Here is a 72,089-nt window from a genome sequence, read left to right on the forward strand (position 1 = left end):
TAGACTGGCCACTGAACTTCCAGCCTAAGTGAAATAGGGAAATAAAGGAGAGAGAAAGGGAGAGGGACTAAAAAGAAAGCAGGAAGGAAAGAAGGAAGAAAGAGTGACACAAGCAGATATAAAAATAAAATAAGATAATACAGTGTTTTCTGGATCAACCAAATTGGCAGAAGATAGAGAAACCTCTACTGACACCTATATAAAAGGAGGTATATGCATCTGAAATAATGTCTCTGGCATAAGTAATAAGACCAAATGTAGAGCACAAGAAAATGGACTCTCTGAAATAATACCTTAGGTGACAACCTATATGTCTTATGTTCCTCAGGGCAATCTACAACTGATGGATTGGTGAATGAAATTGTTAATTCTGTTCTGCTTTGGAGATAAGACGTTTTTCCCAACTTTAAGATCTAAACTGAAAAGCATTTTGTTCAGTTTAATGTCAAACTTAAAAATGATTCACTCTTTTCCACCACCCCCCAAAAAATATATATATTATATATATAAAATTCTGCATTTGGCCAAATGTTTGATGCTTCCCAATATTGCAAATCATCTACTTTCTAATGGAAGCTGCCTTTTTCCAAATGCAAATAACCTTAATTTGCCAAAACATACCACACCTCCCCCCAACCCCACACCAATCCCTAAAACAAATATCGTAGCAGGGAACATTTCCATCAAAATACTAATGGCTGAGTATCATTTTTTCCCTCTGAAGCTAATGTTGATACAACATGCATTGATTCTGCCTCTTCCGTGGCAAAATATGCCAGAGAAATCAGGAAACTGGTTCCACAGTACTGGCTTTCTTAGTTTCCCATTTCATGCAAGTCACAGTATCTTCAGCAACTACTGTTCAAAACATTGAGAGATGTGAAACTTTTTTTTTTGTCTGGTTGCCTTTGGAGTAGCATTTAAACATCCCCAGCTATAACCCAGAACACATCCTGGTAATCACAGAGAAAACGGAAACAGCATGACCCCGATTCCTTGAGTGTCAAGCACTAAATCACACTGCCTAAGAGGACAAGAGAGGAAAGTGCTGTTGTTTTTTGATTCATCATGTCTAGGGCTGAACACCCAAGCTGTTCTTCCCCAAAGCAAAATGTTGATATGTTCCTTGATTTATCCTTTTTTTTTTCAAATTTAAAAGGGGAAGGAGTATTATGTATGATCCGAACATACGTAATTACTATCAATGGACAGGTTTGGAGCAAAGTCTATTGATATTTGAAACTTTTTCTGCATAAACCCATCTTTCTCTTAGGATGCTATAGGAAGCCTCAACCTGGACCATTACTTAGGAAGACTTGAATTCAAAGCAGAAACTTTTGATCTGTGTAACCATGGGCCAGTCACTTAAATTCTGTCTGCCTCAGGCTCCTCAACTGAAAAAATATAAAAAATAATAGCTCTTACTTTTCAGAGTAGTTGTGAGTATCAAATGAGATAATATTTATAAACCATTTGTAAACCTTAAAGTGCTATTATAGTTACTAGTAAATCATTTAATGAGTATCAACAATGTTCTAGACTCTGTTCAACTTTTATAAATAACCTCTTGCCTTAAGCAAGAAAGTAGTGAATTTTTTTTTGTTTTAATTATGTCTAAGGTGTGGAATTTGTCACCCCACAAAATATCTTTCAAGCCACCTTTGAAACCAGCACTTACAAGAGCCACCATTTTCGGACTTTACCATAGATACTCCTCTCCCTGGTAGTTTATGTATCACATTTCTTTCTTTAAAACATTATTTTTTAGGGTATCTTTAACTTGCTGGGTGTTTGTATTTATACTGTCTGTACTTTCATTATACACCAGCAGGTTGCCTAAGGCAATAAACACGGATCCAAATTCTATCTCTGCTAAGTTCACTGAAGACAGAGACTTTTTTCATATTTGCCTTTTTATCCCCAGTGGCTGGCATCCTAGTAGGTACTTAACAAATGCTTCTGGAATGTTTGATTGAGCCTGGGCAAGTCATGCCAATTGTCTGCACTATTGTTTCCTGATTTGTTAAATGAGAGGGTCAAATGAGAGGATTTTTAAGATGCTCTCCATTTTTCATCTTCTAGGATTCCTCAAATGTTATCAAGAGCTTTGATTAGGCAAGGTCCCCTTTCAGAACATCAGAGTAGGCCTTTAATAAATTAATTGATTAAAAAGTTACACAATTAGAGGAATAACTGGGGTGGGGGTGGGGGTGGGGCACATGTTACAGCAGTAAGAGGATTTCAGATAAGAGAACCTGAGTTCAACTGCTACCTTTGCACTTATTAACTGCGTTATCATAGGCATGTCACTTAACCTCTATAGAGATCTGTTTCTTCATGCATAAAAAATATGGGGTTAGACAAAATGACCCTTTAGGTTTCTTCCAAATCCATGTAATTTGTCATTGGAGTACACACATTTCAACCCTGAAAAAAGAACCCCTGTAACATTGTAACATTAAAACAACCCCACTCAGGAATCCATCCAGATAACTTGATTAAAGATTTCAAAGGATGAAAACATAAGACAAAAAGGAACAAAGTTGGACTTTCAGCCCATTTACATTTTGGGAAGAAAAACTTCCCTTTTTTTCTGTGTGAAGTAGGATTGGTGATCAAATAAAGGGATCCTTTGAGTGAGAGAGCCCCTCTTTTTTTTTGGAGTGCAGGGGTGCAGATGAAGGGAAAAGGGAAGGAGAAAAGAAGCATCGCATTCCTCTTTCCACAAATCATTAGGATGAGATGCATACCCTGAGAGATGATACAAATAAGAAATGCATTTCAACATAGCTAGATTTTGCTTTATTATTAGTGTGAACTCATTTAAAATACTTCAAAAAGTTTTTACATTGTGAGGAACCTGGGTTCACTTGGATCTGATAATATAACATAAACATACAGACCAATTCCGTTGTGTCTCTCCTGGAAAGGATTGGCTTTATAGTATTAATGGAAGAGAGCCTTTGAAACTTTAAAATGCATATGAAATGCAGTTATGGAATTCAAAAAGCAAAAGGACTTCTAGGAGACTGAAATCTCATATGAAAATATACATTAAAATGAATATAAAATTTTGCTTGGTAAATACTGGGCTTATCTCAATTCAGAACCTCAAAGATCATTGTTTAGGCAGTCAAGGTATGAAATAAATCACCTTCAAACAAGGGAAGGTCATTATGGCATTCTTTTTTTCCTAGTCCCTAGAGTAATGACTAGTACCTTTAAGCACAGAAAAGAGTAATTGCGGTCATATTTTGTTAAAGATTAATAACTTGTTTTGTGTCTTCTTAGGGTCCTACTTATGACAATGAATTTTGGAAATCATCATGGCTTCTTTATGGTTGCTTAGCTGTATTATGCTCAGTCCTATTTGGAGATTTTTAAATTTGGAGAATATCCAATACATTATACCAGAGTAATTGAAGCAAGTCTGCACAGTCAAGTCCATGTGCTAGAAATCTTCCTTAGAGATTTCATGGGAGAGGATTAAAACCCAACCTCACCCTAAACAGCAAATATTTTTGGTTCTCTGCAATACACAATGATGTTAGAGCTCATGTTACAGGTTAATTGCCTTCAGTGGTGGAGAAGCCTAAGTAAGGTTTTCCTTGGCTTAGCTGAGTATTAAAAGAGAAACACTATGCGATGCGACCACTAATAAAGAGACCAAAAAATTCTGGCAGTCAACCACATAGAAATGCCCAATGGAAAAGCCAAAACAAAATGAGATAAAGTGATACATGGAGAGTAGGATTATTTTACCCTAACTTGACTTCAATTTTAAGCTGTAAAATTTAACCCTTTGTGCACCTCGGATGGGTAGGAAAGTCTTGCTCAAGTACAGGGTGTACGATAGGTTTGAGAACCATTTGTCTAAATTCAGACAACTTTGACATGCCCTCATCAGATTCTCAGGCCCAGAACTTAATGTTGTTTATCTCATTTTGGTTTAATATGTTATTCAATTAAATAAACAGTCTAAGAAGACTTTTATGAACTGATGCAGAATTAAGTGAGTATAACCAGGAGAACAATTTATGCTATACCGATATCCTTGAACCCTGAAAGACTTAAGAGCTCTGATTATTGCAATTATTAACCATGATTCCAGAGGACTAATAATGAAGAATGCTACCCATCTCCGGACAAAGAAGTGATAAACTCAAGTTGCAGATTAAGACATGCTATTTTGGACATGGTCAATAATAGGAATTTGCTTTGTTTGACTATGCATATATGTTATAAGGTTTTGTTACTGTTTTCTTTCTTTTAGTGGGAAAGGGAGGTAGGATAAAAAAGAAAAAAAAATGCTTGTTAATTGAAAAAATAATAATTAAAAAATAAACTCGTTCAGGCAATATCCAGCATGCCAATTTTAGCCTATGGTACTTGTTTATGAAAAGTAATAAAACTTTGGGGAAAAAAAATTACCATTCTTTGTGCAATGCCAATGCCCATCTAATCTTTAGCCATACACCATGTGCAGTACGTACTACATGGCATATTCAATGCATATATTGTATAAGAATCCAGTCTATGGATTCTGTGCTTATGGATCCATATGGAAAGAAGATAGATAGCCTGTCTGCATTTCCGTTTTGTATAAAGTGCTCAAGAAGATTTTAGAAATGGCAAGGCTGCCTTTTTAACATCTATCTGCTTTGTAATTTTAGCGAGCCAACATTACTCATAGCACCATACAGTATATCCCAGTATGCATAGCCAAAGTCCAATTTGAATCTGTGCTATGAATTAAAATACCATACACTAAACAGCCATTCAAAAATAGTAAACTACCGTAGATACCAGCTGCAATTCCTTATTTTTCCTCAAAACTCTTCTCCATTTAAGTTAGATCAGCATATGGCCTCTCCAAACTGTACCTTTTAATAACTACCATAAAAACTGACTTGTTAGAACATTAGGGAGCACTAGTACTGAGTAGGCCTGACAAATTGTATTTTTTACACCAATGTCTTCTGAAATGATACCAACAGTGCAAAACCCATGATATGTGAATTTATGTATTCTCTCTCTCTCCATCTACATAGTTGTCTATCTTTCTATTTATCTAACTTGCTATCTATCTATCTATCTATCTATCTATCTGTCTATCTATCTCTCTATCTCTCTATCTATTTACATCTTTTGCCTTTTTATTCCCCCACCAAGCCTTTTATCCTGCATTTCTACTTCAGCGCCTCTGCGGCCAGATACATACACAGGAACATTTCTCAAAAACCATGCCTCAGCGCTGACCACCTAGAAAGAAATGTTCTTATCTTAAGAACACTAGCTCTGCTCATTGCCAGCCAAGGTCTCTGAATGGTTTGTGCTGGACATTGTTGTACAATCAGTTTCCAAATGTGGTGTTACTCAGCTCTGTCGCACATGTGCAACCTCAAAGGAGGAAATAAAATGGGACAAGGCAGGGGTCAGTGACAAGTGGCCAGGCACGGTTGGTGTGCGGGTGAAGTGGTGTGGAGGAAAGGCCAAAGAAGACATGGGATTTTGTTTTCCCATGCTCTGACAGCAAGTGGCTCAAGGACTCTCTTCCATCCCTCACCAACCTGCTCCCCCCACTCCTCCCCCACTCCTTCACCCCCACCCTGCGCTGCCTTTTAGTGAACTTAGCTCTTAGTAACTGCCATAAAAGGCCACGAGCAGCTCAGTTACAGACCTGAGGGCAACATGTGTTCAGTGACAGAGGGTGTAAGAAACACTGAATATTGCACTTAATACTTCAGCCATACGATTTTCTGACTATAGTTTTCTTTTTAATCATGCATATTTATTATTACCATTCAAAGAGATTGTACTCACGTACCAGCAAACAGCTATTTGAGAACATAGCAAATCTTAAAATGATTAAGGCCCCAGAGTTAGTGAAAGATGTGGCATGCAGAGAATCATGAGAAAGCCATGGAATATTAAAAATATTAATAATGTCAGTTCTAATAATTCAATCTCAGCTATATTTTTGTACACTTCTGTTCCAAGTTGTGTACCCTGTCTTTTTTCTTAAGCATGAACAAAGATCATGAAACAGATTGTAAGCTAGGTAAATTGCATGTCTGTTTACAATTGTATTTCACATATTCTATATATCATTTGCAAACTATTCCCCAAAGAAATATGTATCAAACTTTTGAAAAAAAATGAAGATCTGATGACAATCTGTTTTCATTTCATTTCTTTCAGATGCCGCATGATATTTCATCTGCTGCTTAGATGCCTTGTCTATATTTTAATGTTACTTTCCCATCATGCTTCCCATTTGTTTTCTTTTGTTCTTTCTGGTTTACATTCATTAGCTATATTTCTCGTGCTGATGATATCACCACAATTAAGCAAAGAAAAACTAGAGGTTGCAAGTGAGTTTTACGTTTTCAGCGTAAGCATGGGATTCTGATCAAATATGAATGTCAAATGTATTTTCACATCTCATTTTAAAAATCAAATACTTCTTCGTTGCTTTAACTTCCAGGCATATGCAATTTGCAAGTTTTAGAACTTGTCATCATGAAGATGGCTTAGGTTATACTTTTAAGAAGACATCTAAGGATTGCAGCATATTTATGAACATGTTTTTGTGGTCTGTACTTTTGGGATAGGGGGATTTTTTTTCCTAGCAATTAATTGCTGCAACTGTTTTAACTGCCAAAACTAAAGATTAATCTAACAGTAGCAGTTTAACCAATGGAGCAACCAATGGCAACCACTCATGAATGTGACTCATACAAAACACTCGTGAAGGGCAGAAATTATGAACTGCACACTGAATAGAGTCTAACAGCTCAATTCTAACATTACTCACTGTATATTAATAGAACCATTTTACTCCAAAGTTAGCATTCAAATTAAAGACAAAAACATTCTCAATAAAAAGAAAGGTTTTAATGCCTACCACAAATAATGCTTCTCTAAACACCATTGTTCACTAAATATTTAATTATTGTTTTACTGAAGGCCATCATTGCAATAAGCCAATTTATTTTTTTCCCAGACAATAACAAAAACAACAACTACAACAAAAATGCCTTCATTATGAGATGAAACATCACAGAAATCAATAATGTTACCTAGTAAGCCTTGTGCATAGGCATGTAATACATGCTTATTTATCTAATTAATCACTATGATTAATTGTACTGAAAAGTGAACCAAATTTTCCAGTAAACTAATATAACTTGTGTTTGGCGTAAAAGGTGGCTTTGGCCTAGAAGCTAAATATATACATTTAGTAATAAACGATAAGGATCACTGGCAAGGCAGGTTACAGAGCTTGGGAAAAGAAGTAGTTACTCAGTGAAAATGCTTTTGGCAACTATTGACCTCTGAGTTCCTAACCTAAAGGATACACAAACAACACAATGTTCCCCGGCCAGTTTTCCCTGATAACCTGCTGGAAAGGGGACAGAATATCCCGGAGCCATTTTACATGCACAATTTAACAATTATGTGGTCAGAGAAGGGATGATTCTGTTAAGCCGCTGGGAATTGTCGATGTTTAAAGGCTTTACACATTTACAGAGGAATCTAAAAATCTAACGCAGCATAATCAATATCAGGATGGATTCTTCTATCCAGAGATAAATGATACCAAACATACTGCTGGGAAGGTGAAATTGGGAAAAGCAAATTTCAAATATTTGCTACAGTCTAAGTCAAAAAAAAAAATAAATACATAAATAAAATTGGTTTTGTATGGATTTAAGGATGATGATCAAGGGAGTACTCTTTGCCACAGTCAAATAAGGAGTAACAGCTGCAGTAATCAAAAAAAAAAAAGAAAGAAAAGAAAATTATTACTATTATTTTCTGCACTGAATTAGAAAAATGAAACTGTAACTATAGTTAAGAAGAAATATTTTAATGTCTGTTACTTTTTAACCAAAAGGAGTTATTCCACTTTTTGCAAGTAAATTTTGAGTCAATAGAATTATTTTTTTCTATATGCAAGAAGTTGAGGGTTAAGGGTATGTGGAGATAAGCAAATGTCAACACTATTAACATTTTCAGTCTAATTGATGATTCCCAATTCATTTTTCTCAGAGAATTTAAACCTGCTCTTCCTTTTATTTAGTTTCCTTGTTATAAAAATCCACTATATTTGCATTTTTCTTTCAAACTGATGAAATCGTTAAAAACACTTATTCCTCTCTTTCACAAAAATAATTTTTAAACTCTTACAGTCATGCTAAAGAGGTAGCTAGAAGAGAGGAAAGGCAGGCAAACTGCTTCTCTGTCACAGGCCCACTTTTAATGGGTTGTTTCCACACTCATGTATTCATCAATCAGATAGAAATTGCAGCATGCCTGATTGGGTCCCCTTCCACCCTCACCACTCCCTGCTGACTGGGCACTGCTTGCCAACTGCTTCAGGAAGTAGCTCGATCAACAACAGCAGCCCCAGCAGCACCCTCAGTATGCTGGTGGGCCATTGCCATCACCAGAGAGAACAGAGAACAGCTGCTCTCTCAACACCTACTGAGGGTCCTGAGCACAATTAGTCTATCAAAGAACATCGCCTCTCACAATGAAGAAAACGAGAGGCTAGGGGGCAAGAACATGTGCTTCTGGACCTAAATTAGGATTGTGGCACTCTACTTTAAAAAAAAAAAAGTGAGTACTCTCAGTTGAACTAGGATTGCATATGGTAACTTTTTTTTTTCTGTTTCCTTAAAATACACACAACAACAACAGCAACAACCCCAATACCAATGGATTAAAGAGTATATTAACCCTTTCAATGATCCTAGCTTATGGTATGTACAGATGAAGGAACAGGGTCTTGGAGAAGAGCAAATTCAGATAGTAGAGGAAAACCTCTGCTACTGCCTGATTCTTAAAGGCACCCAACTCATTTCATTGCTCCAAGGTATCCAAAGTGCTCTATTTTTTTTTTAGATGTCTTCATGCCAGTGTGATTTTCTTCAGCATATGGAAAGTGGAAGGCTGTGGCTCCCCCAGCTAAGTCACACGAAATTGGTATTCGCCCATCGGGCTTCATCAACTTTTTTGCAAACTACCTGGCAAGGAAATTTACGTGAAGATGCCCTGTAATGAGAAAGATAATTCGGCAGCTCTTGAACTACTTCCTTATTGTGCTCAGCCTAAACAGATGTCTTTTTGTTCGTGACTTCCCTTGCACAAACATATTGAATGTAACCTTCTGTTTTGGAGAGACTGAGATAATTTTTTTCATGTGCTAAGATGATGAACCTTATTGCACAGGCTTCTTGTTTCATGATCCAAGACCTCGGAGACAGACTGAGACTGAGGTCCAAGAGGCAGGAACTGTGATGCCCTTGGTAACATCCCTTTCAGGAATGAAGCAGGAGCAGCAGAATCAAGGGCTTTGGCAAAGATTCATGTTTCTTTCTGGTTTGGGTCGGGTTTTGTTCTTTAAAAAAAAGGAGAAAGAAATAAGGCATTGAATTATTCTTGGATCCTTTTCTTCTCTGCGTATATTAGTGCATAATTTTCAACTCCTTATGATGCTCAAAAAGGGAGAGGGAAAGGGAGAGGGAGTATAACAGCTAAAGGCCTACAAGAGTTTCCTGATTTTAATCCCTGAATACTGATGTGAATAAACATGTTTTATTTAAAAAAAAAAAGTCTCTCTCTCTTTGCCATGCAGTTAAATGAAATATTTTGCTCAAATATATAGACCAGAGTCTATATTATTAAGCACAGTTTTGGGTGGGGTCATTGAACAGAGAGACCAACACTGTGCTCATATAAAAATAATTTAAACTAAAATAGAACATCCCTGTGTTTTTCAAATGCAATCATACCTCACACAAATATTGTGCAGTATCCAAGGACAAAACAAACAAAAAGCCTTTAAAATCATTTAATTTTGTATAGATTGTAGAATCTCAAAATTGGAAAGGGTCTTAGGGGTTAATCAGTTGAACTAATTCTTATCCCTAGTAATATATCTCCTACACATAGTCATCCAGTATTTGCTTGAATATCTCCAGTAACGGGAATCTCACTACCTTAGGATGCAGCCTATACCACTTCCAGATGTCTTTAATTTTAAGAACTTTTTATCTTAAACTGAAATCTACCTCTTTAATTAGCACCCCTAACTCCCACTTCTACTCACTGGAATGGGTTAAACCCATACAATTATGACTTTTTTTTTTCCTTCTTTCAAATTGCAGCTCTTGAAACAGGAATTTGTTGTTATCCTTTATTCTTAAAGACCAAAATGACATTATATACTAGAGTCAAGTTTCAGAGTGTCCAACTATGGCTGATCAGACCGATACGAGCTCAGAATGTTCTATCACTGGTAGGGCACAAATAGCCCATGTGAACATTTGGGGGGGATTCTCTAAATTTGTACATCTTGTGTTTCTTTTAAGCTATTTCAATTATGTTTTCCTCATAGAGCAATGCACCTTCTCTAATGTAGGCACACCATGCTGAGCACTCATGTGCCAGTGTCTCCCATGTCACACAATCAATTCCAAAGTTCTTAAGAGAGACCTTGAGACTGTCCTTGTATTGCTTCTTCTGAATACCATGTGAGTTATGATGTAGAAGAAAAAATTATAAATTTGACATCAGAAGCCATAGGTTCCAATCCTGGCTCTGTTATTTACCTGAGGAAAGTAATTTCATTTCTCCAGGCCTCAGTTCCCTCTTTTATAACATAAAGGGATTGGACTAGATTATTTTTAAGGTTCTTGTTGGGGCAGCTAGATGGTGCGATGGATAGACCATTGGGCCTAGAATCAGGAAGACTTATCTTCAGGATTTCAAATTTGACCTCAAATCTTTACAAGCTCTGTGACACTGGGGAAGTCACTTAACCTAATTTGCCTCAGTTCCCTCATCTGTAAAATAAGCTGGAGAAGGAAATGGCAAACCACTCTAGTATCTCTTCCAAGAAAACCCCATATAGGGTCATGAAGAGTCTGACATGACTTAAAAAAATGACTAAATGACAAGCTATTATATTAATCCTGTCTTTTATTTTCCAGGTTAAATATCCACAGATGCTTTAAATATTCCCTATATGAGATGACTTTCAGAACTCTAACCATGCTGGTCACCCTCCTCTAAGTGTTTCTCTAATTGGTAAGTACTCTGCTAATATAGCACCTGGGCTAGACCCTTATCCTTTGTGAGGGTCCCAGAATATCTACCCCACAGTTGGCTTATGAGCCCTGTTGACATATTTACTTTTTCTCTTTTCAACTAGAGGTCGTAAAGAAAAGATATCTAATGAATAGCATAGCAAGAAAAAAATACAAAAGCATATTCACCCCATAAATTTAGATGATATAGTCTTACAAATATATACAACATCAGGAGTAAGTATACACTCATGGATAACATGCATAAAGGGAATGTGTGGCCAGGTCACATATATCAAAGGACAACTCCTATCTCACATTTCTGAACTATTTCTGGTTATGTCATTATGTAAACTCTGTTGGGTGCTGTTCCCTACTCCTGAGATATAGCCTCATGCCTTCTGAAACACCCAAGATATCTCAGTTGAAGTCTGGTAAGGTCTAGTGTCTAGAACCTTTCCCCAATAATGGCAGAGTAATAATTCCTTAGTCACAAGCACCACACACCCAATTAACAAAAGGGAGAATGTTCTAGGGTTAAGATTAAGTTTTGTTGAGTCCTATATCTAGGAACAGATCAAACCTCTATGATAAAGAAAAATATTGAAGTTAAGATCAGATATTTCCAAGGTCCTCTCTGGTTTAGCATGAAAATGAATTTGGATGAAAACAAAAGGTAAACTAAACAGACCATGACTGATCTAGCTTCATTCTTGTCTTTAATACATATTACTGTCATCAGCAAAGCCTGAGTGTTTGCTATAATAATTTTGGCAGGTCAAAAACCTCAATCTCCCTAGACAAAACTGTAGCACTCAGGATTGAATACCAGCATACATATATTGTTTGACCAGGACTAGAATATGGTGGGAAAATAACCTATATGTAAATATATATACATATGTACACATGTATGTATATGTACATATATCCCCCACTAATGTCATATTGATGTATCAACTTGAAGTGGAAGTGAATCTAGGTTCTCAAATGTTATGACAATAGAGAATAAAGGAACACTAGTCATTGAAGAGTTAAAAATACATGTCACCCAGAGGGCAAGGGAGAGAGACAGTGGTAGATACGTCTAGACTTCAGGATATTACAAGCAAAGAATTACAAAGGATGAATAGAGTAAAAGATGCCATCAATGGAATGTATGAGAGGAAAAAAAGGAGATAGCTGGCCATGACGCAAGAATCAAAGGATGGACTTGCCTGCATTGATATTCTTATACTATCAAGAAAAGGGATTAGTACCTTAGATTCCCCCCTCCCCCCCCGGGCACTGCAAAGAGGGTAAGATATAGATAAGAGATGCACTGGATGGGCAGCAATGGATGGATTACTTTCTTTATCACTGGAGAGAATACCTATATTGATAAAATCACAGCTCAATTTGTGATAATTAAAACAGAGTATATTGTCTGGTGGGTTGTACCAAGATGAAATGGTTTCAAGCATACACCCAAGGATAGTCCAAGTGTCTGTTGTCTAAGGATCAAACTAGCTCAGAACTAGTAAGTTCTGAGACACCTAGTATGGCCGAAGGGCAATACATTTTTCATCCATAATATTAAGGGCTGTTAAGGGGTACCATGAGCTTGTCTTTTTGAGTTGCCAGATTTTCCAGAAACACTGGACCCAGAGCATGCAGGAAGCCCTGAATGTGTCAAGGACAAAGCGCCCCCTGAGCTGACATAATTTGTTGCTGTACCCCGAGCTGGATACTTTGTGTGTCCTTGGAAGCAAGACAGGCCCCAACCAATGTATGCTAGGCTGGGATAGTGCTTGTGCAGTTAGGCTCCTTTGCAGATAAGCAAACCCTCCTATCTTTGTAGTCGAGTGCATAGGTTCCCAAAGTGGGTGATACTGCCCCCTGAAGGGCACTGTAAACATGCGGGGGCGGTAATAGCCTTGGGTGCAATTGGGGGGTGTTGAATAAAAATAAGGGGGCAGTGGAAGCATAAGGAAAGAACAGAAGATAAGAAAATTTTGAAAAACCATTTGTACCTGTTTCATCTATTGTGTAACAGAGTTAAAGTTGTGGTGGTTACGTTATTTTCCAAATAAACACACAAAATGCAAATTATAACCAATCAGTGGTCAAGTACGTCGACAGATCTTAACAAGCTGGTGTTGGCAGGCAAGCATGTCATGCATTGTCAGGAAGTCCAGCATGCATCGGCAGGAATATAGGCCTGTAATAACTTGTTTACAGTATGATACTATACAGTTACAAAACATGATATTGCATCATCAAAATGTCAATGCAGAAAAAAACAAAAATTTACAATAAATCATTAAATTTAAGATTCATAATTCAAAAAAAATTTTTTTGAAATGACACAAATTAAAAAAAAAACATTAAGGGGTTAAAGAAAGTAGATTTCCAAGGGGGTGGTGAGTAATTTTTTTTTTTTAAAGGCAGCAGTAGGCCAAATAAGTTTAGGAACCTCTGGTGGTTCCTAACAGAAAAGAATGTGGCTTTTGCCATCCCCTCCCATGCCATGCCCCTTCTTGTTTTATCCTCCTTCTTTTGTTGGACTGTCATAAAAATACAAACTTCTGTAAGGACTACGAATCCTTTGGATTCCATAAACCTGGTTTTCACATAAGTCTTGCGACGTCATGATTGCCTGTTGGCAATAGTCACTAAGGACTATCTACTAAGATAGAGATGGGGTTTGCTCAAAGAGAACTGCATTATGGAATTTACACACACACACATATATATACAAATACACATACATACATGTCTATGTTATATATGTATGAGAGATGATTGGGGGCCAGTAAAGAGAGGGTCAGTCTTTGAGTCAGGAAGACCTAGATTTAAATTCTACTTTTGATACATACTACTTCTTTGACCTTGGGCAAATGAGTTAACCTCACGCTGTTCTGTGTAACTTTCTCCAAAGGTACATCACATAAAAGGTCTAGATAAGAAGAGGCAATTTCCACACTGGAAGATCCTCAGATCCATGAAATCATCACAGATATGGATGCCCATCTACCAAAATATATATGAATACAAACAAATATGCTATATCCACAATATATCCATTATGCTCTGGATGATAATAATTTCTAGTTCTTCTGAGATTTTGTGTCTGCATATATAATGTATCTGTATATATTTATGTATATGCATGTGTATGTTTATGTTATATATATATATATTTTTTAATACAAGTATAAAAGCACACATATATATGCTGCATCTTTCCTAACAATGAAAAGATCCCAGGAAAATTTTGTAAAACAATGTCCCATGGAACTAAGAGAATTATTAAATTAAAAAAAAAAATAGGGCGTAATTGCTTCCCTGGTTACCAACTCTACTTATACTGTAGAACAAATAAAATAATCTTACAAGGCTGGGCATGAAGCTCAAAAAAAGACAGAAGAAAATCTCCTTCTGAATGGAAGGTTAATAATTCACACATGTTTATAATTACCAAGGGAGCTATTTCCCCCCACAATGCATGCAATGGCGATGCCCACACCATCACCGTTTGCACCATCTGTAAGAAGTCCTCTGTTCCTTTGCAAAATACCTCTGTTCCACACTTAACTCAAACAGCAGCATTGGGGCCTTTGCTGGCAGTGTCTCTAAAAATGGGGATTTCTCCTTTCTGAGGAAAAAAGTATTGCCATAAAAGGCAGCATTAAAGCTTAAGAAAATATTCCTTGAAGGATCAAGCTTAGGATGCAGTATTTCCTTAAAAGGATTCTTCTCTTATTCATACCCCACCCCCTCACCTACAAGACTCCTGAACACCCCTGTGGAAATGCTCAAAGGAGAAATATGTCGGAACTCAATTACCTGTGTTAGTGAACCACCTACAGATATTTAAAAATATTCACCTCTCACGGGTACCCAGTATGAACCAAGCGCTTTTTTATTTGTGTCTCTCATGCCCCATTAACATAATGAAATGCCATATACCTTTTTTCACAGTTGGAAAAAGGCCCAAATGGGTGATAAAATAGCCACACTAACTATAAGCTAGTGGACAGGCCTTTTTACTGATGATCCAAATACTCTAGGCCTTTAACTGCTTTGCTGCTGCAAGAATGTCAAGCAAACACTTATTCAACTTCTATTTGTAGTTACCAGAGAAAAAGGCAATGACTAAAAGCTGGTTGTAGACAAGAACACTTTGTTATAATTGATTTTATGTGAAATTTGTGACCTTCGCAGATTGAGGTTTGCATTACTAGGATTTTGTTTGTCATGGAAGTGTTACGCCAAAGAAAATAGTATCTGTGGAGTTAGTTTCAGGTTCTGCCTTTTACACCCGGCCACAAGATAGGAATGCCATACCATTCAAAAGTACACACACAGTCCTATACATGAGCACATGTGTGCACACACACATGCACACACTACAAATTTGCTTTATCCAATTTTCTCTTCTGTCATTCTAAATAGCTGGTTACTTAGAACAGAGTCAACTCCCGTTACTCAAGTACTGATTATTCAATTTGTGGATTATTCAAAGATCTTACTATGTGTTTTTCTTCCTTTTCTCCTTCTATCTGCTTGCTTTTTTTAAAAATCACTTTATTATTCCACTTTTCTTCCTCTAATGTAGAAAGAGCTGTCACACCACTTTGCTATTACAATAGTCTCTTGACTGGTTTTCCTGCTTCCTTGCTCTCCTGTTCATCCTCCACACAACCCTTCTGTGACTAATTCTCTACTTTTATTAAGTCACTACCCTCCTGAAAAAAACCTCACTTTCTATTGTCTATGGGATAAAGCTCATATTCTGAATGAAACCTGAAAATAAGTCTAGAAAGAGGCAATAAAGCAGAGTGCATTGAGCTGTATTTGGAGGTAGGGGCACTGAGTTTGAAACCTGGAACTACTGTTATGACCTATGTGAAGAAAATGGGCTTGTCTTGTGATTAGAGGAAAGGATAATGGATATACTACACTGGTATCCTTACAGTACAAGACAAGTGGGACATGGACAAGAATCACGCAGGTTTGGTAGTTATGTACATAAACACACATACACACACTCCTGCAATCTGTGTACTGGGAGGGAACAGCGATATCATTACAACCACAGATCTATTAGAACAGAGGTGTCAAACTCGTTGACTGCTGCATGGCAAAAAACTCTTGAGTAAGACGTGGGCCATATTAAAATATAATTGGGAAAGGTTTAACACAATAAGTAAAAATAAAATAAAACATAAATAATATTTATTTGTATTTTTCTAAGTCAATATACGACTGACAGGGATTCATTTTATTTTAGTTTGACACCAATACATTAGAATATTGGAAAGTCCAGGGATATGTCATTTTATGTGTCAGTTTCCATATGGGAAAAATTAGGGGATTGGACTAAATGATCTCTAAGGACTAGTCCAACTAGATTTTTAGTTGAATCCATTGGTTATATTCACTAATATTGTAATAATAAAAATGACAATGATAATAATAATGACAAATTATAAACAAACTGGTAATAATAATAACACTTATCATTTATATAGTGTTTGAAGGTTTGCAAAACGTTTTACAAATATTATCTCATTTTATCTTCAGAATAGCCTAAAACATAAGGGCTATTATTATCCCCATTTTATAGATGAGGAATTAGGGTTAGAGAATTTAAGTGACACGTCCATGGTCACAAAGCTGGTAAATATTTGAGGCCCCATTTGAACTCAGCTCTTCCTGACACTAGATCCAGCGTTCTTATCGAATTGAATAGTATAAATAGCTTAACACTTTTATTCCAAAATGAAGCAGGATGAAAGTTGGGCATTATAGTAGCCCTTAATATTGCAAACCTAGCCGATCAATTTCATAAACTTCCACGACCAAGTCGACCGAAGTGTTCTTTTTAGATTTATTTCCTGCTACTCCCCTACATAATATTATCATTATACATTTTATTTGTATTATCCCACCACATAGCAAATATGTTCCTTACTCTTTGTACCTAACCAAATTCTATCCCTTGGTGTGGTGACCTTAAAGTCAAGGAATTGCTGTTTAGTCGATTAGTGGTTTATGACTTTTGGTGATCTCAGTTGGAGTCTTCTTGGCAAATATCTGAGTGGTTTGCCATTTCCTTTTCCCATTCATTCTATAGATGAGGAAACTGAGGCAAACAGTTTTAAGTGACTTGCCCAGTGTCACACAACTAGTAAGTGTCTGAGGTTAGATTTGAACTCAGGCCTTCCTGACTCCAGACCTAGAGTTCAATCCACTGAGCTACCTAGCTGGTTCCAAAATATTGTAAAGTGCTTGGCAAACCTTAAAGCACTATGTAATTGCTGTTTAGTTGTTTTTCAGTTATGTCTAAATTTGGGATTTTCTTGGGAAAGATACTGAAGTGATTTGCCATTTCTTCTCCAGCTTATTTTGCAGACGATGAAATTGAGGAAAGTAGGGTTAAGTGACTTGCCTAGGGTCACACACTTATTAAATGCCTAAGGCTAGATTTGAACACAGGTCCTCCTGACTTCAGGGCTGGCACTCTGTCCACTGAGTCACTTAGCTGCCCTAGGTGTCAAGGAGACCTGAGCCCAGACACTTACTAAAACCAAAGACCCTGGACATGTCACTTAACTTTTGCTTGCCTTAATCCACTGGAGAAGGACACTCCAGCATCCTTGCCAGGAAGACCCCATGGACTTTACTGGTATGCTATGGTCCATGGGATCATGAAGAGTTGGAAATGGCAGAATGACACAACAACAACAACTTAACAGATTTTTATTATGAATTTTCACACCAACTTTTCTTGAGTTTTCTTAATACAAGTGGCAAGAGAGTATCTTTTTTAAAAAGGACAATGTAAAACCTTGCCCAAATGACTTAAGGGCTATACAAGATTTGGGACTATGTACTTTGCCAAATACATTGCAGTACATTTGCTCGATATTTACAATTATTAAAACTGAGGGGAAAGTATGGGGGGGGGGGGTTCAGCCAAGATGATTACTTTACTCCACTTATAGTATCAAGATGCTATACCCTGATGACTTAACCAGGTGAACATATTTCTCCATTGAATAAATAAATCATAAACTTCAGACCAAGTAGAAAAAGGATATAAAGATGTCTTTGAATGCCACTGGATATATTAGAGTGACATTGCACAGGAAATGTATTCAGGGAGAAAGGAACAAGCATTTATTAACTGCCTATGTACTAGGAATTGTGCTAAGCAATTTACAAATATTAACTCTGTTGATTCTTTTGGCTGAAATTCCATAAGTCTGAAGGATTTTGACTTTCTCATAAGCCTCCAGGCTGTTTCCAATGCACATCAGTGGCTGTCAGAACTATCTGCATCAGAAGGTGAGAACAAATTGGACTTAATGAGGAAAAATAGATTAAAAGGTATCAATGTATCAAAGATACACCATACCAAAGTACCCCTACAGAAAGACATCCAGGTCTATCCTTGTGTAACATGTTACTGTTGTTGTGTTTGTTCTTCCTTCTAGAAGAGGACTGTGACATCAGGGAGATGATGGCATGACTTTGATTTGAGAGAGGGAGGTCTATGCAAGGTCACCTGCCTCACTTTCTCCTCCAGAGTCATCTGGGTCCAGTGGCCAGATATTCATTAGGAAGACTGGAGATGGCCCAGGTCACAAGGGGAGACCCTGGCCCTTTTAAGCTAAGGTCTTTTCAGGTTTTTACTTCAAGTGAGGTAATGCCCATTCAGTGAATAGACCTCTTTTAAGAAGTGAGTCAAAGGATGGCCCCGTTAATAAGAAAAAAAAAAAGAAAGAAAGAAACTGGGAGGGGAAGGACCCTCAAGGCTGCCAACCAAAACAGAAACAGCTACTATTTACATTCACTCTGAGCCAGGAGGGCCCAAAAAATAACCATTAAGTGGTGCTTGGGCAGGGAACTATTGTCCAATCTATGAGCTCCAGAGTGAACTGGATTTAAGGCTTGGTATTTGAGACAGAAATCTAGCCAGTAAACCCCAGAAAGAACAGAGGGGAGAGGGGAGACGGAAAGGGGAGAAGGGACGACGAGCTGAGTTACCCAGCTGGAACTGGACATCTGGGTCCCTGTTTTGGCAGCTGGGACTACTCATAGGTTGTGTTTATCCTTCCTTCTCAAAGAGTACCACGACATCAGGGAAATGATGGCATGACTTTGATTTGAGAGAAGGAGGGCTGTGCAAGGTCACTAGCCTCACTTTCTCCTCCAGAGCCATCTGGGTCTAGTGGCCAGATATTCATCAGGAAGACTGGAGATGGCCCAGGTCAAAATGGGAAACCCTGGCCCTTTTAAGCTAACCTCTTTTCAGGTTCTCACTTTGAGTGAGGTAACACTCATTCAGGAATAGGCTAAACAGCAATAGGTCCCTGCCCAAGCATCATTTAAAGGTTATTTTTTGGGCCCTCCTGGCTCAGAGTGAATGTAAATAGTAACTGTTTCTCTTTTGACCAGCAACCCTCAGGGTCTTCTCCTCCCAGTTTCATTTTTTTTTTTTTTTATTAAAGGGGCCATCCCTTGACTCACTTCTTAAAGAGGCCTATTCACTGAATGGGTGTGCAACATATGCTTGAGCCCTGGACACTATAAGTACCAGTGGGCTGGTTTTTCTCAGACTTTTGTTTTGTACCACAGAGTTTTGTACAAGATAATCCAAACAAGTAGCAAATATCTGTTTCTTAAAAAAAAAAAAAAGAATTAGACCTGGCTTTCTGATATTAACTTATAAATAAGGTAGGAGAGTGAGCATACCACTGGAGGCTTTAAACTATTGAATAAGAAAAATAGCCCACCAACACCTCTGGGGTACCCCTAAACATTGTGTAGCCCCAGAACTTTGAGGATTCAGCCCTCTAGTAGAAGGGAGGGTTAGGAAAGAGTAATTAATCTAAGGACAGATGCTACATACAGGTAAGGAAATTGATGTTAATGGAGGTGACTTCCATGGCTATTTGATTCCCACAACAATTCTCTTGATTCCCACTTCAAACCAATTCCATTTTGTAGCTGGCCTTCACTCCATCTCATCAATAGCTGGGAATTATAAAGGGTGGGGTTTGAACTCATGTGTCCTTGACATCAAGTTGAGCTTTTGTTCTGCTACAACACAGTATTTCTGGATGGTGATCATGCAGGTATTTAAACTTGAGTTGGATTTCAAAAATACACAGGAATTTAATGGATAGAAATTGGAAGAAGGGCCTTCCAGGCAAAAAAAAAAGTAATAAAGGCAAAGGCAAAGAGGTAGGAGAAACATTGGCAGTTTCATGTTATTGTTATCTTCAGTCTTCCAAATTTGGTGACATTTGCATCTTTACTCATATCCATTGAAATTTCCTTTTGCTTGTTTAGATAGGTTAAAGGCATCGAACTCATATAAAATTGACAACCCACTGGGGACTGTCATTAAAATAACAGACAAAATGGAAAGTTGCAATGAAGTGACTACCTTAAGAGCCAAGACTAGTGAAAATATATCCCTAGCATCACATATCATCCCATAAGACAAGATCATTGTGGTGAAAAAAGGGACAACCTAACTGAAGAGAACAAAGAAATAATAGAGACATTAGAATACTTGAAAAGCAGTGTTCAAACAATTAAAAATGAATATAGCATAAAATGTGTACATAAGTAAGAGCTAATAAGAGACAATATAATAGGATACCATGAATCAGAAGACAAATGTTAAAAAAAAAACAAAAATGTTACTTTACTTACACATTCTAACAAAAATTCTTTCAAAAGTTCATTTACTATGGAAAATTTATTATATTAAATAACATCTATATGGAAATGAAAGTATATGGGAGAAAGCTGATGCAAAATTTTTGCAAAATAAAGACAGCATCCCGATAACTAATGGGAAAATTATAAACACAGAAATACAGGATTCTGATTTTTTTTCTTAATTTCACATTTTGACCATTCATTTAAGCAAAAAATGCATTCATCTCTTGTCAAGTCAGCATCTTTCAATATCTCTTTCTTTCTCCTGGCTTTTTCAGCTTATTTTAGGGATGCAGGAACTTCCTATGTTTAATAAGTAACTCTTGATTTCTTTTAGGAAATATGCTGGCTCCAATTTTTTTTTTCCTGAAAAGCAGTTGCACACAGCAACATCAGTCGTTCTTCCATCTCGCACAATCTCCTGATGCAAGAATAAAAATCATACAACCATGACAGACAAGTCATTATTTTAATTTTTCCATTTGAAAATGTTCTCTTAACAATGAACAAAGTTTTATTCTAAACATTAAAGATGCCTTTACACCTATGACTTATTAATTTTATTCAGTTTTTAAAGGATCTTCGTTTTTACATGGGATATACAAAAACAAAAGCTATCAATAAAATACCATTTAAATATTTTAAAATTACCTTTCACCATTTATTCCATTTGATTTATCTGAAAGCATACCAATTAGGTCTATCAGAATATGTGTGTATGTATGTGTGTAAACAAAATAAAACAGGAGGAAAAGTTAAAATTCTCAATGATTTTAATTTTAAAAATCAGATATAAAATTAGAAAACAATGTTTTCAAAATCATCAGGTGACAATTTCTGAAACTTTTTATTCAATTGAAGGTTGCCATCCAATGCCTTTGGAGAGAGGGCTTTGGGATTAGGAGAAATTAGAGGAAGGACCTGAGAAAGATGATATAGAAATATGTAGCAATTGTGGAGATGCTTCCAAGTCTAGAGTGGGAGAGGTACAAAAGTGAGATTTAAATATTTGTTTCTGGGATGAGAAGTAAAAGTGGCCCCAGAAACAAGATTGAAGCTGTCCAGGAAACATTGAAACTTTGAGATTCAATGGTAGGAGCTTGGACTTGACCCATTAAATAATAGGAGTTGCCACGAGATCTTAAGGAGAGATGCCATTTCATAATGATATTTTTTTTAAAAGTGACGTAGGTAATCAGGAGAGGAGTAAGGAGGTATGGGGGTTCAGTAATTCAAGCCAGATCCTAGACTAAAACCATATAAAGTAGGAAAAGAGAAAAGTATGGCTATGAATGACTTGTGGAAAAAATACAAAGGACTATGGGAATACTACTAATGAACAGGGGAAAATGAAGCAAAAAAAACATATACATATGTGTATATATGTATATATAATAGATATATATTGGTTATGTATATATGTAGTACCTATTTATGTATATATGTAGTATATGTATATATATGTATATATGTAGTACCTATATAAATACATTGTGGTATGCATGTTTGTGTCCATGTATACACACAAGCACACACACTGGTGTCATTGTAAAGGAAGCTAAAGTAGCTGCAAAATAGTAAATGTAGTGGATGATGTTTACCTTATTAGTAAACATGTTCTTTTCTTTTATCAATTTGTAAGTAACATAAAGGCATGATTGCATTTTGAATCATTTAATTTAATTCAATTTTAAAAACATACATAGAGTGCCTATTATGTGCCTTGCACTGTGTTTGGCACTGGGAATAAAAAAAAAATGAAATCATCCTACTTATATCCTACAACAGGAAAACAATATGTACACAGGAAACAAGCATTTATTAAACATTTACTATGTGTCAGGCACTGTGCTAAATGACTTACAAATATTGATCCTTGATCCTCACAACCACCTTAGGAGGTAGGTGCTATTATTTTCCTTGTTTTACAGTTAGGGAAACTGAGGCAGACAAAGATTAAATAATTTGCCCAGGTTCATACAGCTAGTAAATGTCTAAGATCAGAAATGAACTCAAGTCTTCTTGATTTCAAGCTCAGAGTTCTATCCCCTCTTCCACCTAGCTGCCTAGATATAAAAATACATCTATACATTTAACCCACAGGTAACCTTGAAAGGTACTCACTGGTAGTTTATCCACCCCTTCCAGTTGAAAAAACGCTGAGTAACAGATATGTTCTTTATGATTACCAAAGTGAGAATTTCTATCTCTCTGCTCTGCCTTTCATTGTGTTTGGGTCTTATTTGTTTTCTAAGGATGTTTGGATTTGAGCTTATAGCAACAAGAAACTTCCTCTGTGGTGAGAGACCTTCCGCTGAGAACTCTCCACATTCCTTAATTGTACTTCTTTTAGGCATTACTCACACAATTTTGGCATAGCAGAGTTAGTGTTCTAGAAGCCTCCTAGGCCCTGGAGTTACAAAGGAAAAAATAAGATAGTCCTTCCTCTCTTAGAGTTTATAGTAGACTGGACTTGAATTAAATTTTCCTGTCATGAGGTCCAGTTTTCTTTCCTCCATCCGCTATAACATCCACTATATTTTAATTTATGCAACATATTTAATTGTTTCTTGTGATATTGTTATGACCATACAGGGAAAAGCAAACTGTAATCTGTACTATTTGGTGAATTAAAAAATAGTTGAATACACTTATGCATGTGAATGATGATTAGTAGTAATCTAGAGGCAGAGTTTACCTAATGATATGCCACAGGGCTTTGTCCTTGCCCCTATACTTAACTGATAATTTGGATAATGGAAAATGCTTATTTTTTTTTAATAAGACTAAAATGAGAGAGTTAAAATCCTGTATGAAAGAAATGGTCTTAGAAGGAAGTTCCATTAACTACAGCAATGGAATAAAGCCAACAAGAAAAATTCAAAAGGGATTGGTTAAATTTCTCTTTTTGGTTCCAAAAATTTAAATTACTTAAGTACAGATTGAAGGTGACTTGGCTTGACAGCAGTTCATGAGATAAATGCCTGAGGGGGATCATTGACCACAAGTTTAATGTAAGTCAAGAGTATAGCACTATGTTGAAAACAAACAAACAAATTTATGCAAACTTAGGCTGGACTAATGGAAACACAAGGTTCAGGGTAAGGGAGGTAATAGTTGCACTGTATTCTAGGCTAGTCAGACGTATCAGTTTCCAGACTTTACTGGCGCCATTGAAATATAAAAGAGGCCCCAGAGGAGAGTGACCAAAGTGGTAGGAGTCACTTAATAAGGAATGATTGAGGAATTTGGGGATGGATGTTTAATCTGGAGAAGAAAAGACTTGAGGGATGTGAAAATTACGTTTAGATATTTGAAGAGTTGTCACATAGGTGTGTGGGAGTGGGCATTTCATGCTGCTCAATTGGCAGAACTAATATCTATGTGTAAAATTAACAGTGTGGTAGATCCCAAATCTGCATAAGAACTTTCTGATTTGTTACTGTTGTCCAACAGTGGACTAAATCCCATTCAATAAATTACTTTCCAAGGCTAACCCTTCTACCTGCTGAAACTATCCCATTGCAACCTACCTCCTTCAACAGATTGCCCCCTCCATCACCCCACTCTGCCAACTAATTTTCAATCTTTCCCTATTTTACTCCCTCCTTACTACCTTTAAACATACCCATGTTTCCCCTATCTTGAAAAACAAACTAACAAACAAACAAAAAAAAACTTTATGCTTTCATCCTAGCTATCATCTTACCTCTTTTATGCCCTTTGTGGCTAAACTCCTTTACCGTTGCACTAAAACTGCTTTCTCCAAAGTTGTCAATAATCTCTTAGTTGCCAAATTCAATGGCCTTTTCTAAATCCCTATTCTCCTTAACCTCTCTGCAGCTTTTGACACCATTGATTATATTTTAATTGACGTGAAACTACTATCCTGATCCATCTCTCCTGATTTTTAATCTCACATCTCCAACTGTCTTTCAGACAATTTGAACTGGATGTACACTAGACATCTTAAACCCAACATGTCTGAAACGGAACTCATCTATTCCCTAAGCCCTCCCTCTTCTTATCTTCCCTTATTGTGGAGAGCAACAGTATCCTCCCAGTCCCTTAGGGTTGCAATTTAGGAGTCATTCTCAACTCCTACCACTGATACCCCTCCCCTAGATTCAATATGTTGCCAACTTATATCAATTTCATCATTGCAACATTTCTCGAGTACACCTCCTTCTCTCCTCTGATACTGCCACCACTCTGATGCAGGCCCTTATCCCCTTGCACTTGCAATTTCCTGGTGGTGGGTCAGTCGGCCTCATCTCCCCTGCCTTCAATTCATCCTCCACTCAGTCACAAAAGTGGTTTTCCGGCTTTCCTGGTCTGTTCTGAAGCGTGCAGGAGGCGCGTAACAGACTGTCCTGCTAGGTCAAGGTGCAGGTCCCCAGGAGCTGGGTGTGTAGGGAGACGAACGTGACCCCGCGGTGGCCCGTCGAAAAGTCGCGCCTGGACCAGGAGCTGAAGCTGATAGGCCAGTACGGACTCCGCCACAAGCGCGAAGTATTGCGGGTCAAGTTCACGCTGGCCACGGAGATCTGCAGGGCCACGCGGGAGCTGCTCACCCGGAGCACAAGGACGCGTGGTGGCTGTTTGAAGGCAACGCCTTGCCCCGGAGGCTGGTGCGCATCAGCGTCCTGGACGACGGCAAGCTGAAGCTGGACTACATCCTGGGCCTGAAAGCTGGTCTGTCCAAGTTCATGCAACAAGTGCGGATGCTCATCCGCCAGAGGCACATCAGATTGCGAAAGCTGGTGGTGACCATCCCCACGTGCGCCTAGACTCCCAGATGCACGTCGACTTCTCCCTTGGTTTACCCTACCGGGCAGCCTGGCAGGCAGGGTCAAGTGGACAATGCCAAGAAGGTCCAGGGAGGGGCAGGCATGACGAGGAGAAAGATTAAATGCAACTCCCTTCCTCCCCACCCCAAGTTACCACATTGGAATAAAGCTCTTTGACTTATGAAAAAAAATAATAAAGTGGTTTTCCTAAAGGACAGGTCAAACCATATCACCTCTAGAGTAAAATACAATTGACTCTCTTTGGCATTAAAATCCCTGTATAAACTAGTCATCTTCTACCTTCCCAATCTTTTTATATCTTACTCCTTGCCACATACTTTTTGATCTAGTGACACTAGCCTCCTTGCTGTTCCTCAAACAAGACACTCTATCTCTCATCTCCTGGCATTTTCTCTGGATGTTCCCCATGCCTGGAATACTGTCCTTCCTCATCTCTGCCTACCAGCTTCACTGGATTCCTTTATTCCCAACTAAAATTCTATTTTCAACAAAAAGCTTTCCCCATCCCTCTTAGTTTTAGCACTTTCCTTTTTTCAGTTATTTCCTATTTTTCCTCTGTATAGCTTGGTTGTACATATATTTGTTTGTTGTCTCCCTCATTAGAACTTCTCAAAGGCAGAGGCTGTTTTGGTTTTTTTTTTTTTTTTTTTTGGTCTTTTTTTATATCTTCAGCATTTAGCACAGTGCCTAGCACAGAGTTGGCACTTACTAGATATTTATTAACTATTGACTGAACATTTATTGAGCTCCTGATGTGTGCCAGGTGCTGGTGGCTCAATGTTAGAGTAAATCAAGCCCTGTTATCAAGGATATTGCTTGAGGGTAGGGGGAAATAACATGTTCATAAATAAGATATTAAGTGGAATGAGAGAAGTGCATAGGAGAAATTCAGGAAAATTACTATGAAACATTTGTGTAGGAAACAAGGGGTCATGGAAAAATTTGTGGAATATAAATTGGACAATGAAGATACTGATATCAATCTATAGAGGTAGAGGTGAGTGAAGTGAGGGAGGGGAAGTAAACATAGGGGAGAGAGCAAAGGCACAGAGGTAAGAGAAAACAGAATAAGCAGGAGACAAAGAATAGTACAGCCTTGCTGGAATGTTTATTGATTCCAAGTTTCCAAAAGCCAGAAGGGTCCTCAAAGGCTATCTAGTCCAATTATTTCATTTCACAGATCAAGAAACTGACACAAGTTAAATGACTTGCCTAAGTTTGCATATGGTAGTAAGCATCAGAGATTGAAAGTGTTATTAAATAACTCTGGACAGGTAGGGTGGAAGATTGTGGAGGGTGTTGAATGCCAAGATCATTGGTTTGTATGTCATTCCAGGCAAAAAACAAACAAAAAAAAACATTGAAGACTTTTGAACAAAGTGGCATAGTCACATAAAAACATTATAAAGATTATGCAAGCAATGGTGTACAATATTGATTGAAGATGGTGGAAATTGTCTAAGGTAGAATAGTTGTTAGATTACTGGGATCATTTTGGAAAGAAAAAAAAATGAGGACTAGAAGCAGGGTGGTGGGAGAAGCAGTGGGAGTGGGGATCCACCAGATTGAATAGATAAGGTAGAAGTAGAAAGTAGGGAATTTGTCAGCTGATTAGATATGGGATGTAAATGAGACTTAAGAGACCATTCCCAGGTTTTAAGCTTAGGTGACCCAGAGGGTGATGATAACAGTAATAGAAATGGAGAAGTGATGGGAAGGGACAGCTTTAGAGAGGAAAAAACAAACAAATAAACAAACAAACAAAGTTTTGCCTCTTTGTATCCCCAGTGCTTAGCCTAATGCCTAATACATAGTAAATAGGTGCTTAATGAACACATGTAGACTTCTATATTGGTTGAATTTAAGGTTCTGATGGGACATCAAGTCAGAAGGCTTAGCTGAGGTTTCAGAGCTTAAGTATAACTGGTGAATTCAATATAATCTCATGATTTCCTCCAAAACTAGCTCATGAATAGTAGCAGATCTGGAGAACTGGGCTACCTTGTGAATTCTCAGTCCCTGGCAAATTCCCAATCACCAAGAGTGTTTCAGCAGAGGCTAGATGTCCATAAGGATTTTGTTGAAACGATTCCTATTTTGGAGGCAAACTGTATTAAATGACCCTTGAAAGCCATTCTAATATTAATATTCTATGACATTTTTATTCTAAGATAAGCATAGTGTAGTGATAATGAGAATGAAGACTGAGGGATGCATATCAGATAAATATGAAAGAAGAATGAATAAGACACTGTGACACTGACCAGAACAATTCTATTCCTTCTTTCATGTGATAGCCTTTGGAATACTTCTATTCTACTCAATTCAATTCAACAAGAGTATATTAAATGCCTGCTATAGGTAAGTTAGTGGGAAAAAATGAGGAGTAGCCTCTGCCCACAAGAAGGTGTCCTTTTAGTACAGAAGTAGCCATGTACCCAGATCAGTCAAAACATGATAATTTAAACAAGTAGAAAATGATTAGCACCCAAGGCTAGGCATTTTCAGGTCTACCACTTTGCACTCAGCCATCTTCTTGTCCTGTCAGTACATTACAGTCCATTGCCTCATGACTCCATTGACTATCCCTTTGACATCTTAGATTAAAACACTCCTCCTACATTACTACTTACTACTTTCATGTGCATATATAACTACATGTATACACATACATATACATGTGCAAGTATATATACTCATGCACACATATACAAATATATGCATATGTATATATTTTATCTATATGTACATGTATCTTGCATATCCATATATGTATATTTTTTGGTTATGTGGCTATATATGCACATGTGTGTACATGTGCCTATGCATATATATGTGTGTAGATATGCCTATGTATGCATATATGTATGTGCATATATATGTGCATACACAGGTCTATGCATATGTATATCTAAATAGTTATTTTTGTCTGCTATCTATTGTCATCTCCTATTCAAATATTAACTCTCTCCTTGAGGGCAGTTATTATGGGATGATCTCATTTTTTGTATTTCTATCCCTAGCTCCCAGAGCACACAATGCTTGGCATGATAAGCACTCCATACATGGTCTTTTCATTTATTCATTCATTCATTCCTATAGTAAATGAGCTTACCCTTGAAGGAAGCTAAAAATTCTGAGGGAGAGGGAATGGGAGGAGAAGTCAATAAGCAATTAGACTGGATATCAAGGGGGTAAAGGGAAGAAAACTGAAATAAGTTTGGAAAAGTAGGCGGAAGCCAAACTACAGAGGGTTTTCATTGCCAAGCTGAAGAGTTTATATTTTACCCTAGACAACAGAGACAGACTTAAGCTTCTTGATCAGAAGAAAAGCATTGTCAGACCTGTGCTTTAGGAAGATAATGTTGGCAATTACATTGTAGATAGATTGGAAAAGAGAGAGAGACAGGAAGCCATGTAACTGAAAATATTGCAAAAAAAAAAATGTTGAGGGCTTAAACTAGGCCTGTGAAAGTGATCAAGACAAGAAGGATTAAAAAAAAAAGATATGTTATGGAGGTAAAAGTGATGAGACTTAGCAACTGATTGAGTATGGGGTGTGTAAAGTTGAGGAGGTTGTTAACCTGGGTGACTTGAAGCTTGGTGGTACCCTCAGCAGAAATCAGGTAGTTTGGAGAAGCAGAACTTGTGGAAAAATGAGGTCTTCTTTGGACGTTTTTCATTTAAGATGTTTAAAGAACACCTACGAGGAAATGTGAAGTAGAACCAGAGCTCTGGAAAGAGCTGAAGACTGGATAGCTAAATTTTGAAGTCACCTGTGTTGAAGTAATAACTGAACCACTGATATTTGATGTGCTTACTAAAAGAAAGAAGAGAAGAGGGCGCAGAACAGATCCCCAGGGGACACCCATAGTGAGGGTTTGATATAGATAATAATCCAGTAAAGGTGACTAAGAAGAAACTATCCCATAGGTGAGTGGAAAGGTAGGAGAGAGGAGTATCACAAAAGCCAAGTAGTGAGAGTGTATTCTAGAGGCTGGATTGGTCCAAGTGGCAAAGAAGTCAAGAAGGCTGATGAATGGGCCATACTATTTAGCAATTAATATGCTGGGAAACATTGGAGACAGCAGCTTCAGGTTTTCCAGACAAGTTTCTCTCAACATTTCTTGAGTTTCCTTTTTGTTCTGATTGAAGACATCATCATGAATCTGCTAAATCTCCTTTTCTGTGTCCTAAAAATCCATAGTTCCTTCAAACCATCTGTAGATAGCATAGACTTTTAGTTCATTGCTCTCCACTGGATGCTTTGAAGCTCTTAAAAGTCCTTCTTAAAGGCAGCTAGGTGGCACAATGGATAGAGCATCAGTCCTTGAGTCAGGAGGACCTGAGTTCAAATCCGGCCTCAGACACATGATACTCACTAGCTGTGTGACCTTGGGCAAGTCCCTTAACCCCAATTGCCTTGCAAAAAAAAAAAAGTCCTTCTTAAATAAAGTGCTGGCTCTGATTCTTATAATCTAGCCACTGGTCAGATTTTTATAATCTAGCCAATAAATAGCTTACTAATGTTCAGACTCCTTAAGAGTCTGCCCAATATGATGGATGTTCTAATAAACCTTGTCTTTGGCTGAAAAAAAATCAATATTGCTGTTATTATATACAGTTTTCTCTTGGTTCTGTTCATTTCAGTTTTCGTTATTCTGCTCTCTCAGGCTCTTGATCCACTGGGTCGGTTCAAGGCCAAGGACCTGAGTACACCTTCCAGAGAATAGAGGACAAGGACAGATGTCCTGTCTAGAAGTGTATGTTCAATTCTGTTAATTCCCTCGGCGCTAGGGAATTGGGGAAAACTGTAGTTACTTTTTGGTTCCCTGAGGCTTACTTACTCCCTCCCCTCTACACCCCTGAATCCTCCTTCATGGAGTTTACAGGGAAAAGTTAGAACAGCTAAACATATCTTGGCAGATTCAGGAGGTTTTGTGATTGATTATTAAGGAGTTTTGAAACACGTGTACAACCTGGTCACTCCCTTCCCTTGAGTCAAGAGAGTATCTGTTAACCCCTCTCATAGGACAAGAGAGTTTCACCCTCTACCCCTCACCTTTGATTTTGCCCTCCCCCACCTGGGAAAGGAAGGAGGGGAGAGGGGCAGCAGCTACTGCATTGGCCCCCCTGGTAATGGCCTGGGGCCCTAGGGCAGAAGCATCACCAGGGTTCAGCACATCCTGCTCAAGGTAAAGAAGCTGGCCTCCGAATTTGGGTAAGCACGCTCTTCTTAAAGTTTTAGTTTTAACTGTTAATGATGAGATGTTGATTCTCTGTGTAAAGTAACTTGGAAACCCATTTGACAAAACTGAAGTCACCTGATTGGAAATGGGTTTGTTTCAAGTTTCAAATTGGTCAACTTTTTGTATCAGTTATGTCAAGCAACTTTTCATAATTTGGTTACCACTAAAATAATTTAGCTATTGTTGGTTATTGTTTTAATGTGTAAACTAGCCAAAAAGCTTGTTTGGGTTATGGCTTGCTGAGAATTTGCAAGTGCATAGAAATCTCTAATGATTGACTTTTTACACCAGGACTAATTTAAGTTTAAGATGTAAATCCTGGAAAAGTTTTTCCTAAGCTGTGATTAGTAAAACTTGCTGTTTGAGGTAAAAGCTCATAGGATTTTATTTTGAGTTGTCAGGGGTCATTATCCATTGATAATCAATAATCAACCATCTTGAGAGAAATGCCACAAGCTACTCAGAGAATGTGATACTGGTGGGAAGTCAGCATCGGGAAAAGCTGAGAGAAAAATTATAGCCTCCATCTAAGATGGGATCCTCCTGGCTCAGTTTCCCCATTATATTGCTTTGAAAGGGAATGTTACCCACTTGACTATTCCTGAGTCTGGCTATGAAGTGGATTTGATACTGCATGGTTGGATAATTGAATTATTTGAATCTAAACAGAGCTAAGGATATTTTATCCTCTAAAAGTTGGACCCTAAATCTAGTCCCTGCTTTATATCTGGGCCCTGCAGTCTTTTCTGTCAGATTTGTGTCTTCCAGACTACAGATCTTTCACCTACAGTTGGTAACAGCGAGTACTAGCCAATGTCCCCCCATCATTCCTTGGGTACAGCCTGTGCTCGGTTCCAGTCAACCTCCTCTTTGGGACCCCCTCGAGGCAGGGACAGCTCTATAACCCTTGACAAAGGAAGCAGTTTCAGAAGCTGAGACCCTGGCCCCTTGCCCCAAAAGAATTTGGGTCCCATTTGTTTGAGGAGAGAATGATGGGGTTGGGATCTAGACCCCAGATAGGAAAAACTCTGGACTTTCCCACTTGGCCAAATCTCTGGCATTCCCCTGAGGCTATAATCCCATCAACTGGCCTTTCTTTGTGGCTACACCCAATCTCCCAATTCTGTTAACCTAGCCTGGCCTTCCTTTGTCTTACTTCCCTATGTATGACCCCCAGCCATTTCCCACCCTTAATCCTAGCTAGGTTCCATTCTCTCTTGGCCAAGTGGTCCAGGTCCCAGGAGTTCTCTTCACCCCAGCTAACTGGCCACTCCTAGGTCCCTCCCCCAGTCTTTCTGTATATAAGGTCCACCTTGTCTCCATTAAGATGCTCTGATTCTTATCATCTAGCCACTGCTCTGATTCTTTTAATCTAGCCAATAGCTTACTAATGTTCAGACTGCTTAAGAGTCTGCCCAATATGAAGGATGTTCTAATAAACCTTGTCTTTGGCTGAAAAAAAAAATTAAGTGCCCATAATTGAACAGTAAACTCTAAATGTTCCATGGGCAGAGAATAGTGGAAGTATCATCTCCTGTTTCTGCATAGTAAGTTTTCTTTGAGCCAGGTCAACATGATGTTAGCTTTTTTTTTTTAATTTGGTCACTATTTTACACTACTTCACTACTGACTTATATTGAGCTTCCAGCTCACTAAAATTCATTGGAAAAATATTAGTCCCTACCACTGTGATACAGAGACTTCAAAGAGGAAACATCTATGCAAGGAGGCTTAGTAGTTCTATCTCTGGCACATTCATCTTAAGTTGAAACATTTATTGTCTCTGTCATTTTGATACTAAATCGTATATTGCCTCTTACTGTTATTAAACTGTTTCATGAGTGGATATACTTTCTTTTGAACTAGATTTGGGGGAGAGGAGAGATGTTACTATGTCCATGTCCTAGATCTTTTTTTTTTTTAATTCTCCATAGCACCTGGCATAGTAAGAAGCATACAGAAAGTACTTAAATGTTTAAATAAATGGGTAGATGGATAGATAGATGATAGATGGTTAGATAGATAGATGGATGGATGGATGGATGGATGGATGGATGGATGGATGGATTGGGTTGGAAGGAATTTAGAGATCTTCTAGTATAATTGAGTCCCTCATTTGCAAATGATAAAACTGTGATAGGAGATATTATGACTTGTGCTCTTTCCACTACGCTTTGCTAATCAATGAATGGACAGCATACAGTTGTGGATTCACTACAAACAGAATACAAAAAGGAATGTAATCAAGGACCACTGATAAGTATAGGGATACATCCAAGGCTATGTGTGTTATTTACACATAGTTTATAATAAAATTATTTTTTTTTTTCAGCCAAAGACAAGGTTTATTAGAATATCTGCCATATAGGGCAGACTCTTAAGAAATCTAAGAATTTGTGTTGCTAATGCAAGCAGGCCAGATTTTAAGAATCTGAGCCAATAAAATCTTCTAAGAGCAATGAAATTAACTAGTTACTTTATATATAGTCCTAAATACAAGAGACCAAAGGAACTCCTGCTGCAGGTGTACAGGGAGATTGATATAGAGCCATGAAAAAGGATGCTGCACAAATATTTTGTTTTAAAGAAGACAAACTGAATAATGGCAGTATTTTGGAAGCCTTTGTCAGCGGGGTTATAGAGGAACAGGTTCATGAGTTGAGAAAGAGCAGAGATGGCAACACAGAGCAATAAAGGAGAAGTGTCCTTTGGATCTGGTATCAAGGTGATCTTTGGTGATCTTAGTAAATGCATTGTCTCACAAACACAGAGTGGGGAAGACAAATTAGAGAAAAATTCAGGACTGAGTTTACTGGATGAGTTCAAACCTGTCTTTCATGTTGTTCTGTGAAAATCCAGTCTGTAATCAGCTCTTTATATAAGAGTTTTGTTGAAAAGGTGATTTCTATCATGCTTAGTCATCCTTGTGCTTGGTCAAGTACAACTTCTCAGGCAGAGGTTATTAAACTTGCCCTTCAGAGGAGTAATCGACTTCATCCTTCATACAAGCTTCATAGTGAGGCAGAGCACAGTCCGAGAGAGAGAGCCAGCCTAAAGTCAGCAAGAGTTCAAGTCCCACTGCTTGGTGTATATATACATATATATACATGTACATATGTATATGTATATATGTATTTGTGTATATGTATATACGTGTCTATATGTATATGTATGTATGTTTGTATATATGTGTGTGTGTATAGACTGTGCGAACCCAGATCTTCACCTAACCTCTCAGTGTCCCAGGCAACTCTAACTTCAGGTCTGTGAAGTTTTGTGTGCTTTTTTTAATCATTATTTTAAATACATTTCAATATAATTGGCTTGCTTTATTATCGTATATATTTAATTTTATGCATTTAAAAATACTCTTCTTAGAATAGGTTCATAGGCTTCACCATATTGCCAAAGGAATCCATGAAACAAAAATATTAAGAACCCCTGCTTTAAGGCTAAAAGTTGTAAAACAGTTGCTGATTTTCATTGATAAAAGGAATTTTCTCTCTAGGAGGAGAACACCTGTTCTCCTAACACCGTGCTAATGACATCACAGGTCTGGACAAAAACAAGCTTCATTATAGTCCCAAATCATAAAAGAAAATGTGTTTTCTGTTATATGTTTTCCTCTTCAAGACTTGAGCTTAGAGTTCCTCAAATAGCACCCATGCATTGTTTATTTGTTCATGGTGATGTGATGAGGCTGAAGGTTATATGTAATTCTCAAAATTTTCTTTAAAAAATAGGAAATGAAGAATTTTTTCAAAAACACCTCAGTACACTCCACTCAGGTCATGTAAAACCAAATCATGTTAGAATTGCAAATGGACTTGTATTAATGTCTTGAACACTTTCTCCCCATATTTTATGAGTGTGTATGTGTGTATGCATGTGTGAAAGCGTGTGCTGAAAAACACTTAATACAGGTACATGCAATCCACTGCACTATCCACCCCCCTTTTCTCTTTCTATTACAAGTTATTGATTCCCTAAATCTTTGATCTATCTTCTGTGATGCTGCATGTTCAAGCTTCTAGTCCCTTGATTTTTATTTTGCGGAAGAATTTTAGTCTCTTGAGCCTTAATTATGGGGATTTATAAGCTGCTATAGTTGTCTTTCATAGTCTTGGATCTTAATTGTTTCAAGTTTCACCACCACACCACATCTTGTAAAGTGGGGAAATTTGAGCCTATTTCCCCCATTAGTTAAAACTGTAAGTAGTAGTAACATCCATGGTCATAGTTCTTGCTGGAGTTTTAAATTTTAAGCCTTCTTTGTTACAAGGATTTTCATTGGAATCTCTACTTTTGAATCATGAAGTGGCTCTCCTTGTCATCTTTTGATAAGTCATAGATATTATCATTTGTGAGTCAGTTTTTGACCAGTTAATAATAAACCAAGGACATTGTGATTTTGATGAGATATAAAAAGATGTTGAGGAAATTTTCTGTTCTCTTTTTAAATATTTGTGTCCTTACTAAAACATACCATACTAATGAAACTCTCACCATCTAAGTGAATTTCACTGCATTTAAAATGCAGCCTTTCTTCCATCTTTTCCTCTATTCCTCCAACCACAGAATCTAAAGCACTTATCACCCATTTTAACACAGTCTCATCCCACCAAGTATCACTGATCTCAATGGAATATTGTATCCTTATTTAGCACCAGTCTGAGCTAATCTTGCTTACTTCCCAGATTCCGTGAATTTGTGCCTAGTCACATAAGTGCATTAATACTCTTTTATTCTTTCCACCCCTTTGTTGCAGAACATCTGTGCCTTCTTTCTTATTATTCAATTCAGAAGGACTGTCCTTTCAATAACAACTAGTAGCACTCAGTATTCCAAATTCGAGGGTATTAAAGAATGACAATGTTTCTTAACTTTAGGCGTTGTGATTTTCGGGCTCTCTCCAAAATGGCATTTATCATTGGTCATATGCAAGAACAATAATTCCAGGACTAAAGTTGAGAACAAAGAGGCAGACAGTACCGTCTGGCTATAGTACATTTTATGGAAAGCATTCTTGAGTACATAAGAGCCATATTATTTTATGCAGAACCACTGTAGATAGACAGCTGTGTCTCTAAACATTTGTTTCAAACACAACTCAGATGGAATTTTTTTTTAAAGGAGAAAAAGGCATCAACATACATTCATCACTTGGGTGTGAGAACAATGCATGCATATACTATAGGTCTGAGCAAAAGAGAATCAGGGTAGAGGAAATGATAAGCTTTCTTTTTTTTCTCTGATTTTTTTTTTTTTTTTTTGCAGTTGTCAGCAAAGGCTTCCTTGCTGCCTCCTAATCATTTAGCCAGTACAACTTTTTTGATCAAGAACTACATACAGACCAAGTTCTGGCCAATTGCGGGGGGGGGGGGGTCAGTGGTTAAATATGTAGCCCCGGTCTGGGAGCTGTATCAGTCTGAGCACCATGCCTGACTCAGATAATAAACCCAGATAATAAATATAGCCTGGAGATACAGAGAAAGGATAGCTGATCAATGTCTGAAGAATAAGAATAACAACAGTACTAATGGAGTAGAAAAGTAGTATATATGGAAAGGGAGTTAGACTTGGCTCTGAATTCCAGTTCTGGCAGTCACTAACTCTGTGACTAAGTTCACTTCTTTCTACTTTTCTGATCCTCAGTTTCCTTCTCTGAAAACTGGAGTAATCATACTCATTCCACCTACTTTACAGAGTTGTTATGGGCCAATCATTTTGCAAACCTCAAGAGACTATAAGAATGCCCCTTGGTTAATGTAAGAACTTCCTTAACTTTTATTAAAAAATGTAAAAAAAAGCCCATTTAAAACATGTTCATGCTTTAAAAAAAATGAAATTGATAAATGACCATTGCTTTGCCACAAGTAGATTTGTAGAAATATAAACTCCTATGTGATGATATATGTAACATTATATTTGTTTGTTTTTAATACAAATTGTTTTTGCTTTTACTAGAAAATATAGCACTTTTATTAGGCTTAATAAGGTGCTTTGATACCCAGATCAAATGATTTTTCTTTATGAAAACTCTTTTTCATCTCAACAAAATATTATCACTCTCTCTTTTGCATTTCCAGTGTACCCAGTACCACTCATTTGTAGCATTTATCATAATCTGTTTCACATTACAACAATGTGTGTGTGTGTGTTAGTCTTATCTCCTCCTCCCCTAGCAATGTTCTCACTATATTATAAGCAACTTATGGATCAGGACTTAGACTATTTGCTTTTGTGTCCCCATAGGGAATTTTCATACCTGAATATAGTGACTACCTAGAACAGCATTGGGTAAAATTGATTCTAAGTAAGGATTTATTGAGTTGAACTCTTTACTCAAAGATTTGAAAGCATCATAACAATTTTTGATGAAATGAGACAGAAGTTCCTCTCAAATTCATTGTGAAACAACAAGGGGAAGATTTAAAGGAAGAAAAGCTATAAAGAGGACAGGGAGTTGACACCATGGACAGCAAAGAGAAAAGAAATGATGAAAAATCATGTGTAGTCTTATAGCTCCATGCCTCCCCACCTCCCCAATTTTGATCTATAAAGCAAATAAATTTTCCATATATCAAACTATTAACTTTCAAAAATAAATGTGACAAAATATAATTCTGACACGCTAAAGCAGTAAAAAAAAAAAAAAAAAAACTAAGAGATGCTCTGCCCAATTTTCTGATCCAGAGAGTGGGCTGTCATAAGACCTATAGATAGAAGCCCCCCATGGGTTTAACAAGAGAGAGGGAGAAGAATACTAAAAGAAATAGTGAAGAAGAGAAGCAGCAGCTCTGCCTGACTTCTCTTTCCCATGGGCTGTGCAAAGGGCTCTCTTTGCCCTCGGATATTCTCTGGAGGAAATAGCAGCTATTCCGAAGGGCCCTCTGTATCTCTTCTCTGCCCATCTCTCATAGACACATAGATAAGTGTCAGAGTCAGAATTCATCTGGGCTGCCAGCTCCAGGGTAAGCATTCCACTCTTGAAAAAAAGTCACAACTTTACTTCTGGGCAGAATATACTGCTTGACTTTCTTTGCAACAGCACCTAGCATGACACTGTATAGAAGTAAGTGAGAAATGCTTTGATGATAATATAAATGATAATAGATAAGATTGTACCTAGGTATAACCTGAAAACTCAACATCTGAACATATAAAACAGTGCAATCTATTCCCCAGCACAACAAAATAACTATGCAAAAGAACACATTCTCCAATGTAAAGGGGGGAAAATCAGACACAACTATCATCAAAATATATACCTTAATGGTGCATGAGGCATGATGTTGAATAGTTACTCTAAGAAGTTATCTGTAAAGCAAAATTTCATGTTCTGAATCCCCATTTTGTATCAATTCCTATTATAAAATTTGAGATATTTTTAAAATTTATTTTTATTGAACTATTTCATTTTTACCGTAAAAACTTTTACAGAGTACTCCCACTTCAGGAGAGGTCTCTTGTAACCAAGTAAAATAGTTAAACAAAACTAATTAATGCAGTGACTTCATCAGATAGTTCATGGGACATTTAACATTTTTTTTTATATAAAAGGCCATCAGTTCTAGAACAGAGAAGAATTATAGTCATAGCAGCATAGAGCTCTGTTTAGCCAGAGGGACATCCTACAATAAGCATCACTATTGGTCCTTCCCCTTCCCCTCAGGAGACTGGACATTAACAGTACTTAAACCCGGGCTGTGCTGGCACACTTGCCCCACTCTTGATGCACACTGATTCCAATAGTATGCATCTGTGGCAGCTACGTGGCACATTGGATAGAGCACTGGGCTTGGAATCAAAGAGACTGACCTTCATGAGTTTTAGTCTGGCCTCAGATGTTTACTAGCTATGTGACCAGAGGTAAGTCATTTAACCTTGTTTGTCTCAGTTCCTCACCTGCAAAATGAGCTGGAGAAGGGAATGGTGAATAACTTCATTATCTTTGCCAAGAAAATCCCAAATTGGGTCATGAAGAGTTGAACATGATTGAAATGACTCAACAACAACATCGTTTGTTACTTTCCTTTCTATCATTATGTTAACTTTGTTACTGTTAGCTCACTTGGGAAAGGATGACATATTACTTTTGTTCATGGACACTCTTCTCCATGGAAATTTGTTCTGCTTATGCATAAAGTTATTCTCCCTCCTTTACCCTCTCAGGAGACTCTACTCCCACCTCCAAACCTCCACTTCTAATTGATATGAAGTTGCTGATTATATCATAAATGAGGATTAAATGTCAAACGAAAAATGATTTCCTTTTTCCATGAACAGAAAACTAGAAATAGTGGGAAAACAATCTGAAGAAAACAACTACTCATTTTCTTTAATGTTTATATTTACAAGAACTGACAACACTTAAATATTTCACCACTTCAAAAGGTTTATAGTTTTGTCAGTTTGGACAGTGAAGGTCACTTGGCTATATGGATGACAATCCTTTTATACCTCAGCAGTTGTGCTAAAAGTATCCATTATCTGGTATAATGCTACTGCCAATAAGCTTCTCTGACCAGAGGTAGGTTGGTCCTCAACTGTCAAATACAGTCCATCAGGAGGCTGGTCCTTTACACTTTTCCAGTTTAGTGGAGGCTGGCAGAGCATATATTCTACTAAGATGGCCTTTGAGAACTCATAGTTACCTCCATTACATCACAAAACATCAAGAAAGGTGATAATAATGCCAGTTAATATTCATCTAGCTCTTTAACATTTGCAAAACATTTTACATATATTATTTCCTTTGATTCTGACAGGAACTCTGTTAGGTATTATTATTACTATTTTCTAGATGAGAAAGCTGTGTCTGAGAGAGGTTAAGTGACTTACCCAGGATCAGACAGCTTCTACTTGTCTTAGGCAAGATTCAAGACCTGTTCTTTCTGACTGTAAGTCCAGTACACATTGGATACAGTGCTGAACCTTGAGTCAGGGAGACATGCAGTCAAATCTGATCTCGATATTTAGTAGCTGTATGGCTCTGCACAAGTCACTTAACCTCTATCTACTTCAGTTTCCTCTGTAAAAGAGGAATAATAATAGCTCCTGAACACCAGCATTGTTGCTAGGATAAAATGAGATATTTGTAAAGCACTTTGAAATCCTTAAAACACTATATAAATGCTATTATTATTATCCATTATGCCAAAGCTGCCTATAGTGTGGGTAACAGCATCATAGACTCAGCATTTGAAGGGATATCATAGCTCATCTAGAGCACCTTGTACTTGAACCCGCTCTACAAAAACTTTGCCATTAGAACCGTGTGTGAGTTGAGAATGCCTTCATTTTATGGAGCAGGAAACTGTGGCCCATAGAGGTTAAATGGCAAGGTGATCCAAAGTTAAGAACTGAAAATAATGAACTAATTATTAGTAATTCATCATCAGTATTATTCAATAAGGATGAATGCTTTCTTATGTACTTATTTCTGAAGCTTTATGTAAATTTTCAGAGATTAAAATATTCTGAATGAGGTTAAATTTAACTTATTTTATTAATAATAGTAATGCTGCTGATGATGGAATTGAGGAGGATTATGTCTAGGTAAGGGAGAGGATAGGAGCTAAAACAGGTATATAGGTGGAATTGGAATTAATGGTAAGGTCAGTGAAAAGATAACCAAGCACTGATCTTTCTCTGATGAAATTGTGAAACAGGGAGACCTCATTGAATGAATAAGTATTGAGCATGCTTATGTAGTACTTTAGATAGTTAAGCCTTGGCAGGCATTCCAAGCTGGGAGTAGCCAACACTTATGACCTTTGTTTAGTGAGAAAAAACTCTAGGGGCACATCGGGGAAGAGATTTTTCTCTTTCTCCCCCTCCTCATTGGTCTTGGTATCTAGCCACAACTTGCTTGGAGGGAGACTCCCCATCCAGCATTGAATAGTTATTTGGTTCAATAAAGTTTGAAGCACAATTGAAGGTTCAGATACACATATACCATACATACATGAATATAAAAAGACAATCACTTGCAAGGGTGAGCAGATTTGAGAAACAATACCTCCGGCCAAAAAAAAAAAAGAAAAAAGAAAAAAAAAAGAAAAAGAAAAAAGAAAAGATCCAGCTATGGACTTAAGACAGAGTTAGCCCTAGCAATAGAATGCCATATTTTAGAGAGCTGCAGACCCTAAACCAGCGTTGCAGCTCCTCTAGCTAAACCAATGCATGGAATTGCATTAGGATTCTACTAAGAAAGAAGTGACTTCTAAGCCCTAAAGTTCCAGGAATCATGAGTTGCCTTTACCACACATGTCTCTTACTTGTGTGCCTCATTGCCATTATATTCTAAGTTAGAGTCTACCCTTCCCAAAGACACTGCTTATTTGTGGGACAGTGTGCCCTAGATTTTCAGGAGGCTAGTGGGAAGGGGGGATACTTTGTATCTACAATTTCTACTGAATGTATTTGTTGAGAGTTAATTGTGTCTACTGGCTGACTGTTAATGGGAAGCACACAAGTCAGGTGTTATGAGTTCCATAAAGTTAGTACTATAGCTCCCCCGAATTACTCCCTAGAACCTGAGTAGTAAATTCATTCTGAAAAAGTGGCTCAGAGGAGAGGTTCTATAGTCAAAATACATGAAGCAAGCCAAAACGAAGATAGTTTTACTTGATGACTGTCTTAAACTCTGATCTTTTGACTCTTGTATTAAGAGGCAGAGTTGTGCAAAGTAATCAGCCTCACTCTCTCTTTCAGAGTCATCAAAATCTAGTGGCAAGATAAAAGTTAAGACAACTTGGGATGGCCTGAGATGCAGTGGATGACCTTGGTATCCCTGATAAAGCTCTAAGCATTCCACAGCAACTGTTTCAACCGCCTTGATGGCCCATTGAAACAAATTTCTCACATCTGGCTGTTCTATTAGAAAAGTGTTCACATTCTTGGAGCAGACATTGCCTTAACTTATGAATGACTTCGCGGCCCGTTGGTTACACCCAACCTTATACTCAGCCTGTCTGCTGAGAGAGTTTTAGGGGTGTGTGGCTGCTGCACATGCTATAGCTTCTTGGAGCCACAAGGGAGAGTTGGGTGGCTGGTGGACAGCAAAGGAGGATGAGCAGCCCTAAAAAGAGCTCAACAAGCCTTTACACCAGAGGTTCTAGTCCTCCCTGAACACCTCATACACCCCTAAACTATGTAAACTTAGTGCCTTATGAGGTTCCCTGGCATAATGCAAAGAGTGCTGCTTATGGTCAGAAGATCTAAATTCTAGGTCTTAGCTCTAACACTGTAGGCAAGTTATTTTCCTCAGTTTCATCCTCTGTAAAATGGGGAGAATAATATCAATAACAATAGTAATATGTTATTGCTTCAATTATTAATATGGCAATAGTGAATGATAACAGATAGACAGAAAGCCTGACTACTACACCATTACCCTTCAAAAATTATGGAGACTTAGATGGGGGAAAATCCAATATTTTTAGTGTATCCACTAGGGGAGAAAGGAAAGAGGGAGTAAAATCCTACAGGATAAGAAGGTGTTGATGGGGAAAGAGACACATTCATGAGGACACAGATTCATTAAAATTTTGGAGATATACCTGTCTCACAGAGTTGTCCTGAGGAAAATTGTGAGAAACTCTTAAATATTTCATAAATATGAATTATTGTAATGCTTAAGAAATTTTGATTCTTCAGAATTTCAACATCCATCAGTAAAAATCACCATCTCTGTGTGCTTTAGGATCATAGCAACATGGATCTAGAGAGAAAAGGAATCTTTGAGGTCATCTTATCCAACAACTTAATTTTACAGAAAAGGAAACGGAGGCTCATAGAGGCAAGGTAAATTGCCTAGTGCCACAAAGTACCAAGTTGAAGGGCCAAATTTTGAACCCAGATCCACGTTGTAAGTTACTGTGCCAAAAAATAAAAATAAAAAAGATTGTACTACAACCAAATTTCTGTTAAGGAGTCGATTGAGATTTAGCAGAGGTATTCTTCCAACAACTAACATACAGACCCTCACTGTGCCCATACATGATGGATATTCTTCTGAATTCTCAAGAACAACTGCCCAGCCTCTAAGAGTCCATAGTCACCTCTACGTCAGGATGAGACATTCGAAGCAGACTTTAGTGAAGCAAACACTAGATAATTATTCACAATCTTCTGTTCATCCATTTGTGAATGATTCATCATCATGGAGTCCTGTCAGATTTACAAAGTTCTCTCTCTCTCTTTTTTTTTTTTTGCTTACAAATACTGTGTTAGAAGATACTCATAACAACCCTGTAAGGTAAATGCCATTATTATCCCCCTTTTACAGTTGAGGAATCTGAGGCAAACAGAAATTAAGTGACTTGTCCAGGATAACATAGATAGTTAAGTATCAAAGGTCAAAGTTGAATTCAGGTCATCCTGACTCTAGGCCCAGTACTGCTATCTACTGTGCTACTTTTAGGTAAGTAGTGCAAATATTTCCCACTTTGCAGATGAGGAAACTAAGGTTCATAAAGGTTCAGTGACTTGTTTGTGGTCATATAAATAGATGGTATCTGAGCCAAGATTCAAACACTGGTTTCCTAACTCTAAATCTAACATTCTTTCCACTAAACACTACATCTAATAGAATTTTTTAAAAAATCCAGTACTTACCAAAAGAAAAAAAATTCTCACCTTTCCTCCTAAATTCATATAAACTCCATTAATCAAAGAGCAAGCTTAATTAACTAATATTAATCTCTTTAATTGAGAAGGTCATAGTTTCCCTATACTCAAACTGCATACTGGGTGGCAGGTGTGTCTGATAGGCCATGTGTATTTGTTCACAAGGACTATCATAGCCCTTTCTGCAAGAATAACATAGGGCAACTTTTATAAGACCAGGGTTCAATAGCCATTCAGCTTCCCTTTCTAACATTTCTCCTGGACACCATAATGTAACAAAGGGATTCTTAAGTTACAGAGTTATTTGCTAACTGTAGCTTGCAACCTAAATAGAATGTTTGCTCCTGCAGCACAAGGACTGTTTCAAGTTTGTCTTTGCATCTGCTCATGGCTGACACATTATGGGCAGTAACTAAATGTTTGCTGAATGAATGGTAAACAGGGACAATGTGTAGAAGGACCGAGGAAGGCAGCACAAGCATTCATTCTAAACAGAGGATTCTGAAGGAAATACGGAGAAGGCCACCAGCATGGTATAAGTCATATCTCTCACCAAGAGAAGCTTCTCCAAACATGGGGTAGCTAAACTTGTTCCCAATGAATTTGTTCCATGTGACAAAATCATAACTAAGATAGGGGAAATAGGAATTTCCACCAGAACTCCAAAATTGAAAGGGTTCTAGAAGCACTTGCCCTCCTTTAGCAGATAAAAAAAAAAAAACACACACACACACTTATGTTAGCAGTGAGTTAGCAAGAAAAACTGGTCTAAATTGAAAGCTGTAAGACAGCATAGCCACACTCTAGGTAAGGTCCTTCCTAGCCTCACAACTCCCCATGTTTCCCAGGACTGCTATCCCAGTCTGTCTCCCCACTAAAGAGCATTGCCAGAAGTCTCCCTTTCCCACAGCCTTGTCACTCAGACTAAAAGTGGAATCTTTTAGATTCCTAAAACAATCTGTCTTAAAAGTGGATTTGATGACATCTTTCGTGCGTGCTGATTGTCTCAAAAGCAAAAAATGCTATCCGGCAGATGGTAAGTTTTTAGAACAAAGGTGTCTATTAAGCAACATCCAGCTTTTATTGGTGACATCAAGTTTTATCTCTAGTTTCTTGATTTATTTTCTTCAAATGATAATACTCATGATTACTAATGGAACTTTTTCTCACTCTGTCAAATCTTGTTCTCCAGAAATTTGTGGTTAGGCATTCTAAGCTTTCCTGTCCTTCTAACATCCTCCTTCTGGGGAAATTGGCTGGCAGTTTCTTTTTATGCTTATTCTCTGCATAGTTCTAGGACCTCACTAATGTGGAATGGTTGGCTGTGTTTTTAATCCAACATACAGCAAAACAGTTAAGTATATGTTGCTGTGCAATTTAAACTACTTGCATTAGAAATGATTAATTCTCTCCTCTTCCAGCCTCCTTGACCTGTAGCAAATATATACTGAGACTCCTCAAGGACTATCTTTTCCTTGCTTCCTTCATTTGTCCTCTGTCTTCACTGTCAAGCTGCATCTCCTCAACACTATAAATACATTTTTGGTATTGTTTGCCTCTCTCCACTCCAATTTTCCTCCTTTGTACAATACTTTGCTGACTATATCCATTATATATGTTAACATACTGGCTATGAGAATGGTCTCTCTGGATTTCAGCAATCCCCAGTAGAAATCCCCAACTTAATTTATAAACATTCCTTCCAATTTTTATTTCCTCACATTATTTGTTACATGATATAAACACTTCAACACGTTTTTTTTTTTTGTTTTTGTTTTTGTTTTTTGGCTAGGCTTTTTCTTGCCTGATGTTCTATATGCTGGATTTTCAGGTCGTGCCTAGATTAAATATTTTATCTAGTAATTTCTATAGTGAAATAAAAGCGGATGGATGCTACAAATTTGCAAAAATTCAAAACCCCCAAGATTGTTAATGAATTTACTAATATTCCTTATACTCTTCATCCAACTTTGGCACTCTTCAAGTCCCTTTTATTCCCAGATTTTCCTTAATCTTCCCTAATAAATCATTTCCTTACTTGATTTAAAATACTTTCATTTTGTGTTCCATTTATTTATTAATAATTAATTAAGAACAAAGAAGATGAATCGCAGGAGGTAGACATTGAGAGAAGCTTAGAGCATGTAAGGAAAGCACCTCAACCTCATGGAAGAAGATATCAATTCTAAGTAGAGGAGGTATCATCTATTTTCCTTATGGCCCAAACAATCACTCTAACTTTACACTGTTTGCCACCATTTGCTTTTTATATGCTAATATTTCATTATCATGACATCTACACCATAGATTTTTAGATATTTTGATAGCAACATTGCTCACTTAAAGGATGGAATTAAACTGCAAATAGATAAAAGTTTTGTTTTGACAAAAAATGATGGTGTCTGGGAAAATAGGAGAGGCTTTGATACAGGCATTCTATAGACCACTTCTTGCTTGGAAACTAGGATGGATCAAACTTGGGTTTGTTTACTATTGCTTAAATTTTCTTAACAGAAGAACAGATACATTGAGTAGATTTGTTGTTATTTACTCATTTTGAGTTGTGTCTGACTCTGTCACTGTCTCCCCCCCTTTCTTTTTCTGGCAAATATACTGGAGTCATTTGCCACCTGCATTCAAATCCAGCCTCAGACACTTACTAGCTGTATGATCCTAGACAAGTCACCTAACTCTGTTTACCTCAGATTCCTCATTTATAAATTGAGCTAGTGATGAAACTGGCACAACACTTCAGTGTCTTTGACAAGAAAACCACAAATAGGGTCCTGTAGAATTGGACATGGCTGAAAAACATCTGAACAACTTTGTGACTTCAAGTCTAGCACACTGTCCACTGTACCTCCTAGCTGCCCTGAGTTCATTTACACTTGGATAATATTTAATGAAACTTTTTTGATCATGACTGTGGAAAAGTAACTAATTGGAAAGCTAAGAATTTAGAATTTGTGATAATTCAACCTGGACTGGTGAAGCTTATATTTATACTATTTATAAGAAGGTATTTTCTGAGAAAAGTAGTAGTATAAAAATGATTGCAGGTCACAGGCTCAACCTTTAAACAGAATACTTCAGTAGCAAATTAATTAGTTGCATGTAAATGGTCTAATCTCTAAATTAAAGTAGGACTCAGTAGAATCTCCACTTCTAAATGCTTTGTTAAGAATTATTTCAAGTTTCTATATATGTGAAATTAGTGAACCTGCATTTCTTGAGGTAGTTCCAACATTATTGGGATGACTGGACTAGAGTTTGGAGATCTAGGTTCAAGGGATGATTTAATCCCTAAATAGCTGTGTGACTTTAGGTAAATCATTTGACTTCCCCAGGAATCATTTTTTGTCACATATAAAATAAGGGGATAGGACTGGGTGATCTCTAATGCCCTTTCTAGCTTTGAAACTATCTGATTCTATGATTTTATTAAAACTATCATATTGGATGTAAATATAATGACCCAGAGAAAAGATGAGAAATTTCACCTCCCTCTCTTCTATGCAGAGGTGGGGGAATACAGTCATAGAATATGGACATACTATTATACCTAAGTGATGTGCTGGTTATTTTGGCTGGACTGTTTTTTTTTTCTCTTTCTTTCCTTCTCTTTCTTTGTTTCTTTGTTGGGTTTTTTTTTTTTTTTGCTTTTTTCTTTCTTTCTTTTTTATTCTGCATCATTAGGGATGATTTACCAGGAAAAGGACTAGGGGAGAGGGATATATTCAGAGAAGAAGGTGATATTTTTTTTTTGCTTTAAGTAGTATTTTATTTTTTCCCATAATTACATATCAAGAAAAAATTTAGCATTCATTTTTTGCAAGATTTTGAGTTTTAATTTTTTCTCCCTCCCTTTGTCCCTCCTCTCCCCTCTTCTGAAAATGGTAGGCAGTTTGATATAGTTTATACATATGCTATAATGTAAAAAATATTTCTATATTCATCACACTTGTGGAAGAAGAAACAGATCAAAAGAGAAAAAACATGAGAAAGAACAAAATTTGTGAAAAAATATGCTTCGATCTGCATTCAAAGTCCATCAATTCTATATTTGGATATGGATAGCATTTTCCTTCATAAGTCCTTTGTACTCATCTTGAATCATTGTGTTGCTGAGAAGAGTTGATTATCACACAATATTGTTGATACTGTGTACAATGTTTTCCTGGTTCTGCTCATTTCACTTTGCAGCAGTTTATACAAGTCTTTCCAGGTTTTTCTGAAATGTGCCTATTCATCATTTCTTATTGCACAACAGTATTCCATTACATTCATATACCACAACTTGTTTAGCCATTCCCCAATTAATGGGCATCCCCTCAATTTCAGATATTATGCCACCATGAATAAAGCTGTTATGAATATTTTTGCACAGGTCCTTTTCCCTTTTTTAATGATCTCTTTGGGATACAGACCTACTAGTGGTGTTGCTCAATGAAAGGGTATGCACAGTTTGGTTGCCCTTTGGGTACAGTTCCAAATTACTCTCCAGAGCAGTTCTCAACTCCACCAACAATGCATTAGTGTCAGAAGGTGATATTTTAAAACAAAAAGCTTATCAGTTTTTAAAATGAGAGTGTTGGTTTAGATTATTTCATTGTTTCTTCCAGGTATAATATTCTTTAATTTAGACTTCTGATTAGTTCAGACTGACCCCCCAATTAGTCTGAATTAATGAAAGTTTCTTAAAACCTGTTCCCTGGGTGGGGAAGCAGCAAGGTCCCATAGAAACAATACTCGATTTTGAGGCAGAGAACCTGGGTAAATTCAGTTCCTTACTATCTTTGGTCAAGTCACTTAATATTCCTGAGTCTGTTTCCTCACATGTAAAATGAAATGGTAGGACTAGATAGTCTCAGCAGTTCTTTCTTGCAATGACCTGTAGTAATAATAAGTAGAGATAATTGAAATCCACAGATGATTATATATCTAAGCCAGGAATTTCAAGTTTATGAAAGTTTATTCTTACTCTTCTTTGTGAGGTACTAATAACTAACATAAATCATTTGTTCTGAGTTTCATCTCTTGTCATTTTGTTGGTGCTAACTGGCAATAAAATGTCCAAAAAAGGAGAGCTGGAGAAGCAATGTCTAGAAATCTTCAGGTTGAATAAATGAGAATTTGCTTTTTGTTTGTTTGTTTTTGTTGGGCATATTTTTCTTTTTGAGGGAAGGCCATGATCTCTAGAATGACAGATCATACGGGATGCATAGGGGGCAAGGATGAGCTGGACATCCTCTGGAAACACTATCACCTTATTGACTTAGAGCCATTTTTTGCTATCTTGCATGTGTTCACCCCAATATTAGTGAAATTGCGGCTATGTAAAGTGGAAGAGACAGGGACACTAAAATGTTGCTATAAACAACTTTATCTTCCTCTCTAGCATAGTTTTTCTTTGAACTAGGTCTTGAATTTCTATATTTTTCCAACATTCAATATACATATGTGTATATATATGCCACTGAACAATAAATTAGGTAGCAAAGTGCTCATATCTGATCATAGTAAGTCCTTCATATATTATTTCCACATATATAAAATCATGAACTTTGTACTGGATAGGGGCATAGATATAATTTAATTATCTTCATTTTACATTTGAGGAAACTGAGGCCAAGGAAATCAAACATTGCATGGTAAAAAAGAGGTTTTGAAAGGAAAAGCTTGGATAAGTTTTTGAATCTCTCTGGATCCTTTTTCTTCACCTGCAAAACTGAACCAATAACATATAGTATTTACCTCATTGGAGTGTTGTAAGAAAAATGCTTTATAAATCTTAAAGCAATAGGAAACAGCATGGTGTATTAGAAAGACTGCAAGAACCAGAGGAACTGAGTTTTAATACTGGCTCTGGAGCTTTCTTTGCAAAGATACTAAAGTGGCTTGCCATAGCTAGTAAGTGTCTAAGGCCAAATTTAAACTCAGGAAGATGAGTCTTCCTGACTCCAGATGCAGTCGTCTATCCACTGCACCTCCTAGTTGTCCAGCTCCCATATTACACTGAATTAACTCCAAAAGATAGAATTGCAGAATAGACATATCACTAATATAATATTCCAAAATGAATATTTGATAATTTAATGTATGATTTTTCAAAATTACGTCTTACCTTTTGTGAGTCAAAATAACTTTATTTTTGGGTTGTAACACACTATTTCTTAATTAAAAGTATTGAGAAATGAAAATTCAATTTGATTTAACACAATAATCACCTATTTAAAACCTGCTCATAAAACATAATTATAACTTTATAAGCTTTTGCAGAGGAGAAGGAGGAAATTACTGAAGGTTCTTGGGGAAAAGGAGATGTTTTAGGAAATAAACTAAGAGGAGTATGCAGGATAGAGGGGGAGAGACTACAGAAAGGAAGATCAACTATTATTACAATGTTGAAATAACATAGGTTTGAGGTAATGAGGACCTGGACTTCTGGTCCCTTTCATTGTTCTTTTCCAATGTCTGAATAAATTAGTAGAAGATTCAGAGTCCCACCCAAAACCAGGAAGACTTGGGTTCAAATCTTGCCTCAGAAACAAGTTGGATATATTACCATACGCAAGGGACATAACTACTCAGTATTTTCAGGAGACTTTCTAAAAATAATTGCAGAGAAGGTGATGACTTTCAATGGTAGAGGGAATTTTCTTACCTGGTAATTCCCTGTGTTAAATCACAAGTCCATTCCCTATCCTCCTCCTTCTTCTTCATACCTCAAGGACCAAATCTGTTCATTGTAAGTATACCAGATCATTTTAATGTTATTTTCATTTCCATTGCTATAGTCAGTGTAAAGATAATGTTAATGACTCTGCATCAATTGAAACAAGTCTTCTCATGTTTCTCTTAATTGTTTGCATTTGTCAACTACTATGGCACAAAAATATACCTTTACATTTATACACAATGATTACAATGATTTGTTCAACCAATTTCTAATTCTCTCTCTCTCTCTCTCTTTCTCTGTCTCTCTCTGTCTCAGTTCTCTCTCTCTCTCTCTCTCTCTCTCTCTCTCTCTCTCTCTCTGTCTCTCTCTTTCTCTGTCTCTCTCTGTCTCTTCCTCTCTCTATCTGTCTGTCTGTCTGTCTGTGTTCCCCCAAATATATAAGACTGAGAAGGATTCCATAATGGATGAGTGGTCAGAGGATAAAGATACATTATATGTGTGTGTGTGTGTATGTGTACAACATTGATTGGGAAATGGTTAAACAAATAATGGTTTATATATATATATAAACATGTGCATATAATATGTATATATGTGTACCAATATGCACACATTTGAGTGCATATTTATAGACATGTATATGTGAATATACACATATCTACACACATATACACACATACATATGTGGTACCTCACATATGCTTTAATTTGCATACAGCAAATTTAACATGCATATAGCATGTATATGTATATGTGTATATGTGTGTATATACATATACGTATGTACGTGTATGTATTTCTGTCCTCATTGGGTATATGTGTAGCAATGGGATCTCTAGGTTGGTAAGCATGAACATTTGAGACATTTTTTTTTTACATAATTCCAAATTGATTTCCTTAGTGTTTGGACCATTTCACAGTTCCATCAGCAATGCGTGTCTCCCTATAACCCCTTCAGAAAAGAGAGGTAGCTTGGCATTTCAGTGGATAGACTGTTGCACCTGGAATCAAGAAGACTTGTGTTCAAATCCAGCCTCACACACTTACTAGCTATATGACCCTGGGCAAGTCACAATCTCTATCTCAGTTTCTTCATATGTAAAATGGGGATAATAATGGCACCTACCTTCTATGGTTGTTGTGGGATCAAATGAGATAACAATTAGCATAATGCCTGGCACATAGTAAGCATTATATAAAGTTATTATTATTATTATTATTATTATATTATTCCTTTGTTGTTGTTATTGTTGTTGTTTAGTCATTTCAGTTGTTTCTGACTCATTATGACCCCATTTGGGGTTTTCTTGGCAAAGATACTGGAGTGGTTTGCCATTTCCTTCTCCAGCTCATTTCATAATTGAGGAAACTGAGGCAAACAGGATTAAGTGACTTGCCTCAAGGTCACACAGCCTGTAAATGTCTGAGGTCAGATTTGAACTCATAAAGATTAATTTTCCTGATTCCAGGCCTGGTGCTCTATCCGTTGCACCAGGTAGCTGTACTGTATTATTACTATTGCTACTAATACTAAAGATTATTATGAGGGTGTTTTTTTTTATCTTTGCCAACTTTCTTGGTATGAGGTAAAACTGGATTTGTTTAAATTTGCATTTCTCTTATTAGTGATTCAGAGCATTTTCTCCATATGGCTGTTGGTAGTTGGCAATTACTTTTTAACTGTTTATTCATATCCTTTGACTACTTATCTATTCAGGAATGCCTCTTAGTCGTATATATTTGAATTAATTCCTTATAAATCTTGAATATTAGATTTTATCAGAGATATTTGATGCAAAAATATTTTTTAACAAATCAATAGTTTCATTTTTATTCTACATTTTTGAATGATGGTTTACATAATGAACCCATCACAAGGATTATACCAATCTCCATCATTTCACAAATTTAAGAATACCTGAAAGTAGCACCCTCAAAAACCTTTGCACCACTTTCATGTGAAATGCAAATTAAACTTATTATTAAAAAATAAACCAAAAAACAAAAGGAAAGGATTATGGTTCTCTTCAACTGACCAGGAGTCTTTTTCTAAAACAAAACCAAAAACCTGCTACCTGTGTTCTGGACCTTACCTCTACCAATCTCATTTGTAGTTAAAAATAGCTAAGAAGAAAAAGTCTAAACATTCTGTTAAGATTCCATTTAAGATTTATAGGATGGTATTTTATGGGAGGAATGATTAGGTAAAGGCATGAATTCAAGAGATATAGAAAACTATGTTCAGTCCTACAAGAATAATTAATATCATAATTATGTTACAAAAATACTTCCTAAGGCATTCGGTATTTGTAAGAGAGGCAAACAAAGTAAAAATGGATAACCATGATCTTAACGAGAGTAATAAATATAAGTCACTATTCATAAGAAATGACAATTCACTCACAAAATGCTTACTTATAACTTCATTTTCCCCCTCATAGCTACCCTTTCAATAAATCTGGCCTGAATTTCATCATGTTGAGGGCCCTATCCAGGAAGGCACAGATAAAATTTGTGTCTACCTCTCTTCAGGGTTTTTAAAGATTCTTCTTTGTTAGGGCCCAAATTAATTCCATCCACAAGAGAGACAATTCACATCTGATGAAGGGAAAGGAAAGAGATCCACGGCTACTAGCATGTTGACCTCAGCAGGACTCAGCCCCAGCACAGACTACAGCATGACACCTATGCACATGTTCCAAGGCTGATTAATGGGCTGTCACTTTATTTGTTGACTGGTGAATTATTTATACTTATAAACTGTTAAATAATTTAGAGCTGATATCTTAAATTACAGCTGAGAGTGACAAGGGGAAGGTGGCATAAAGCTCCAACTGGGGATCAATGTCCTTGTTCTCAGGGCACTTTGGAACACATTTTCTGCTGACTGTTCTCAGAAAGGGGAAAAAAGGAAAGAAAACTATGTTGATTTGGTATTACATGTTACAGAGAACATGTTTCAGTAATCAAAGAGAAAGTTGCTTTAAACCAAAAAGAACGTGAAATTACTCTGAAGGAACCAGCATTTCCATATGAAATGAAAATCATTGTCTTAAAAAAAACTGCAATATAAAAGCTAATTATAATATTTGTTTTAAAAATTCATCTCAAAGCATTTTATCTAGCCATTGTTACTACGAAGGATTTGGACACATATTGATTTAGACCTACGACTAGTCAACTAACTAACTAACTAATCTACCTACATGACTGCCTGATATATACACAAATATGTGTGTATACACATGTGTATATATACATATATACATTCAAAAATAAGTATATAAATATACTGTCTATCAAATATCTATCTATCATCTAATTTATTTTTTTTCTTTTTAAGGAAAACAAAGTCATTTGAATGTTTGAGGTTTGTTAGCATTAAGTAGCGGATGAATGAGATAGGCAGGTTTAAGGTATTTGTGTGCACACATACGTGTGTGTGTGTGTGTGTGTGTGTAAAAACTAGTAATAAGAGTTAAAAAGAGTTGAGAAGAAAAAGCATGTGAAGATGAAAGGTTTCCAAATGTGAACATAAGAAGAATCCCAGAATTTCTAAATGGACTGAAGAAGGTTACCTATAAAAAATTGTGTTTGTTATCATGGAGTGATCTATGGAATTGGGGAAGGAGGATAATTTGTTGGGAAACAATGGTGATGGAAAAAAAGGAAGGGAAGGGAGAGAAGGGAAGGAAAAGAAAAGGAAGGGAAGAGAACATACCTCAGGGAACATATGTCTCCCTCCCACTGGTGATGTGGAGGAGATCTCCATTTGCTGGGAATTAGCAGGTGCTTACAAGATAAGGGTGAATAGCCAGACCCTAAAGAGATGGACTAAGTTGTCCAAATAAGATTTCTAGTCCCAGGGATCAAATGAGCAATCATTCAACAAGTATTTATTAAGAACTTAACATATGCCAGGCACTATGCTAAGCCCTGCAGTTATACAGAAAAAGCAAGATCATTTCCCCTGTAATCATTAACATTACAACATTCAATATACATGTGATGGATCTAAGGAGCCAGGAGAAAGTTTTATTTTCAATACCATTTTATTTTTTCCCAATTACATGTCAAGATAATTTTTAGCATTCATTTTTTCAAGATTTTGAGTTCCAAATTTTTCTCCCTCCCTCCATTCCCTCCCCTCTCCCAAAAATGATAAGCAATTTGGTATAGGTTATAAGTGTACTATCATGTAAAACATATTTCCATATTAGTCATAGGTGTGAAAGAAGAAACAGGTCAAAAGAAAACAAAACACAAAAAGAAGTGGGAAAAAGTATGCTTCCATCTCCATTCAGAGTGAATCATTTCTTTATCTGGATGTGGATAGCATTTTCCTTCTTGAGTTCTTTGTACTTCTCTTGGATCATTGTGTTGCTGAGAAGAACTGAGTCATTTGTAGCTGATCATTACACAACATTGCTGATAACAGTATCAGCAGTACAGTGTTTTCCTGGTTCTTCTCCTTTCACTTTGCATCAGTTCATATAAGTCATTCTAGGATTTTCTGAAATCTGCCTGTTCATTATTTCTTATTGCAAAATATTATTCTATTACATTCATATATCACACCTTGTCCAGTCATTCCCCAATTGATGGACACCCCCTCAGTTTCCAGTATTTTGCCACCACAAATAGGGCTGCTGTAAATATTTTTTTAACATGTAGGTCTTTTCCCCATTTTATGATCTCTTTGGGATACAGACCTAGTAATGGTATTTCTAGATCTTAGGGTATGCACAGTTTGTTTGCATTGTGGGCAAAGTTCTAAAATGCTCTTCAGAATAGTTGAATCAGTTCACAACTCCACTAACAGTGCATTAGTGTCCCAATGTTCCCACGTCCTCTCCAACATTTATCATTTTCCTTTTTTGTCATATTAACCAATCTGATAGATGTGAAGTGGTACATCAAAGTTGTTTTAATTTGCATTTCTCTAGTCAAAAGTGATTTAGAGCACTTCTTCATATGCCTATAGATAGCTTTAATTTATTTATCTGAAAATTGTTCATATCCTTTGACCATTTATCAATTGGGGAATGTCATATTCTTATAAATTTGACTCAGTTCTCTACATGTTTGAGAAATGAGGCCTTTATCAGAGACACTTGCTGCAAAGATTGTTTCTCAGCTTTCTGCTTTCTTTCTAATCTTGGTTGCATTGGTTTGGTTTGTGCAAAGGCTTTTTAATTTAATATAATCAAAATTATCTATTTTACATTTCACAATGCTCTGTATCTTTTATTTGGTCATGAACCTGTAACTCACTTAAGTTTTCCATTAAGAATTTGAATGCTAGACGCATAGCAAAGATGGTGGAATAAAGACAGAGACTCCGAAGTTCTCCCCCAAGCCCCTCCAAATACTTTTTAAATAATGACTCTAAAGAAATTCTAGAGCAGCAGAACCCACAAAAAGATAGAGTGAAACAATTTTCCATCCCAAGATTACTTGGAAGGTTGGCAGGAAAGGTCTATTGCACAGGGGTGAGAGAGGGGCACAGTAGTGCTGGCACAGATCAGGCCCAAGCAAACCCTGAGCTCTTGGAGCAACTTAATCAGTGGCAACAGTGCTGGTTTCCAGACCTCTTAGCCCACAGATGCCAAAGACAGCTTAGAAGGTTGGCAGGAAAGTTCTGTTACCCCAGGATAAGGTTGGAGCACAGCCCAGCACAGGCCATGCCAGCACAAACCCAACCCCAGCCCCAGCAAAACAGAAGCACTCCTTGGAAGCCACTGAACTGGCAGTGGCAACAGGTGCTTCTGGAGCTCTCAGCCCACAGAAGGTAAGTGGCTCAAAAAACTGGTCAGAAGGAAATCATAGGGGTCTCTTTGTTGGCATTGAGGCAAGACTTTATTGCTTTGCCCATACTCAGATCTAGGTCACAGTTCTGGGTGGCAGTACCAGAGAGAGGAGAAGCACTAACAGATGAATGCCTGTGGTGCCTCTTCATAGTTACAGAGCATAAAAGAGTGCTTATGGTCAGTCACAGACTAGAACACAGGCCAGGAGAGTGGGAAACACCTCTCCTCAGATTATACCACCTTGGAATAACTGAGAACTTATAGGTTCCAAGAAACATCTCTGAAAACAACTGGACAAAACCTCTGAAGCTTGGGAAAGTACATTCTCTACACTGGAAGCAGACTTTTACCTTAACAAAGAGTTAAAAGTCAAGTAATAGGCTGGAAAAATGAGCAAGTAACAGAAAAAAAATTCTGACCATAAAAAAGTTACTTTGGTGACAAGGAAGATAAAAACACACACTCAGAAGAGGATAATAAAGTCAAAGCTCCTACATCCAAAGCCTCCAAGAAAACTCTGAATTGGTCTCAGGCCATGGAAGAGCTAAAAAAGGATTTGAAAATCAAGTAAGAGAGGTAGAGGAAAAATTGGGAAGAGAAATGAGAACGGTGCAAGAAAATAATGAAAAGAAAGTCAACAGCTTGGTAAAATAGGCACAAAAAATACTGAAGAAAATAATACCTTACAAAAAAGAATAGGCCAAGTGGTAAAAGAAGTACAAAAATTCACTGAAGAAAAATACTCCTTAAAAATAGAATTGGCCAAATGGAAAAGGAGGCACAAAAGCTCACTAAAGAAAATAATCCCTTAAAAATTAGAATGGAGCAAATGGAAGCTAATGACTTTATGAGAAATCAAGAAACAATAAAATGAAACCACAAGAATGAAAAAAAAATTGAACACTGTATGTAACATCTCAGTGGAAAAACAACTGACCTGGAAAATAGATCCAGGGGAGATTATTTAAAAATTATTGGACTACCTGAAAGCCATGATTTTAAAAAAAGAGCCTCGACCTTATCATCCAAATAATTTTCAAGGAAAATGGCCCTGGTATTCTAGCATCAGAGGGTAAAATAGAAATTGAAAGAATCCACTAATCACCTCGTGAATGAGATGCCAAGATGAAAACTCCCAGGAATATGATAGCCAAATTTCAGAGCTCCTAGGTCAAGGAGAAAATATTGCAAGCAGCCAGAAAGAAACAATTCAAGTATTGTTGAGCCACAGTCAGGACAACATAAGATTCAGCAAATTCTACATTAAAGGATTGGAGGTCTTGGAATATGATATTCTGGAGGACAAAAGAGCTAAGATTACAACCAAGAATCATCTGCAAAATTGTGTGTAATCCTTTCAGGGGGAAAATGGATATTCAGTGAAATAGAAGACTTTCAAGCATTCTTGATGAAAAGACCAGAGCTGAACAGAAAATTTGACTTTCAAATACAAGACTCAAGAGGAGCATATTTTTTTTTAATAAGAATAAACTGTTTACATTCCTACATGGGAAAATGATACTTGTAACTCATAGAAACTTTCTGATTATTAGGGCAGATAGAAGAAGATTAAGGGCACAAGAGTGAGATGAATATGAAGGGATGATATCTGAAAAAATAAAATTAAATTAAGAGGTGAGAGAGGAATATAGTGGGAGAAAGGGAAAGGGAGAGGTGGAATGGGGGCAAATTACCTCACATAAAATTTTCAAGAAAAAGCTTTTACAGTGGAAAAGAAGAAGGAGGAGGCAAAGGGGAGTGAGTAAACCTTCCTTTCATCAGAATTGGCTCAAAGAGGGAGTAACATACACACTCAATTGGGTATAGAAATCTTTCTTACCCTACAAACAAGTAGGAAGGAAAAAAGGTGAGAGTGTGTGTGATAAAAGGGAGGGCTGATAGAAGCAAAATATTTTTGAGGAGGGACAGGGTGAAAGAGAGAGAGAATAGAATAAACTAGGGTTAGGGGGAAATAGAATGGAGGGAAATACAGTTAACAATAGTAATTGTGAAAAAAAATTGAAGCAAGTTTCTCTGATAAAGTCCTCATTTCTCAAACATATAGAGAACTGAGTCTAATTTATAAAAATAAAAGCCATTCCCCAATTGATAAATGATCAAAAGATATGAACAGTTTTCACATGAAATATCTATCTATAGCCATATGAAAAATGCTCTAACTCATTATTGATTGGAGAAATGCATATTAAAACAATTCTGAAGTCCTACCTCATACCTATTAGATTGACTAAAAGGACAGAAAAGGAAAATGATGGATGGTGGAGAGAATGTGGGGCAAATGAGACATTAATGCATTGTTGGTGGAGTTGTGAATTGATTCAACCATTCAGTAGAGCAGTTTGGAACTATGACCAAAGGGCTATACCATTACTAGGTCTGTATACCAAAAGAGATTTAAAAAAGGAAAAGGACCTATATATACAAAAATATTTATAGCAGCTCTTTTCTGGGGGCAAAGAATTGGAAACTGAGGGTATGTCCATCAATTGGGGAAAGGCTGAGCAAATTGTGGTATGTGAGCGTGATGGAATACTATTATGTTAGTAGAAATGATGAGCAAGTGCTCTCAGAAAAACCTAGAAAGGCTTACATGAGCAAAGTGAAACGTACTCTGTACAAAGTAATAGCAATATTACAATATTACAATGATCAGCTATGAATGACTTAGCTATTTTCAGCAATCCAATGATCTCTGAACATCTGTGGACTTATGATGAAAAATACTATCCATCCCCAAAGAAAGAATTGATCATGTCTGAATATAGATCAAAGCATACTTTTTTTTCACTTTATTTTTCCTGAGGTTTTTTTCTCTTTTTTCCCACAACATGATTATTATGGAAATGTTTTGCATGACTACACATGTATAACCTATATCAAATTACTTGCCTTCTCAAGGAGGGGTGGTGGGGAGGAAGCAATGGAGAGAATTTGGAAATCAAAGTTTTAAAAATGAATGTTAAAAAAAAAAAGCTAGGGATTCTATGAGTTGGAAGCAAGGACTAAATGTATTCCACGCAAGGGAGGGCTACCTGTGGAAAGACATTGAAACAGTAGATAGAATATCATGTGCAGAAGGAAGTCCAGTTGAGCTACATTGTAGAGTGTGTGAAGGTGATAATGTATAATGAGAATGGGAAGATACATTGGAGCCAGGTTATGGAGCACAGGCTCTGGGACAGCTCCCAAACTCACATTCACACTATTTAGCTGGATTCCCAGAGGGCTGCTGGCTACTGCTTCTCTCAGGTTTCTAGGGTTAATACTGAGGGATTGAGGAGTGTTTTCTTTGGTACTATCATTAAAAAACTGTCACCAGTGTGCTGTCCATCGATTACCAGTTTATATCAATTAGCTAGTCTTATTCAATTAGCTTTTAGGAATAGGTATTGACTTAGTTACAACAGTTGGTACAAAACATCCTCCCAAACCAGAGACACACTCTCTCAAAAGTACACGCAGAGTCCAGGGAAAACAGACTTGGGCTCAAATAATTGAAATTATCTATTTTCTTTTTTGTGGTCCCTTCATGGTCCTCTTAAAGTCCCTTTTAGGTATGTTACAGCCCTCTGCTAAGGATTCTTTTGAAGTCCTAAAGATGTCTTTTTCCGAAGTGTCTACTTAGCTGTCAATTAATCTCTCAGCTGCTGATGGTGCTGTCGGCCCCAGCTGTCCTAAGAACATGTTTAGTGATGTATATGGCTAATACCAAATCTTGTAACTTTTTGAAGACAAGTCTTCTTCTGGCAATGTGGGTAGCACAGGAGACAGAGACCCTCTCCTCTTCTTTGCCCCCAAGACATTCCCTCTGAGGGGCTTGGTTGAGGCTACTGTTCCATCTCCAGGTTGGCTTACCACTGGAATGCAGATTATGAGCTAGCTTGCTGTTTTTAATCTGACCTTCAAAGGACAGGTCCATCTCTCTTACCAATTTAATACACTTCCATTGGAGCATTATTTCATTTTCAATAGCTCAAAACACTATACTCTTTCCTAACTTCATTAACTAGCTTATACATATAGTTTATGTCTTTGATTGATTGATTGACTTGATTCAGTAGAGGTGTTTAGGCCTTGTTCATATTTACACATCTGATTGATTGATTCAGTGAGAAGTCTAGGCCTTAAGTGTTTGACAGAAGTGGGGTGGACTCTACCCTTAAATTTTCTCTCCAGTTTAATATTTGCTGTCCTCAGCAACCAATTTGGAGTACTTTTAGCAAAGTTCACCTTCCCAAATCTTGAATAGCTCTCTAGTGACTTGGGGAGGGCAACATTATATTTTTTGGATATGTTACCCAGTGCTTGCCACTAAAGAGTCTCAAGAAAAGTCATAATCAATTAAGATCTTAACTTTCTCTTGTAATTTCAAATTCTCAGTGATACAATTTAACAAATAAACATCATTTTTTTCAATGTACAAAAAATAATTTGGATGCTATACCATTTGGTGCATATATGTTTAGTATTGATATTACTACATTGTCTATGGTAACTTTTAGCAAGATGTAGTTTCCTTCCTTATCTCTTTTAATTAGGTCTATTTTTGTTTTTGCTTCTTCTGAGATCAGACCCCTGTCTTTTTTTTTTTTACTTCAGAAAACGCGTAATAGACTCTGCTCCAGCCCCTTATTTTATTTTATTTTTTTTTAGCATCACCCAAAATAATTTATTGTTTCATTCTTTGGTTCAGTAACTGATCCAATGGGCCTCTCTGGATTATTAATGTCACCTGTTTTGACTCTTAAACATTGGTTACTTTTTTTCTGTCTTGATGAATTCTTTGCTCCTGACTTGATCTCTATATTTTTAGACTTTCTTTGTTTCTGATCACTTCCCTTAATTAAAATATTGACTCCTGGCCTATAGCAACTCAATTCTACCTTTGTCTGACTATCTCCTTCTTCCTGACCAAGTTCTTTACAATTGTCAGTTAAGTCTTATTATGATAGTCTCCTTTTGTTTTTTTTTATTTTTTCCCAATTGATTAATTTATTTATTTTTAGTTTTCAACATTCACTTCCACAACATTTTGAGTTCCATATTTTCTCCCCATCTCGTCCCTCCCCATCCCAAGATGGTGTGCATTCTAGATACCCCTTCCTTATCTGACCTCCCTTCTATCACCCCCCCCTTCTTTTATCCCTTTCCCCTTTTATTTTCCTGTAGTGCAGGATAGATTGCTGTACCCCATTGTCTATATATCTTATTTCCCAGTTGCATGTGAAAACAATTTTTGACATTTGTTTTAAAAACTTTGGATTCCAAATTTTCTCCCTTCCTCCCTCCCCACCCATCCTCATTAAGATGGCAAGCAACTCAATACAGGTTATACACGTGTACTCATGCAAAACACTTCCACAGTAGTCATGTTGTGAAAAACCTAACTATATTACCCTTCATCCTATCCCAGCCTCTGTTATTTTATTCTGTCTTTTGACCCTGTCTCTCCTTAGAAATGTTTGCTTCTGATTACCCCCTCCCCCAATATGCCCTGTCCTCTGTCATACCCCTGCTCTCTTATCCCCTTCCTCCCTATTTTCCTGATGGTAAGATAGATTTCCATACCCAATCGAGTATGTATGTTATTCCTTTCTTAAGCCAAATCCAATGAGAATAAGATTCACTCATTCCCTCTCATCTTCCTCTGTTTCCCCTCCACTGTAAAAGCCTTTTCTTGTCTGTTTTATGTGAGATAATTGACCCCATCCTACCTCTTCCTTTCTTCTTCTCCCAGTATAATCCTCTTTCACCCCTTAATTTTATTCTCCAGATATCACCCCTTCATCTTCAACCCACCCTGTGTCCTCTATCTATCTATTTGTCTATCTATCTGTCTATCTATCTATCTATATACATACATATAATTTTTTCCCTCCAACTACCCTAATACTGACAGAGGTCTCATGAGTTACAAATATCATCTTTCCATTCAGGAATGTAAACAGTTCAACCTTAATAAGTCCCTTATGATTTCTCTTTCCTGTTTACCTCTTCATGCTTTTCTTGAGTCTTGTATTTGAAAGTTGAATTTTCTATTCAGCTCTGGCCTTTTCATCAAGAATGCTTGAAAGTCCATTTCACTGAATGTTCATTTTTTCCCCCAAAAGATTATACTCAGTTTTTCTGGGTAGGTGATTCTTGGTTGTAATCCTATCTCCTTTGACCTCTAGAATATTACATTCTAAGCCCTCCAGTCACTTAATGTAGAAGCTGCTATATCTTGTGTTATCCTGATTGTGTTTCCACAATATTTGAATTTTTTTCCTCCTGGATGCTTGAAATATTTTCTCCTGACCTGGGAACTCTGGAATTTGACTATAATATTTGACTTTTTTTTGTGCCTTTCTTTGTTCATGATCCCAGTCAATTACTTCAGTTATAAACTCTTTGTTAAGGTGGGGGTCTACTTCCAGTGTGGAGTACTATCCCAAGCTTTGGGGGTTTTGTGCAGCTGTTTTCCAAGATACTTGCAGGGTACTTTAAGTTTTCAGTTCTTCCAAGGTGGTATGATCAAGGATGAGGTGTTTACTCCTTTCCTGGCCTGTGTTCTGGTCTATGAGCACTCTTTTCTACCTTGGAACTTTGAGGAGGACTCCCTCTCCATCTCCACTACAAGCTCCACCATGCCAGTGCTCCTCTTTGCCTCAGGACCACTACCCAGAACTGTGACCCAGATCCAAGCACAGGCAAAGCAAGAGATTCCTGCCTTTGAACTAGCAAAGAGATCCCTGCAATCCCCCTCTGATCAACCACTCAATTCTCCTTCAGTCTGTGGGCTGAGCTTAGGAAGCAGCCACCAACCCGAGGCTGTGCTGGAACTTGGACTGGGACTGAGCTTCTCTCTCCTCTTAGTCACAGATTTTTCCTACCCACCTTCTAATTTGTCTTTGGTGTTTGTGGATTGAGAAGTCTAGAAATTGCCACAGCTGTCTGTGATTCAGTCACCTGAGGCCTGCTTCAGGTTCGCTGAGGCCTGGCTTTTGCCTGCACACCCACGATAAACTGTCTTCCTCTCTCAGCCCAGCACAATAGACCTTTCAAATCAACCATCCACATTGTCTTGGGCTGGAAATTTGTTTCACTCTGTCTTTTTATGGGTTCTGCTGCTCTAGAATTTGTTTAGAGCCATTTTTTACAGGTATTTGGAGGGGCTTGGGGGAGAGCTCAAGCAAGTCACTGCTTTTACTCTGCCATTTTGGCTCTGCCCCCCTCACTTTTACTCTGTGTGTATCCCTCTGCTTCAGGTGTGTTTCTTGTAAATAACATATTGTAGGATTCTGGTTTTCAATTCACTCTGCTACCTGCTTCTGTTTTATGGGAGAGTTCATTCCATTCATATTCACAGTCATGATTACTAACTGTGTATTTCCATCCATCCTATTTTTCCTCTTGTTTGTGCTCTCTCTACTTTCACCCTTTCTATGCTCACCAGTGTTTTGCTTATGTCAACCACTTCCCCTGATCTGCTCTCTCTCTGTCAGTGCCCCCCCCCCACTTTACTTAATCTCCTCCCCTCCTACTTTCCTGTTGGGTAAGGGAGATTTCTATATTCAACTGATTATGTATGTTATTCCCTCTTTGAACTTTGATGAGAATAAGGTTCAAGCAATGGCTATTGCCCACTCTCCCATCTTTCCCTGACTGTAATAGGTTTTCCACACCTCTTCAGGTGAAATAATTTATCCCATTCTACCTCTCACTTCCTTCTGTGCCCATTATACTCTTGCTTCTCATCCCTAATTTATTTTTTATGTCATTTCCTCAAATTCACTTTATACCCATATCCCATGTCTATGTTTTTAAGGATTACAAGTATCATCTTCCCATGTAGGGATGTAAAGAATTCATCTCCATTGAATCCATTATGTTTACTTTTCCCTTTATTACCTTTTTAGGTTTATCTTGGGTCTTGAATTCTTTTTATTTCATCGAATGACCGTTTTTTCCCCTCTGGAAGTATTATGCTAAATTTCTTCAAGTAGGTGATTTTTGGTTGTAGTCCTAGCTCTTTTGCCTTCTAGAATATTGTGTTCCATGATCTCTGATCTTTTAGTGTTGCAGCTGCTAAGTCCCCCATATTCTGATTGTGGCTCCCTAATATTTGCATTGCTTCTTTCTGGCTACTTGCAGTATTTTTTCCTTGATCTAATAGTTCTTTAATTTGGCTATAATGTGCATTGGGGTTTTTATTTTGGGATCTCTTTCCTGAGGTGATCAGTGGATTCTTTCATTTCCTATTTTGCCCTCTGGCTCCAGGACATCAAGGCAGCTTTCCTTGATAATTTCTTTTTCTTTCTTTCTTTTTTCTTTTTTTAAAAATAAATTTATTTTAGTTTTCAACATTTATTTCCACAAGATTTTGAGTTCCAAATTTTCACCCCATCTCACCTCTCCCCCCACCCCAAGATGGCATGCATTCTAAATACCCCTTCCCCTAGTCTGCCTTCCCTTCTATCTTCCCCCCCTTCTCTTATCCCCTTCCCCTTCTATTTTCCTGTAGGGCAGGATAGATTTCTGTACCTCATTTCCTATATTTCTTATTTCCCAGTTGCATGTGAAAACTTTTTTTTTAAACATGTGTTTTTAAAACTTTGGGTTCCAAATTTTCTCCCTCCCTCCCTCCCCACCCACCTTCATTGAAAAGGCAAGCAACTCAATATAGGTTATACATGTGCAGTTATGCAAAACACTTCCTTAGTAGACATGCTGTGAAAAACTAACTCTATTTCCCTTAATCCTATCCTGCCCCCCCATTTATTCTATTCTTTCTTTTGACCCTGTCCCTCCTCAGAAGTATTTGTTTCTGATTACCCCCATTCCCAATCTTCTCTCCTCTTTATCATCCCCCTACTCTCTTGTCCCTTCCCCCCTCATTTTCCTATAAGATAAGACAGATTTCCATACCCAATTGAGTGTGTATGTTATTCCCTCCTTAAGTCAAATCCTATGTGACTAAGATTCACTCATTCCCTCTCACCTTCCCCTGTTTCCCCTCTACTGCAGGAGCCTTTTCTTTTCTGTTTTCTTTGTGAAATAATTTACCCCATTCTACTTCTCCCTTTCTCCTTCTCCTAGTATAATCCTCTCTCACCCCTTAATTATTTTATTCTCCAGATATGACCCCTTCATCTTCAACTCACTCTGGGCCCTCTATCTATCTATCTATCTACCTACGTAGATTTTTTTTCCCTCCAACTACCCTAATACTGACAAAGGTCTCATGAGTTACAAATATCATCTTTCCATGCAGGAATGTAAACAGTTCAACCTTAATAAGTCCCTTATGATTTCTCTTTCCTGTTTACCTCTTCATGTTCCACTTGAGTCTTGTATTTGAAAGTCAAATTTTCTATTCAGCTCTGGTCTTTTCATCAATAATGCTTGAAAGTCCTCTATTTCACTGGATGACCATTTTTTCCCCTGAAGGATTATACTCAGTTTTTCTGGGTAGGTGATTCTTGGTTGTAACCTATCTCCTTTGCCCCACAGAATGTTTATATTCCGTGCCCTGCGGTCCCTTAATGCAGAAGCTGCTAAATCTTGTGTTATCCTGATTGTGTTTCCACAATACTTGACTTGTTTCTTTTGGACTGCTTGTAATATTTTCTTCTTGACCTGAGAACTCTGGAATTTGGTTGCAATATTCCTAGGAGTTTCGCTTTGGGGATCTCTTTCAGGAGGAGATTAGTGGATTCTTTCAATTTCTATTTTGTCCTCTGGTTCTAAAATATCAGGACAGTTTCCCTTGATAATTTCTTAAAAGATGATGTCTACACTCTTTTTTTGATCATGGCTTTCAGAGAATCCAATAATTTTTAAATTCTCTCTCCTGGATCTATTTTCCAGGTCAGTTGTTTTTCCAATGAGAGACTTCACATTATTTTCTAATTTTTCATTCTTTTGGATTTGTTTTACAGTGTCTTGATTTCTCATAAAGTCACTAGCTTCCAATTGCTCTATTCTAATTTTTAAGGAAATATTTTCTTCAGTAATCTTTTGGACTTCTTTTTCCATTTGGCCAATTTTGCTTTTTAGGGCATTCTTCTCCTTATTGGCTTTTTGGACCTCTTTTGCCATTTGAGTTAGGCTATATTTTAAGGTGTTATTTTCCTCAGTATTTTTTTGGGTCTCCTTCAGCAAGCTGTTGACTTGTTTTTCATGATTTTCTTGCATCACTTTCATTTCTCTTCCCAGTTTTTCCTCTACTTCTCTTACTTGCTTCTCAAAATCCCTTTTGAGCTTTTCCAAGGCCTGGGACTGATTCATATTCTTCTTGGAGGCCTTGGATGTAGGAGCTTTGGCTTTGTTTTCTTCTTCTGGTTGTATGTTTTGATCTTCTTTGTCACCAAGGTAAGATAATATAGTCTGACTCTTTTTGTGCTGCTTACGCATGATCCTTGCCAATTACTTGAGTTTTAAACTCTTTGTTAAGGTAAGAGTCTGCTTCCAATGTGGAGAATGTACTGTCCATGCTTTGGGGGTTTATAAAGCTGTTTTCAGAGATACTTCTAGGGACCTGTAAATTTTCAGTTCTTCCAAGGTGGTATGACAAGGGGCGAGGTGTTTCCTCTCCACAGCCACAGCAAGCTCCACCATGCCAGCACTCCTCCTGTCCCGTCAGAACTGTGACCCAGATCCAAGCATGGGCAAAGCAAGATTCCTGCCTCAGCACTGGCAAAGAGAGCCCTGCAGTCCCCCTCTTATCAGTCACTTGATTCCCCCTCAGTCTGTAGGCTGGAAGCTCAGGAGGCAGCCGCTGCCCTGGCCGCACTGGGGTCTTGCGGCTGAGACCTATCTTCTCTCTCACCATAGTCACAGACTTTTCTCACCGACCTTCTAAGTTGTCTTTGGCATTCAGGGGTTGAGAGGTCTGGAAACCACCACAGTTGCTTATGATTTAGTCCTCTGAGGACTGCTCCAGGTTCGCTATGGCTTGTGCATCCATGCCGAACTGCACTCCTCTCCCCACTTGGTGCGATATACCTTTCTAATCAGCCATTCAGGCTGTCTTTGGCTGGAAATTTGTTTCACTCTGTCTTTTAGTGGGTTCTGCTACTTTAGAATTTGTTTAGAGCCACTTTTTTTTACAGGTATTTGGAGGAATTTGGGGGAGAGCTCAAGCAAGTCACTGCTTTCACTCTGCCATCTTGGCTCTGCCCCCCAAGGCCAGCTCCTTGATAATTTCTTGAAAGATGCTGTCCAGATCCTCCTTTTGATTATGTCTCGCAGGTAGTCCAATAATTCTGACATTGTCTTTCCTGGGTCTGTTTTCTAGGTCAGTTGTTTTTCCATTGAGGTCAACCAGGAAGTTTTAATCTGTGCTCAGGAAAAAAGTGAAAGGGTTCCAAAGCCAAAGGATGGTGTCATCAGGAGGATGCCATGAATGGCAAACAAAGAGGAGCTTGATGTTTCTTGTTATATATTAATAAATAGGCTTCCCACATAGAATCAAGTCCACCATAATTTTATGCTAGAATTATACTAGGCATCATCTGTCTATCCAAATCCCCATTTCCATTCCCATATCTGAAGCTAAGGGTTCAGACATATGGTAATTACACTCTTCAGAATATTATTTTTAAAAATCTGTGCTTTAAAAAATTAGAAAAATGATTCTTACCTTAAATTTTATTACAGTAATTGAACCAGAATAGAGAGCTGGCCTTGTAGTGGAGAAGACCTGGATTCAAGTTCTGCATTTTATATGTATTGCCTGTGACCCTCAGCAAATCACCTCCCAACTCTGCAAGGCTTTTTGTCATAGAACAATTGCAATTCATCATTGGTGGAGGGGTTCTCTGCACTGGGAGATTCATAGACCAATGAAATTGAAAGTCCAGTCAGATAGGTAGGTAGATAGATAGATAGACAGATAGAAAGAAACTAAAAAGGAAACAAAGGAGGCCCCTTACTGAACAAAATACCTTTGATAGTAATGTGTTAAAGAAAAACACATATTAATTGTCAATTCCAAAGATTTTTCTTATTTCAAAAAGCTGCCTACCCTTTAGAGAACATTCTCATTGTTTGGCACATGTGGATGTATGTGTGTGTGTGTGTGTGTGTGTGTGTGTATCTGTTTCTGTGTATGTTTTGGATGGTCATATTTTTCTTCAGAAGTTGTAACAAGAAAAAAAGTTTCCAAAATATTTATTTAATGATCCTCTGAAAAATCACAGAGAACTTTTTAATTGTTTCTGCTTGCTTTCAAATTATAAATAGTCTGTCATTATTTTTAAGCAAAGAAATAGAGGTAGGGAATTTTAAAAAAACCCTTTTCTTAAATTTTGTCTCAAATTAGATTGTTGCAGGCACTATAGGGTTTGAATTTCTTTTCACCTGTAAAAAGATTTGTCAGTTTTAACATTCTTATTACTTTAATAATAGGTCTTGGACTTCACCCAGGATATGTAACAGTGATGGATGAAGAGAAAGAGAGAGAAGGTCTTTGTTTTTGTTCAATATATGTGGTTTTTGAGGTGGAGCCAAGATGGAGGAAAGAAGCCAGGACATTTCCTAAGCTCTTCTCAATTTCCCTCAGAAACAACTTTAAACCAAGCCTCAAAAAGAATTCTGGAGCAACAGAATCCACAAAAGGACAGAATGAAACAATTTTCCAATCCAAGATAACTTAGAAGAACTTCAGGAAAGGCCTGTCTCACTTGGGTAAAAGGGGAACAGAGCCCAGTGCAGGCGGTTTTGGGGTAAGCTGGGGGAGGCTCTCAGCCACAGCACAGATCAGCAACTGAGGCCTCACAGTCATGGCTCAGCAGGCCAGTGGCACAGCAGGACAGTTGTGAGGCATCCAAACCCAACCAGCAGGCAAACTGCCAGCCCCAGAGCTGAGGGCACAACAGATTGACTAGGCTGGGCAACCTAAGTACAGTGGTCAAGCCACCAGCCCTAGAGGCTCCAATGCAGAAAGCCAGTGACCAGACTACTGGCTCCCAGTGCAAGAAGCTTGGGACAGTGCCCCCTGTACCCCAGGAGCAGTACTCAACTTTTAAAAATGAGCAAAAGACAAAAAAAAGCTGTGACCATAAAAAGCTACTATGGTGACACAGAAGATCAAAACACATACTTAGAAGAAGACAACAATGTCAAAATGACTATGTGTGAAGTCTTAAGAGGGAATATAGATTGGTCTCAAGCCTAAAAGTTCCCCTTGGAAGATCTCAAAATGTATTTTCAAAATCAAGCAAGAGAGATAGAAGAAATATTGGGAAAAGAAATGAGAGCTATGCAAGAAAATTATGAAAAAAAAAGTCAACAGCTTGGAAAAGGAAGTGCAAAAATCGGCAGAAGGAAAAAAAAATCCTTTAAAAATAGAATAGGCCAAATGGGGGAACATGCACTGAAGAAAACAACTCCTCTAAAAGTAGAATTGGCCAAATGGAAAAGGGCATACAAAAACTCACTGAAGAAAATAATTTCTTAAAAATAAGAATTAGTCAAATGGAAGCTAATGATTTTATGAGACACCAAGAATCAGTCCAAAAAAAAATCAAAAGAATGAAAAATTAGAAGAAAATGTAAAATACCTCACTGGAAAAACAAATGATCTGGAAAACAGATCTAGGAAAGATGATTTAAGAATTATTGGACTACCACATCACACCTATCAGATTGGCTAACATGACAAAACAGAACAAAGATAAATGTTAGAGAAGATGTGGGAAAATTAGAACACCAATATATTGTTAGTGGAGTTATGAAATGATAATTTGGGGCTGTGCCCAAAGGGATATAAAATTGTGCATGCCCTTTGATCCAGCAATACCACTTCTAGGTCTGTATCCCAAAAAGATCATAAAAATGGGAAAAGAAACCACACGTACAAAAATATTTATGGCAGCTCTTTTTGTGGTAGCAAAGAATTGGAAATTGAGGGGATGCCCATCAACTGGGGAGTGGCTGAACAAGTTGTGGTATATAAGTGTAATGGAATAATATTGTGCTATAAAAAATGATGAGCAGGCAGAATTAAAAACAAAAACAAAAACTACTTGGAAAGACTTACATGAACTGATGCAGAGTGAAATGAGCAGAACCAGGAGAACATTGTACACAGTAACAGCCACATTATGGGATGACTGACTTTGATAGACTTGGTTCTTCACAGCAATGCAAGAATCTAAGGCAACTACAAAAGATTCATGATAGAAATTGCTATCCACACCCAGAGAAATATGAAGTCTGAATGCAGAAGGAAGCATGCTATTTGCTCTCCTTTTCCTTTGTTGTTTTGTTTTGTTGCTTCATTCTCATGGTTCCTCCCATTAGTTCTAATTATTCCTTACATCATGACTAATGGGAAAATGTGCTTAACATGGATGTATGTGTAGAGCCTAAATCAGATTTTATGTCATCTCAGGGGTGGGGTTTAAGTAAATGGGAGAGGGTGAACATTTAAAACTCAAAATCTTATGGAAGTGGATGTTGAAAACTAAAAATAAATAATTAAAAAAAAGAATTATTGGACTTCATAAAGGCCATGATCAAAAGAAGAGCCCAGATATTATCTTTCAAGAAATTATCAAAGAAAACTGCCCTGATATCCCAGAGCCCGAGGCTAAAATAGTTATTGAAAAAATCCACCAATCACCTCCTGAAAGAGATCCCATAATGAAAACTCCAAGGAATATTGAAGCCAAATTCCAGAATTATCAGGTCAAGGAGAAAATACCAAAAGCAGCCAGAAAGAAACAATTCAAATATCAAGGAACCACAGTCTAGATTACACAGGATTTAACAGCTACTGCAGTAAAGGATTAGAGGGCTTGTAATATGTTATTCCAGAAGGTGAAGGAGCTTGTATTACATTCAATGAAATAAGGGACTTTAAAACTCTCCTAATGAAAAGACAAGAGCTAAACAGAACATTCAATCTTCAAATACAAGACCCAAGAGAAGCATAAAAAGCTAAATAAGAGAGAAAAAAACTAACGTGGTATTCAATAAGATTAAACTTTTTACCTAGCTACATGGGAAGAGAATACTTATAACTCTTAAAAACTGTATCTCAATTAGAAGGAGTATACTTAGAGAGTGTGGGTATAAGTCGACTTTGATTTGATGATAATAAAATTAATTAACTGGTTAAAAAAGGTTGTACTGGAAGAAGAGGAAACGTGGAGTCAGAATGGGGTAAATTATATCACATGAAAAGGCATGAAAGACCTATTACAGTAGGGGAGGGAGTGAGAGGAGTAAGAGGCAGGTGTGTTTTGTTCAAACCTTCCTTTCATTGGATTTAGCTCAGAGAGGGAATAACATGAAACTCATATAGGTAAAGAAATCTATAAGGGTAAAGAAATCTTTATATAGGAGGGGAAGTTGAAAAGAAAAACAGAAGGATGATAAAAGGGAGGGCAGATTGAGGGAGGTGGTGGTCAGAAGCAAAACATTGGAGTGGGGACAGGGTAAAAGGTGGGAGAGAAAAAAGTATAAATAAGGGGGAAATGGGGTGGAGGAAAATACACAATTTGTTTTCATAACTGTGAATATAAATGGAATGAACTCTCCCATAAAATGGAAGCAGTTAGCAGAATGGATCAAAGACCAGAATCCTACAATATGTTGTTTACAAGACACACACTTGAAACAGAGAGACACACACAGTAAAAGAGGCTGGAGTAGAATACATTATGCTTCAGCTGAAGTAAAAAAAAAAAAAAAGCAGGTGTAGCAACCCTGATCTCAGACAAAGCAAAAGTGAAATAAATCTAATTAAAAGTGTCAAGGGAGGAAAAAGTACTGTAGGCAATGAAGTAATATCAATACTAAACATATATGCACCAAGTGGCATAGCATCCAAATTCTTAGAGGAGAGTCAAGTGAGTTACGGGAAAAAATAAACAGCAAAACTATATTTGTGGGAGACCTCAACCTCTCCCACTTAGAATTAGATAAATTAGATACTTCTCACCACAAGATAAACAACAAAGAAGTTAAGGAGATGAATAGAATTTTAGCAAAGTTAGACATAATTGGAGAAACTTGAAATTTCTAGAGAAAATTGAATGGGGCAGGAAAGGAATATGGCTTTTTCTCAGAGATAC

At 37.3% G+C, this 72,089-nt stretch overlaps 1 pseudogene; it reads left to right on the forward strand.

Annotated features, from left to right (window-relative positions):
- Window positions 1–8,315: 8,315 nt before the first annotated feature.
- LOC114046217 lies at window positions 8,316–25,731 on the forward strand (annotated as a pseudogene).
- The last annotated feature ends 46,358 nt before the right edge of the window (window positions 25,732–72,089 follow it).

Source organism: Vombatus ursinus, unplaced genomic scaffold (genome assembly GCF_900497805.2).
Source record: "Vombatus ursinus unplaced genomic scaffold, bare-nosed wombat genome assembly UNPS02014781.1, whole genome shotgun sequence".
Taxonomy (NCBI): Eukaryota; Metazoa; Chordata; class Mammalia; order Diprotodontia; family Vombatidae; genus Vombatus; species Vombatus ursinus.